Genomic DNA, 72,089 nt, shown 5'->3' on the forward strand with positions numbered 1-72,089 from the left:
TAGTTTGATGAATCTTTCTCCTAAGATAACAAAAAAGGGAACCTAGTCTAATGAACTTTTTCCTAGGATCAAAATCTTAGTCTAATGAATTTTTGTCCTAAGATAGAAAACCTAGTCTGATGAACTTTCTCCTAGGATCACGATCTTAGTCTAATGAATCTTTCTCCTAAGATAGAAGACCTAGTCTGATTAACTTTCTCCTAGGATAGAAATCTTAGTCTGATGAATCTTTCTCCTAAGATAGAAAACCTAGTCTGATGAATTTTCTCCAAGGGTAAACGTCTTAGTTGGATGAATCTTTCTCCTAAGATACCAAAAAAAACAAAAAAAAAGGCCTAGTCTGATGAATTTCCTCCTAGGATTAACGTCTTAGTATGATGAATCTTTCTCCTAAGATAGAAAACCTAGTCTCACGAATTTTCTCCTAGGATATTTTGAAGAAAAAAAAAAGAGGAAGTTTGGATTTGAAAAAAATGGGTCAATTTTTAGTTTTCTTAAGATTACCAGTGTTTAGTTTTCCTGAAATCAGGGGGGCCCGCCTGGAGAATAGGGTGAGTTTTTACTGTAGTCAAGCTTTATAGTTTTCCTAGTCTATTATTTAGTTTACTCTCATCATTGCATCAATAGTACAAGTGGTTTACAATTTTGCTAACAACTCACAAATCTTCCTAATGCAAACTGGGGCAGAAAAAATTTCTTTTGTTTTGTCCGTTTTATTGTAATCAGGCGCCCACCTGGAGAACAAGGGAAGACAACTCAAGTTTATAGGGAAAGAAGTGTTGAAGGAAGACAACTCGAGTTTCAAGGGAAAGTAGTTTCGAAGGAAGACAATTCAAGTTTCAGGGAAAATGGTTCAAGGTGCAAGGGAAAACAGTGTCAAGTAACAAGAGAAGACTGTTCAAGTTCAGCAATCAGGCGCCCGCCTGGAAAATAAGAGAATTCAATTCAGAATGCAATTCAGGTCAGCAACAAAAGAAGCTCGCGTCAAAAATGCGAGTCAGCAGTCTAAGATGATCAACATAAGTTAGTCACAATCCAGAATAAAAAGAAAAAAAAGAAAGACAAGAAGTGAATCCAAATGCAGAAGTTAATGAAAGATGTGAGCTGCTCAAGACAGGGCTAAGGTCATAAGCTCTGCATGTCCCATCTTGGTTTGAAAAGCTGAAGAAGATTGAACCAACACCTGCGGCTAACAAGTATCAAGATTTAGATTAGGGTCCGCATGAAGAACCAACCAAGACTCAAGATCAAGCTTCAGAAGACTCATAGATAGGAATCTTGTAACTCGTAGCTGATAGGCTTAGTTAGTCTTTTTCATTTTTGATTTTGATGTAATAACGGGACCGCGGACCGGAACCTCGGCAGAACGGCACCTCGACTGGCTCTCCACCTCGGCATACTCTATCATCTCACTCACTTCTGAACTACACGTGGCTTGATTTCTTTATAGCCAAGGATATGTAGGCAGCTCAGATACCAGGGCTCGGTCACATTCCCTTTTTTCTCTTAGTTTTAGTCTCTCCAAATAAGGGTCGGGTCAAAAAACCTGTCTAGTCGTTCTTTGTCTGAAAACTCTCCGCGTTTCCAGTCAAAGAGGGGCAGCTGTAGACATGTGATTTTTGACCCTCCCCAAGATTTTATATATTTTAGCATGTAAATATTTAATTTAGGTCTAATATTGCTATTTCAACTAATTTTGACTCTTTTACTTTATTTTATTACAAGAAAATGAAAAATTACAAAAATATTTTATTTTATGTACCTTTCATAAAGTAAAAAAAATACAAAAATAGTACCTTATTTTTATCTTTATATAATCTTGAAAAATACAAAAAATATATAATAGTTTCATGTTTTAATATAGTTTAGTTTAATTAATTAGAATTTATTTTTGCATCATGTAGTATAGTTATCTTATATTAAAGGAATTTAGTTATGGTTTTGAATAATAATTTTGGAGTCTTCTTAGCCCAAAATTGAGACACAAAAAAGACATGGTCCAACCCAATTACCATTAGCCCATTCTTCCCAACCTATTAGCTCATTTAAGTGCAAGATTTACCTAGCCATCTATTTCCTTCTAATCCAATGGCCATCATCTCTTCTCACTTCCATATAAAATACCCAATTATAAAAACCCTACACTAAGTTTTTCAATTCTTAGACCTAGACAACAACAAAAAACGGCAGCAGCTGGACGACAAGAACAAAAAGAAATCTCAAGCAATACATTTTCGAACAGAACACTAATATTTCTCTTGAAATCATCACTTGAATTTGCTTCAATACCTAACAAATTCCTCAAATTTCTCCTTGATTTCGAACTCATCAGAACAATTACCAACACCTCCATTCCTCTTCGCCTCTTTCCAAAAACGAATTCGCTAGTCCAGATTACCGACATCGGAGAGTATTCGCTACTGCAGCTTCGTTCTTTTGGAAATTTGAGATAAAATAAGGCTTCAAAGAAAGGTTCTGTTCATGGCTTTTAAAATTTTAGCTCCATTTCTGATTTTTTATTGTGAAACCATGGAATTCGATGGAGTTTGAGTGAGGTCGTTTTGGTTTCGGCTTTTCGGCACCGATGCGAGTTCCCATCTGCGGTTTGTCATATTTTTGAATTCAAAGCAGTGAAACAATCAATATTCAGCTAATGTTAAGGTCCATATCTCCCACTATTGCTCTGTTAAGATATTGTTTGTGAGTATATGATCTTTCTTATTTAGCTTCATGAAGATTGCATTCTCTCTGTTAATCTTTAGGTCTCATTAGCCTTTTTGTTAAATTTGTTGCTTACCTGTTTGATGGACGAGAAGGTTGAAAGAAATGTGATCCTTGGCCACATAGTGAATGCTTGAATTTTGGAATACAATAATAATGTCTACAAATTAAGATTGGAAAATGGAATTTGTAATAATGCTTTGAGTTGTAAATATTTTTCAATAACCTTATAATGAATCTGGTAGTGATCAAATTCACTTTTCTTCTACAAATATCCAGAAACCATGCTTTGCAATAATGTCAAAATTAGTTTTAGAAAAATCATGATCATCGTAGCTTGCTTTAGGTACGTAGTAAAGTCATCACAACTACGGGTACGGTTCCCGTGGTGTAGTTGTGATACTCAGTTTCAAGTTAGTTTTTTAAATATGAATATCTGTAGTTCACTTAGTTGAATGCTTTTCTTTTAATAATTTGAGGTGTGTCGTACCAAATAAAATCTTGAAATGCGTGGCCCTCACCCTTTTAATTTTAATCCTTAGAAATCGAGGCGTGTCATTTAGTTGAATTTTCCATGGCCCTCGCAAACCTGAAAGTGCGTAGTTGCTTGAGGCGCGCTATTTAAAAAGTTACTTTCCTAAACTCGGTGTGCATTTATGTGACCCAACCCAACAACGTTAAATAAAATGTGTCATGGACCGCGGGTGCATTTATGTGACGTGGTTCAAGACGTATTTTAAATGACGTTGCAATCTTCCTTAAAAATGATTAAAAGTGGTTAATTAGTTAAAATTGTATCATAGGCTAAAACATGTATTAAAATCAGTAAATAGGCCAAATATAATAGTTGAGCGACCGTGCTAAAATCACGGAATCCGGGAATGCCTAACACCTTCTCCTGGGTTAACAGAATTCCTTACCCGGATTTCTGGTTTGCGGACTGTAATACAGAGTCAACCTCTTCCTCGACTCGGGATTTGAACCGGTGACATGGGACACCTTAAATTATCCCAAGTGGTGACTCTGAATTTTTAATAAAATTATCCCGTTTCGATTGTCATTTTAAGATGAAAAAAACTCTCTTATATATCCCTTCCTGGGGTGTAGGTAAAAAGGAGGTGTGACATAGACTTAGAAAGATTAAGTGACGACGTAATGTTTATGACGGTGGAAGGGTATAAAGAGATGTTAGTTTGAGGCTAAGCAGGTGGGTTATCTCCTACGGAGTGTTCTGAAGTTTGTGTGATCCTTATGTTGTTTGTTGGAAGACCCCTGTTACCTGTGGGATATATGTGTCACAAATTGAATTTTGATCGCTTAAGAGAGTGGGCTTGACTGTTACGAGAGTGAATGCGAGATTTGCAGAAGATTCAAAATGCTAGATGGTTGGTGTTGCATGAGCTTATAAAGGATTTAGTTTAATTTCCCTATGGTATTATGGAAGTAATAGAGTATATGCATTATGATTTATTGTGTGTTTTGATCTATGGCTTTGAGCCAAGTGGCGGAGTCGGCTATTGATTAGTTGATTGCACGGTTTTATGCTATGTTGGTTCCAGTTTGAGGCGTACGAGTGAATCAGTTATGGCTTACGGAGGTTGAGACCGAGGATAGCTCGAGTAAAGGAAATTTCAATAAAGGTTATGTTATGCTTTATGGGTATATGAGAATCAGGGAATGACTTGAGTTATTATTGGTAAAGGATGTACGGTGCATGGAACAGGAAGTTGCTTGGTTGCATTAAGGTGAGGTTACATTCTGCGGCGTCGGAGTGCTAATGGAGCACAGGTTGTCCGGTCTGTTTGATCGGTCTAATTGCAGTTTGAGTAGAGTGGAGGACTCTCGATAATGGTTCTAATGAGTTCAAGATTTTACATGTAATATTTGGAGATTTTCAAGTTGTGTAATTGACTAGAACCTGAGGTTTGCATTGGAGGGTGTCAAGACTCGTGGTATTTCTATATCATTATAGATTATACATATCAGTATCATGAAGGTAAAGGTAATGACTTTAGATTCGCAGGAAGTCTCTTCAGGGTAAGTATTTCGAATGTGGTGCTTTTGGGGATATTTGAGAGAGTATTCAACGGCTTATGAACCGTAGGACGGTGTGGCTTTATGCTTGAGTCTCGTGTGGTGAGTCTGGGTCGAGGATTGTGGTGTTATAGCGAGAAGAAGTACCAATTTGAAGGTAATTTGGAAGGAACTTAGAGAAATTGGGACCGCTTGGCAGTAGGTTGGATCGACATGATAATGGATACGATCGGTTCTTGGGTGCCTATAATACGGTGGGTTTCTACAAGTGTTTCGCGACAATGCTCTTAGGTTTTGATGGCTTGCATAGCTTGGTTGAGTTAGATGAATTCAGTCCTGACAGTTTGGTTTTGTGCAAATGGATTTCAGAGAGTTCTTGATGGTTTCTACCACGGTTAGAGATGTATATTTTCTATGGACGTGAGGAGCATGTGATGTATAGTGATTTTCTTCTAGATGGGATCAAATGGAAAGTTCTTGGCTAGTTGAGTACGTAGTTGCTTGTGGCTCGGAAGGGGTTATGAAGTTCTCATATTTATCATAGGACGGCATGTTATATGCGGTATGTTGTGTAGGGTTGAAATTTGCATGTGTAAGGTCACAGTTCAGCTCTGAGAGGAAGGGTCATAAATTCTTAGACATCATGGGCAGTTTCAGATGATTAGGCAAATGATATTGCTAATTGGTGTGGCCTGATGATGGCATACGTTTTAGAAAGGGTAATGTGATTGAGTTAATAATACATCATTGGTATCGCGGCTCTCTCTTGTGGGTCGACTGCTGATATTCAAGTTTGCTTGGTGGCACAGAAGGATTTTTGGAGTATCTCGTGGAATGATTGGGTATTAGAGGTGTGGTATGTATTCGAACGGTGGAATTGGGATCGGACATGGCGATTCGTGTGTTTTATGGACTTGGAGACTGGGAATTCTCATAGACAGGTTATGATGTAGTTGTGGGTCGTGCGTATCGGCCTGGTATGGTGACTATTGGAGGTTTGGAGATCCGAGTGGATCCTTTGTTACTTGGTATGGTAGAATTTGGATGTGATATTGGGTATATACTGGTTGTCTAAGGGTTGTGTTATTCTAGGCTGTTGCACTAGGGCGGCGATGTTGGCTATGCTGGGAATGCCATGGGTTGGGTGGCGAGGTTTGACGGATTATATTTTCAGTAGGGTGGTTTCATTTTTGAAGACCCAGCAGATGGCTAGGAAGGGTTGTCTTTCTTATTTGGCCTTCGTGATGGAGGTCAGTGCAGAGACTCCTACCATTGATTCAGTTCCGGTGGTGAGGGATTTTTCGGATGTGTTTCCTACTGCCGAGCATGTCGCCGGACAGGGTTGTTGATTTTGGTATTGATTTGGTGCCGGGCACCGGCAAAGTTAAAGGAGTTGAAGGAGCAGCTTCAGGAACTCTTTGATAAGGGGTTCATTGGTAAGCTAAGATGGATGTATGATTCTACATCGAGTCGGCTTGGTTGACTCCGAGTTGTGTTTTGAGGGATGTGTTGACTCGATTGCTATTGAGCTTATTGGCGATCTTGGGAGATCTATGAGTTACCTTTCTATGTTGCGAGGTGTTGGGATTTGTTTGTTATAGGCACATGTGGTGCGGTTTTGTTGGGGTCTCTCAGTGGAATTCGAGCGGGAAGAGTATTGGGTATTGCTTGGCGGATGGCGTATCGGTTGTGTCCTTTTGGGTTTGCATAATGTTATGTCAATTGCTTCGCCGTGGTTATGATGATTTGCTTTGGTTCTAGACATCAAATTGCGCATGGTTGTCGATTTTGAGCAGAGTGACTTGAGGTGTTTCATGTGGACCAGTGTATGGATAGGGTCGCGCATTGCAGCGAAGTTATGTGGAGGTATGACCCTTCGGGTTTGATTCGTGTGTTCTGTTTCTACGATGTATGATGGATTCTCGGTATTGTATTGTGATGGTACTGGTAAGCTTGCGGTACAGCTCTTTCATTTGAGTCATTTTTCATGATTTGAGTACGTTCGGATTGTTGCTTATTGGTGTGCGGATTGCACGAGTTGCAGCTTTAGATGGTATTGATGTGTCATGTCACCAGAGTAGTTGTGTTGGATTAGATGAGATTGTTGGGATCTATAATGAATATAAACAGATTTGGTTTCAGCATGTTGAAAGGATAATATCGACGTTCGGCTTAAAAATTGTTATGGTCCTTGCCAAAAGAGAAATGGCTTCACGAATGGTTCATCTGAGGAATGGTTATGACTTCCATGTGTTTCATTCATCATTGGCAGTATATGGAAATGTTGGAATGAGGCTTTATTGGAAAAGAGGCTTATTGTCGATATTCGGTTGTTTTGAGCAACTACTGTGATTAGAAGTTATCGCTACGAGTGTTTGAGTTATGTGGTACGTCAGATAATTGCATCTGAGGTTGCAGGTATGGTTTGTTACAGCTTGTTCGGGCTTATTCAGAGTATAAATGTGAGATTCTAATCTTGTAAAGGATAGTGGAAATGTGGTTCTAAGGTTTATGGGCTAGGTTGAATTGTGAAACTTCAGTTGCATTGTGTTATTGGTCCTATATGAGATAGGGTGATGCGGGATCACCCCCGGGTATGTGCATGGTAAGGTTACACGGCGATTTGATGGGTTTTGGAATAACTCTAGGCACGTTCGAGGACAAACGTATGTTTAAGTAGGGGAGGATGTAACGACCCGGCCAGTCATTTTGAGCTTTTGCATTTCGCTCGCCAGTTCTCAGGCATGACTAGCCCCGTGTGATGTATTATGACTTATGTAAATCATTGGTTTTGGTTTTCAGGATAATCAAAATGAACTTGGAAGAACAGTTCTCAGTTTGAAGCTTAAAATTTGAAAGATTTGACCAAGTTTTGACTAGTTGGTATATGATCTCGGATTGGAATTTTTATGATTTGGTTAGCTCTGTTAGATGATTTGGGACATAGGAGCATAACCGGAATGTGTTTTGGAGGTTCGGAATAGATTTAGGCTTGAATTGACAAAATTTAGAATTTTGGCATTTTCCGATTGATAGGTGAGATTTTAATATTAGGGGTCGGAATGGAATTTCGGAAGTTGGATTAGGTCTGTTGTGTCATTTGTGACGTGTGTGCAAAATTTCAGGTCATTCGGACGAGGTTTGGTAGACTTTTTGATCAAAAGCGGAATTCAAAAGATTCTTGGAACCTTAGGCTTGAATCCGATGTTATTTGGTTGACTCGATGTTGTTTGAGGTGTCTTGAAGATTGGCATAAGTTTGGATAGTGGTATATGACTTGTTCGTACTTTTGGTTGAGGTCCCGAGGGCCTCGGAGTGATTTCGGATGGTTAACAGGTGATTTTGAGTTGGTTTGGCAGCTGAAGTTTTCTGTTGCTGTCATAACCGCACCTGCGGCTAAAGGACCGCAGGTGCAGACTCGCAGAAGCGGATTTTGGAGCCGCAGAAGCGGCCAGGAGAGGGGTAGGCTGGGACCGCAGAAGCGAGGTCCTGGTCGCACCTGCGATTGCGCAGGTGCGGAATTCTTTGCGCAGATGCAGCTGTGGAGTTTTAAGTGAATTCCGCAGGTGCGACCATTTAACTGCAGGTGCAGTTTTGCTGGGTCAGAAACTATAAATTCCACCCTTCGCAATTTTTGGCCATTTTTCTCAAAATTTCATTCGGGAAAAAGCTTTTGGGAACAATTTCAAGGGAGATTTTCAGAAGGATTCATTGAGGTAAGGTCCTCGGTTCCTAAGCTCATTTTTATGATGATTTTTAAGGTTGTAAGCTTGAATTATATGGGAAAATCAATAGCAAAATTGGAAGTTAGGGCTTGGAAATTGGAGACCTAAATCTAGGGATTTAGGGGGTCATTTGTGGTCGGATTTTGATGTATTTGATATGTATGAACTCGTGAGATTGTAAGGATTCTAGTTTTGTAATTTTTTTCGGAATCTGAGACATGGGCCCGGGGGTCGGGTTTGGCCAATTTCGGGATTTTTGATGTAAATTGGTTGTTTTCGAGTGAGCTTTGTTCCCTTAGCATATTTTGATGGTATAAATCTGTATTTGGTTAGATTTGGAGACCGAGTCGAGAGGCAAGGGCATCTCGGGCTAGAGTTTGGACCGAATTGAGGTAAGTAATGATTGTAAATATTTGTCCTGAGGGTATGAAACCCCGGATTGCACATGGTTGTGCTACTTTGAGGTGACGCACACGCTAGATGACGAGCGTGGGGTCGTGCACCATTGGGGATTGTGACTTAGTCCGTCCCGTATGACTGTTAAGTCGCGTATTTGATTGAAAACTGTTTGATATCATTGTGTTTTGGAAACTATTACCATGTTGTAGGTTGAATGCCGTATTTGGGCTTCGTGCCAACTGTTTTGGACCCTTAGGGGATTTTTACTATTATTCCTCACTATTTTGACTTCATATTTGTACTCAGTTATGCTGTATTTTACTATTTTCATAACTCAGCCATATTTACTCTGTTTGATATTTTGGGTTGAGCATCATGTTTTACTGTTGCCCGAGTGGCTAGAGAGATTTCTGACTAAATGAGGCTGAGGACTTGTGTTGTGAGGATACTATGGGATCGGGTTGCGCGCCGCAGTAGTATTATACTGATTCATGATTATGAGGCCGAGGGCCTGAGTTGTTAAGCCACAAGATGGCTTGTTATTGCGCTTGGGCCGTAAGGGGCCTCTCCCGGAGTCTGTACACCCCTAGTGAGCGCGGGTACCCTGAGTGAGTGATATATTGATTATGCCACGAGATGGCTTGTTATTGCGCTTGGGCCGTAAGGGGCCCCTCCCGGAGTTTGTACACCCCTAGTGAGCGCGGGTACCTAGTGTGAGTGATATGACATAGCCCAAGGGGCTGTTCTTGATCCATGTTATGCCCGAGGGGAAGAGTATGAGTGATTGTGAGGTAGCCTGATGGGCTGGTTCTGATGATATTATGTTGAGGGGCGGTTTATGGTACATGTTTTGCTCGAGGGACTGTTTACGTTTCTATCATTTTGTACTCACTATTTTTATCACTCGTTTGAAACTATTGAAAGTTGTTTTAATGAAACTGAGCTAGATTTACGAAGAAAACGATTTCTGTACTGTTTTGAAAATGTACTGCATTTGATGTAGCGTTATGCTATGTTTTTTGTGTTTTCTTACTGCTCAGCTTTCATTTACTTTTATTACTTACTGAGTTGGCGTACTCACATTACTCCCTACACCTTGTGTGCAGATCCATGTATTTCTGAACCCGGTAGCGGGTGTTGATTGCTCAGTGGCAGAGTCAGTGGAGTTAGCAAGGTAGCTACCCGGCGTTTACAGCCCTACTCTTCTCCCTCTTGTCTTCCTTAAATTGTATTTAGCACATTTTTGGACTCTTCTTTATATTCAGACCTTAGTAGATGCTCGTACTTGTGACACCCCGATGTCGGGCTTGTGTATTTATTCCGCATTGTTCATTTAGACTTACATTATGAGATATTTGATTAATTAAAGGCTTAAAATGATTGTTATTGATTAAGTGGTTAATTTGGGAGTTGTGTCGGCTGGCCTAGTTTCATGATAGGTGACATCACGACCGGGCCGGTTTTAGGGTCGTGACATATAACTAAGTATAATTAAAAATAAATAAAAATATTAAGTAATAAATAAAATATGAGAAATTATGTAGAAATACGTGAATTAAAGGTTAGGAAATAAGAAATAAGAAAATAAAAGATAAATAAGGTAAAAAGATTAATATTTGACAAAAGAGATTTTTAAAAGTTAAAATAAAAATAAATTAAAAGAATAAAAAGTAAATTAAATAAAAAGGAAAGAGATTCAAAAAATAATCTTGTAATTAATCATGTAATTACCAATAATTCTCAGTCCTTCTTTGATAATTAAAAACTGTAATTATATCCTCTCAATTATGCTTAATTATTGGTCAGACAAATATGTTAAAATTGTGTAATTACACTCAATTCTAACTACAGTGTGACTTTGTCTAAGAGTATCATGGTGTATGATGTTCGTTGATGATATAATTCTGATTGATGAGACGAGAGTTGGCATTAATGAGAGATTGGAGGTATGGAGGCAGGTCCTGGAGTCTAAAGGTTTCAAGTTGAGTAGGACTAAGACGGAATATTTGGAGTGCAAGTTCAGCGATGTGTCGGGGAAAGCGGACGTGGAGGTGAGACTTGATTCGCAAGTCATCCCTAAGAGAGAGAGTTTCAAGTACCTAGGGTATACTATCCAGGGAGACAGGGAGATCGACGAAAATGTCATGCACCGTATCGGAGTGGGGTGGATGAAATGGAGGTTAGCGTCTGGAGTCCTATGTGACAAGAAGGTGCTACTGAAACTTAAAGGTAAGTTCTATAGAGCAGTAGTTAGACCGGCCATGTTGTATGGGGTTGAGTGTTGGTCAGTCAAGAAATCTCATATCCAGAAGATGAAAGTAGCCAAAATGAGGATGTTGCGATGGATGTGCAGGCACACTAGGATGGATAAGATTAGGAATGAAGATATTCGGGAGAAGGTGGCGTGGCTCCTATGGACGACAAGATGCGGGAAGCGAGGCTTAGATGGTTAGGGCACGTGCGGAGGAGGAGCCTAGATGTCTTAGTTAGGAGGCGTGAACGGTTGGCTTTGACAGGTACAAGAAAATGTAGAGGGCGGCCTAAGAAGTATTGGGGCGAGGTAATCAGGCAGGGCATGACGCAACTTCAGATTTTCGAGGACATGGCCCTGGATAGAGATGTGTGTAGGTCGAGGATTAGGGTTGTAGGTTAGGGGGTAGTTGAGCGTTTTTTCCTCGTTGTTCTGGCTAGTCTGATAGTGTTTTGTATAGGACTGCTAGCGATTTTTGTTTCATCACACTTTTTTTTCAATTTTTATTATTATCATAATTATTGTCCTTCCACTTAGTTGTTGTCTCTTACGATGCTGATATTATTTGTCTGATTTATGTTATTGTTGCACATGTTTTATTTTTGAGCCGAATGTCTCTCGGAAACAGTCTCTCTAGAGGTAAGGTATGTGTAAGCTCTTCCTTCCTAGACTCGACCGGTGAAATTATTATTGGGTTGTTGTGCGTTTGTCTAAGAGTATCGAGTGTGTGCCTCGACAGGAGGCAGGAGGTGGAATCATTTTAGACAAGTGTCCCTGACGTGCACATGGTCAGTCTCATGACTGCGACAGTTTGAAAGAAAGGGAAATGCCTATATTACCCTTAATTGTAACATAACCGTTTGAACCTGTCCACTTCTACTCTTCTGGATCTTCCAATCAAAACTGAGGATATTATTGTCTTTCAGACTCACCTTCTCCTCCCATTACACTTTCTGGTGAAAATCAAACTGCTCCACTATAGTACACCAGCAGCCCCTTTGCCGGCCCCTACACATTCTCTCTCTATCTCTCTCTGCTTCAAATGGTACTCTGATTATTAGATTTTCCAGCTTCGTTTAAGTTCTTTAGTTCTGTCTGCTTCAGGTATCTTCTACTATTTTTCTTTAACTTCGTTTCTTGTACTTGCATTTTGTACACTTGGTATCTTGAATTCAGTAATTTCTGCAGATAAAAAGGGCTTCTTTTAGGTTGATTTTATTTGGCTTTTTAATTCTGAAGATGGGGTCTGTTGTTCTTGATATATTGAGCTATAAGAAACTTCCTCAACTGTTTAAGCATTTTTCTTGAAAGAGGGATGGACAAAAGCTAGGTTTTTTCCCTTTTTTTGCTGCTTTATTCACTTATAGCCCAATATATTCTACTACTATTTAGCTAGCGTTTGGCCATAGATTCCAAATTTGTTTTGAAAAATCTGATTTGGGTGAAGTTTGGTTTGAAGATTAAAATGTGTTTGGACATACGTTTTCGAAACATATTTTCCAACTTTATTTTGAAAAAACATGTATATAATTCCCAAGTATTAGGATTTTGGCCAAAATCAGCAATTGGGGTGATTTTGGGGTTTGGGATTTTGCCAAAATGTGGGCAAAATTTATGGCCAAACATGAGTTTTGAAAATAAATCCCAAATTTATTTTGGCAAAACTCATGGCCAAACGGGGCCTTAGACTGTGTGGTGAGCTCCTTACAGGATTATACTATGTTTTAGCAGAAAGTTCAGTGACTGGATAAAATTATAAGTAATGGTGTGGCATTTATTAGCATATGAAGCTTACCACTTTCGTGGATAACATATCTGAATAAATCTAGAGAGGCTTTGAGCTAAGAAAATTTGGTTACTTTTGATTTAACAAAAATAAGAAGTTAACCAAGTATATCCCTAATATACCTTATAATCAAGTGTAAGGACAGTTATAAATATATCGAAAGCATGATGAGTCGGAGCTCTGATCTCTTCTTAAATTATGAGTATATGTTTTTTTATAAATAAGGTTTCTCTTCTGAAACTTCAACATCCTTAATGATGGACTACTGGTAAGTTCAGCCCTTAAGTGTAATATTTTAGGCCTCCTTTTCTCCTTTTTGTTGTTTATAAGATTTCCGAGGATCATAGAGAATATGAAGGCAAAAATAAACGGATGCATTTCCCCTTCGTTGTTTGGTGGTGGCAAAAGCAGGGAGGAAACAAAAAAATTTACCCCTTCGATCTTATTTCAAGAAAAGAACTGAACATATGAGAAATTGGTTTCTAAACATTTTTAAATTAGCTTTTCTCTACACTAACCAAACAAGTGATAAAAAGTATAAGTTTCAAAATTTTGAAATTAGTTGTAAGTAGCTCTAAGGAAAATGAAATCTGAGCAAAAGCTGAAGTGAATTAAAAATGGATGCCCATTTCTGTCTTGCATCATCACTATGCAATTAATTAAACAAAAGTGGTGCTCGTTTATTATTTGCTGGGTATTGACAAAAGAGTGAAACTTCATCTAAATCTCTCAAGATTCTTGAATTATCATGTTGTTGTTTTGGTCAGTCCTTTATGTTATGTTCTTTTACAGGGACAGCTCTGCTTATGGCTTCCCCTTCCTCTGAGCCTACTGCCAAGCCTGAGGGTAGCAGTGGAAATGATGTCGGTGGTGGAGAAACATCAGAAGCTATGGGTTCTATAGGGACTGATCAGCTATTACTATATAGAGGACTGAAGAAAGCAAAGAAAGAGAGGGGTTGTACAGCCAAGGAGCGCATAAGCAAAATGCCCCCATGTACTGCAGGGAAGCGCAGCTCCATCTATCGGGGTGTCACTAGGTACGGGATGGAAAAAGGCAAATTGCAGATTTTATTGAAGTTTTCGAGTATCTTTGTGCAAATATGTTTTTTTATCTTTTGCTTATTTGCATAAGAATCTAGTTTCTCTACATTTAGCTTCTCTGAGTTCGCAGACCAAAATTGGGTTCTTTTATGGAGGTCTACCTATGAATCTTCTAACATAGCAGTGAGGGAAACACTTTTCAGCAGTTCAGTGCCCTATGAGAGACACCAGCATTAGTAAACGAATTAGAAAGCTTAGGATCTTGGATTTTGCATATTAGTGAATGAGCAACATCCCCATGGTAGCTTTCTTGACTTATACATGGCGATGAGCACATAGCTGTAAATAGGGAGGTGAAGTGTATTAGGACTCAAGAACCATGCCATGCATGACAGAAACATGTGTGCAAATGTCTATTGTCTACCAATGCAGCCTGCTTATAGATGATAAAATCGTTATATGATATTTGAATTTGCTTCTATATTCTAAATACACTTTTTGAAATGCTAAAGGAAGGGAAAAACTAAAAAAAACAGTAGAGGTGTTTGTAGAATTTTTTATTTGGTTTGAGAAAAAAATGAAAAAAGGGCAGCCCGGTGTACTAAGTTCCCAGGGTCCGGGGAAAGGCCGGACCACAAGGGTCTATTGTGCATTTCTGCAAGAGGCTGTTTCCACGGCTTGAACCCGTGACCTCCTGGTCACATGGCAACAACTTTATCAGCTATGCCAATGCTCCCCTTCTTTTTTGAGAAAAAAATGAAGTTGAAAAAATTTGGGATGAGAAAAGTTTCCTGCCCCATTTGAGTCCTTAGGTAAAGATAAAACAAAAAGGCTCATGGAATTTAGAATCATTCATTGGTCGTGTTTACATCTTGGTTTAGTATGTAGAAGGAATGAAGAATTTCCTCTTTATGACTTTTAATAAAATAGTTAGTGAGTAGCCATTGTATGGAAGATCAAGGCCTAAAGGTTTTGTCTCTTTTCTTGACCGGGTATTTTGTTTGTTCTATTTGTTAGAGTCAGATAAGATGGTATATGTGAACTCTCCTTCTGTCTTGGCTGTTTTTTTTTTTTTGCGAGATATTGCTTGCCTCAAGAATTTTTCTTGTTTCTTGGAAAAATTTTGAACTATGTTTTTAATTTCATGGGACTAGGCATAGATGGACTGGCCGTTATGAAGCTCATCTTTGGGATAAAAGTACCTGGAATCAAAACCAAAATAAGAAAGGAAAGCAAGGTGTTTCTCTTTGTTTCTCTAGCAGATATTGTTGTTTCTATTGCTTGCTGATCAGAATTCAGCTCGATGCTTCAGTTTCTCGTGAAAATACTGATGTTTAGAAAGTGTTTATATTGCATGGACTTTGGGGCGTTTATTGCTGCTTGATCTGCATGGGCAGTTTACTTAGGTGAGTACCTTGATTTATCCTTTTCTTAGGTACGGCACAAAAAATGAGATTAAATTGTTTTGTAACAAAACTTCTTGTAGGAGCGTATGATGAGGAGGAGGCTGCAGCAAGAGCATATGATCTTGCTGCTTTGAAATATTGGGGTCCTGGAACTCTCATTAATTTCCCAGTAAGATGTTTGTTATTAGTTTGTTTCTCAGTTTATCAAGCAATACAAGCATCTTGCCCTGCCCCATTCCCCCTCCTCCTACCTGTCTCAAGGATGCAACTCCAATTCTTCCCTTGCTTTATTCTCTTAATTCCTGACTTATTTATATATTGGATCTGTTAAAGCTTTACTCTTGTGAAAGGACTAAGCGGAACCTTTACGAATGTTTCCTAGCTGTATCAGGTGATGTGCAATGAGTTTACTTTCATGTACTGAATGCACTGACTGTTTATGTAGGTGACAGATTACACAAGGGACCTTGAAGAGATGCAAAATGTCTCAAGAGAGGATTATCTTGCATCATTAAGAAGGTAGGTATGTTGTTTGCATATGCATGTGTTTGGAAGGGTATTTGCTGATTCCTCATAAACTCATTTTTGCAGAAAGAGCGGTGGTTTCTCCAGAGGGATCTCCAAATATCGTCCTCTATCCAGGTGTGCTAAGACAGACCATGTGTGTGTTTATATGGCTTCGTAAATTAAAAAATTATGTGACAAAGGACAAAATGCTGTTCAATTCTCCTGTCACATCCACATTTACTTATTTTCCTGGTTCTTGATCTTCTTCATAAGGTTTTTTAGATATATCATCATTAAAAATGTCTCCTGTATTTTCTTCTCTGCATCCAATGTAGTCGATGGGATCTGCAATTTGGTCGTGTGCCTGGAGCTGATTACTTTAACAGCCTACAGTATGGTGAGTGCAGTTCTTGTCATACAAGAAGTTCGTATTACAACAGTAACTTTTAGACCACAGATTTAGTTAGCAAATCAAGTGCTGAAGTCAGCTCTTATAAATCCTTAAATTTCTCGAAGGTGATGATGCAACAGTCAACAATGAGTACATTGGTGGTTTCTGCATGGATAGAAAGATTGACTTGTCAAGTTACATCAAGTGGTGGGGAGGTAATAAAGCTCGTCAAACAGATTCCCATTTGAAAACGTCAGAGGAAACAAAGGTTGGTTGTCCTGAAGATATTGATAATGAGCTTAGGGCTTCAGAATTATCAATTCAGCAGACTGAACCATATGAGATGCCCCGTTTGGGTGTGTGCCAAGAAAGAAAGAATCATAAAAGCTCCGCACTGTCTGCTATGAGCATTTTGTCACAATCTGCAGCATACAAGAGTTTACAAGAGAAGGTTGCTAAAAAGAAAGAAAAAGTTGAGAATGATGAGAATGAAAACAAAAGCACTATCAACAGAGTCGACCGTGGGAAGACGATTGAGAAATCATGTCCTGATAGTGGAAGCGAGAGGCTTGGAGCTGCATTTCTAAACCCCGGGGGATCATCTATTAGCAGAAACTTGCACCCACTTACTCCACTCCTGTCGGCACCACTTCTCACTAACTACAACAACGTAGATCCCTTAACAGACCCTGTTCTTTGGACATCTCTTGTTCCTATTTTTCATACAGGTTCTTCACGCACTGCTGAGGTGGGTTTATCTCTTCATTGAAGCTTACTTTATCTTGTCTTGCATATTCTATATAGAAACATGGAAGAAAGATAAAAAAAAGTTAATAGAGTGGAATGTAATTTAAAATCATAGTGCTTTTTATATAAGAAATATGGAAGAAGGATAGAACTGTTAAACAATCTTGGTTGCCTAGGATGTATATATCCTAGTATCTGAAGCTCTCAAATAATGAGGTGACTAATAATCCAGCTTTGCATGCCCCCAGGGCTTAGTTCAAGCGGCAAAGGTCGAGGACTTGTGACTTAAGTCACAGGTTCAAGCCCTGTGTCATGCGGACTAAGCTTGGTTTTAAGTGGAGAAGGGTAGAGAGGCGAGCCCATTATCCCGTGTTTTGAAGGCCACAGTTGGTCCTAAGGGCTGACCCCGATGGATTTCTCGGTCATCAAAAAAATAATCCAGTTTTGACTTTTGCATGATACTATGTCAAATTTAAAATGTTGCTAGCTTAAATTTTGGACCGTTTTAAGTATTTTAACAGTGATAAAAATTCCAGCTAGGTGTATCCTATAATGGAACCTGCACTTAGCTAAACCTGCGCTCTAGTTTCCATGTCCAACGGCAATGTAAGTGGGAAAAAATGACTGTTGTTAAGATATACATAGAGTAGTAATATTAGTATTACTTTTGTCTTTGAAGAATGGATAGTTTTCAGTCAGTTGTACCTTGGCTTCCCCTTGATATGACTTGTCTGGACAATGGCCGTTAACAAGAGATCTTATTGAGTAGTTACTCTTGATCTTAGCTATACATCCTTTTACAAGCAGCATCAGTGGTACCTCACTTTTGAGATATACCCTTTTGTATGACTGCAATTCCCAGTTATGCTTATTTAAGTCTCCAAAAGTATCATCACAATGCAGAAAAGAATATCACAAGTTTTTACTGTTGAGTAGCATTTTTCGATGATTCCCTATAGATATATGTGCACAGATATGGCATTTTGAGATTGAAGGGACGTGTATCTCATAAACTGGGATTATTTTTCGTGCAGGTGCACAAGAGCGAAGCAACTTCAGATTATACTTTATTTCAGCAAGAAGATTAACTTCTGCCTCTACAAGTGAGATACACACAACACAACACAAAAATTTCCTGTACATGGATTTTACTCACTATGGGCTTTTTATAATATCTTATTGGAAAACCAAACAGGATTGTGGTTTTACAAGTTTTAAAATAAGTCACTGGTTCCTTATTTCCATGGTGGTTATTATATTATTAAAAGAGTCTAGAGAGTTTTCCACAAGAATGATTAGAATTTTGTTGCGGCCCCTGTTGGTTCTAGTTTGACCATTATATTTCCTACCCACTCTCTAACAAAATAGTTTCTTTCCCCTTTGTTTCTACACTTTATATATGTATTCTCAAAATTGAAATTAATTAACTTGACTGAAATCTGAAGTTGAGTTTCCAAGTATGGTGATTGCTTGTTCATTTTTCTATATAAAATATAAGAAGCTAGCTGCTTGTAATGCCTCAAATTGAAATGCTTGGACTATAAAATGATACCAGTAAGACAGGGTAACTACTACCAAGGGGTGGGTGAGAATTGAGATGGTCGGGATCTTTCTATCCTTAAACACAAGGTTTCCAGTTTGAGACCTAAGAATGAAGGATCTTTCGGTCCTATTGCTGGACTTTTGCAGTCCTTTATTTAAAAGTTGGCTACATTTTCAATATTGGTTATCTATCTGAAGCTTAAAATTCAAAACTAATCTTCAGATAGACCTGATTTTGAAAAGGCAAGGAACACAAAAGTGGCCACCTGGTGTAAATAATTTGATCTTCCCAACTTGTAAGGTTGTTACATGATAAAAATAATTTGATTCATTTTCAAGGTGATGCAAGTATATTCAACAGCTCAAATTTTGTCACTATTTATGAGAACATAAATTAGCAGAACTAACAATTTGGTAATTTTGCTAGAATAGTGCCATAAAAATTCTATACAATAATACGCATTTAATTCTGTGTTTTGAAACCTCAAATAGCTCCTTTTAATCTTTCTCGATTTGCATGCGCAGTCTGTGTCTTTTTCCGGAAGACTTTACGTGAAAAATTGATTAAAATATGAATTCGTGCCTCAAAAATTCATTTGAGTTGACTTCGGTCAATGTTTCGAGCAAACGGATCCGGATTCATATTTTAACGGCCCGGATGGGTCCGTATTGTGATTTGGGACTTGAGCGTATGCCCGAAATCGAATTCGGAGGTCCCTAGCTCGAGTTATCGTGATTTTTTGAAAATTTGAAGTATAAAGGTTTAAAGAATTTATAAATTTGACCAAAGTTTGACTTTGTTGATACCTGGTCCGGATTTTGGTTCCTGAGCTTGGTATGGATTCATTATTGTATTTATGACTTGTCTGCAAAATTTGGTGCAAAACGGAGTTGATTTGACGTGATTTGGACATCCGTTTGTTAAAATAAAAGTTCTTAAGCTTTATTGAAAATCATTCGTTTTGGTGTCTGATCCGTAGTTCTAGGTATTATTTTGGTGTTTTGATCGTGCGAGCGAGTTCGTATAATGTTTTTGGACTTGTGTGCATATTTGGTTTGGAGCCCCGAGGGCTCGGGTGAGTTTCGGATAGGCTACGGATGGTTTGAACTTAGAAAATTCTGGTTTCTTTAGCTTCCGTTGTCATCTGGTGCTTCCTTCTTCGTGATCGCGAAGATACTTCCCCGATCGTGAAAGGTAAATTGGGACTGGGGAAGAAGTGCTCTTCGTGAACGCGAGGAGATGGTCGCGGACGCGGAGCAATGGGGGGGTCTGCCCTTCGCGAACGCGCCCATCCCTTCGTGAACACGTAAGGTTATAGACTTGTGGGGTACTGGGTTGATATTCTTCGCGAACGCGGTCACTGGGTCGCGAACACCATGGCCAGGGAGAGAGTCATCGGAACGCGAGGGACATTTCGCGAACGCGAAGGCCAACTTGGTTGTTATGCATCGCGAACGCGTCAGGTCCTTTGCGAACGCGGTGAAGACCTGACGCACAGACCTTAAATATTTCAATATACGGGATTCACCCATTTTTCACCATCTTTCCATTAGAGCTCGGCCTAGAGACGATTTTGAAGAGGAAATTCATCACCATTCATAAGTTAGTATACTTTAACTCATTTTCTTCCATTTCTAACATCACTCACTAATTTCTAGCCTTAATCTTTGCTCTTCTATAGTAGAAAACTAGGGATTTAGGAAGGATTGTGGATTTTTACAAATTCGGGATTTAGACCTCAATTTGGGGTCAGATTTTATAATCTGGCTCGGGGGTGAATGGGTAAATAAGTTTTGGTCCGAATCTTGGGTTTTGGCCAAGCGAGCCCGGGGTTGACTTTTTTTGACTTCTTGGGGAAAGTGTATAAATCCTAACTCTATGTATTGTAGTTGATTATCTTAGCATTATTTGACGTTATCGAGTCGATTTTGGTTAGATACGATTGGTTTGGAGGAGGATTCTAGAATAAAGGCTCCTAGAGCTCTGAGTTGACTGCGAAGTGAGGTAAGTATCGTGGTTAATGACTTGAGGGATTAGGACTTGTTTACCTATTTGCTACGTATTTAAATGTGTGGGTACAACGTATATATGAGGTGGCGAGTACTTATGCGTTATTGTTGGGTTAAAGCATGCGGGTGAGATTTGTTTCCTTGTAGTTTATTGCCTTATTTAAATATGATATCCATGCTTACATTAGTTTATTACTTACTTGATCGTTCTTTCCGCATTTATGAACTATTTGTGATGGTTGAGTATTTTGAAAGTTGAGGTTTGGCATCTTGGAACCATTATTGATGTAAGATTTATTCTTGCTTATTTTATCTCCCAAATTTTCATATTCATTACTACATGGTAAGGGAGAGTGTTAAAACACGAAGGTTGATGTCGTGCCGTTTATTGCTGCATTTATTGATTAATACAAAGTGAGGAAGAGAGTGAAAGCATGAAGGAAGATGTCGTGCCGTATTTATCGTTTCATGGAGAGGTTGAGAGTAAAAGCACAAAGGGTGATATCGTGATATTATTATTGTTTCATGATGAGGTTGAGAGTAAAAGCACGATGGGTGATGTTGTGTCGTCTTTATACATTATATTTATCCGTTTTCATTGGTTAATGATTTATTTGATTATCTTATGTTGTCATTCCTGTTACATCTATCGTATCTTGTTCCTATTCGCATGTCCCCTCCCAATCGTACGTATTTAATACCTATTTTTGTAGTTATGTTGCACGTATATCTTCGTTTGTTCGAATTTAATTATGTGAGTATCTTGTCATAGCCTCGCCATTAGCTCGTCGAGTTTAGTCTCGATACTTACGGAGTACGTTGAGTCAGTTGTACTCATACTACACTCTGCACTTCTTGTGCAATTTTGGTACTGGTCTCAGCTATACGTGAGGTGCATCAGCTCGGATTAGCATATTTAGAGACTCGAGGTAGATCTACCGGCGTCCGCAGACCTTGAAGTCCCCTTCCTCTTCCCTCATTTACTGTTCATTTCATTCGAAACAATTTTATTTATTTCAATCTCTATTTGTAGAACCTCTAGAAGCTCGTGTACTTGTGATTCCAGATCCGAGTTGTACTTAGATATGATGGTTATTATGCCACTTCGTAGTTCATTTTAGTTTTATTTTCAGTTTAATTAGTTTTAATTATTTGAATTGTTTAAAAATTGACTTAAGAATTTCTCTATCGTTGGCTTGCCTAGCAAGTAAAATGTCAGGCGTCATCACGGTCTCGAAGGTAGAAATCTCGGGTCGCGACAATTTACAGCCTGGCTGGGGAGTTAACTATTGTTTTGTAGAATAGATCTTCTCAGAATCCAATGAAATTACATACATTAAGGGTGTGTTTGGTATGAAGGAAAATGTTTTCTATGGAAAATATTTTTCTAGAAAATATTTTCATAGAAATTGAGTGGTTTTATCACTTATTTTTCCTTGTTTGGTTGATTAGTGAAAACGTTTTTCCGAAATATTTTTTAGTGTTTGGTTAGAGAGTAGAAAATATTTTTTAGGAAAATAATTTTTTATGCTACTCTCCTCACCCCCCCCCTTTCCCCAAGTCCCTATGTTTCCTGTGCTCTCCCCCCGCTCCTCGCCCCTGCCGCCCAAATACCCAACATTTTCATGACTCTATTTTCTTCAAGAATTTAATTATTATATAAAAATTCATACAAACCCAAAAGAACTAATATGCTACTTTACTTTTTTATGCAAAAACAACGTTGAAATTTGTGTTCCATAACAACAACAAAAAGTACTCTGTTTTTTGGTTGGAAAAGAAAGTACTATTTCTACAACATGAAAATAAAATACTCATTTTGTTGAAATGAAAGAAAACATTCATTTTGTTGAAATGAAAGAAAATACTCGTTTTGTTGAAATGAAAGAAATTACTTTTTTTTACATCATGAAAAGAAAATACTCTTTTGTTGCAATAAAAGAAATTACTTTTTACTACATCATTTTGTCGAAATGAAAGAAAATATTTTTTCTAGATGAAGAAGTACTTTTTTGTTAAAATGAAAAAAAAAAAATTTATATCGTGAAAAGAAAATACTTATTTATTGAAATGAAAAAATACTCTATCTATAACATGAAAAGAAAGTATTATTAATAATATTTCTATTTAGAGTGGGGGTGGGGGTGTGAGGTTGGGTTGGTAGGGGTTGCTGGGGATGGGGAATGCGGGTAAGGTTGGCAAAGAGTTTTGAAAAAAGTTTTCCCTTCTCTTGATAGGAAAAATATTTTCTTCCAATTAGTTCATGAAAAAAATATTTTCCAAAAGCCAATCAAATATAGAAAACTTGGAAAATATTTTTTTCGAAAAATATTTCCTTCATACCAAACACACCCTAAGTAACTAACCAATCAATCGTAATGTCAAGGAATGAAAATAAGAGAATGTACAAGAAAGTTGCAGTTTCTCCAAAGCAAAGTCATGGGAACAGGAAAAGGAAAAATGAAAAATTCAGTAGTGTGCAACATTGAATTATGTCTTCATAATTTGTAAAAAAATAAATAAATAAAAAAACTCTCTCAATGAATACCACCACCACCACCACTTCACCGCCGGAACCACCCGACATAAGCTCCATGCATTTCGATATACCAACGATAATCAATACAACCATAGACCCAAACTCCACAACTCCAAAATGCTCACTCACCTTTTCCCAGACACTGCTCAGTAGCAATCAATTCAGCCACCACTCAACCACATGCCATCAAACACATTCAAACCTAGACTTATCAGACGAATCCACCATACAAGACTTACAATACGACACCTTTATCCCAATCACCTTTGCAGATAAATCCAGATAATACACGCCTTGGAAATATTCAGTTATTGTCAAAGTATTTGGCCGGAAAGTAGGCCACCAAACACTTAGATCAAAACTCACATCACTATGGAAACCAACGGAGGATTTACCTCTTATTGACTTGGGCTGTGATTTCTTCCTTGTGAAATTCCAAAAAGAAGAAAGTATGTTCACAGCCTTACATAATGGCCCATGGTTTATACTCAATCACTTTGTTTCTGTTCGTAAATGGGAACCCAAATTCATAGTCTCTAACACTCAATTAACCTATACAGCTATTTGGTTAAGACTCCCTGAACTCCCTACTGAGTTTTACGACCTGGAAATATTGCAGTGAGTAGGAGAAAAAATTGGAACACTACTCAAAGTGGATACCTGCACCTCAGCAACCACATGTGGTCGTTATGCAAGAATTTGCATAGAAGCACCCTTAGAAATGCCTCTCAAAACCCATGTCTACATTGGATCACCCAAGCAACACCTTATATACGAAGGTGTTAATATGTTATGCACTACTTGTGGCAAACTTGGACACACAAAGTCCCTCTGTTTATCCACCTTTTCACACACACCTACGACTCCCACCACCATACATACACCACTACCCCATCAACCTTCCTCCTCACAAACATCACCTCTTAATACCTCATCACCAATAGCTCTCCAATCCACATCACATATCCTACTTCCACAAACGCAAACAGATGTTTCTGAATGGAAAACAGTAAACTTTCCCTCCAAGAATCGTTCGAAAGGAAAATCATCAACTTACCAAACTAGCCAATCACAAGAAACAGCCATTGGCGGTGCCGGACCCACAGGTAAGTCTTCTAATCCTAATACACTTAATAACACTAATGGGAAAAACTTAGGCCTAAAAAACCTAATTACTACAACCTTTACAAACAATTATCCTAAGCTTTTTAATAAAGATAATCTAATTATGCTTAATGATATTTCTAACTTGAATCAACCGGATACTCATTCTGGGCCACAACAAGAGGCCTAAAACACTACACACACGGCCACACCTCCACAACCCACTATAGGCCAACCTCTACATTCAGTAGCCCACAATGCTGACTCATCCACCATCTTTCAACAAAGCACAGAAGAAAGACACGTGGCACACACTGCCACTCAAGATACATGCATGGACCCCCCCTCAGACTATAGGCAATCAAGTGCTCGCCTATGTTACGGCAACCTGCCAAACTCCAGCATCTCACAAAAGCCCAATACCCTCATTCCCTACCCAATTAGCTAAACATTCAACTGACAAAGCCCAACACCCTATACAAGTAACCGGCTCCAATACTACACATGAAATCACCTACAAACCTCCCTTATCAAATCAACCGGCCACTACAACCACTAAAAAATCAAACACCACTAAACCACAATTATCACCCTCCAAACCCAACACATATACTCATAACCCTCCATCACAAAATACAACACATTCTAATGAACCACTCACCCCACAACTTCCAACACAGGAACACGCTCCTTCACCAATACAACTATGCTCCAACACCCTATCTTCCTCAACACCATCACCATGCAATCACCACAGGATCTCCCTCCACAACCAACTCCCATTTACATCACGTAATACCCACCAACTCAAGCATACCCACAGTCTTGGTTGGAAATGAGCATGCAGGAACATGCACTGACCTTTACGATGGAGATAGACAATCAAGATGTCATTATAATGATACAAAATCCAGCAGACATAGCTCAGATTGTCAAAGAAGGGATGCGGATGGGAGTAACCCTCTACAACCAGTTCAATTGGGCCATGCATCATCCTTCAGCTCTTTATCAACAACATCTAACTCTACAGACACCATTCCCACTACCCATGTTCTCACATCCAACACCCATAACGACCAATATAGACCTACCCTTTTATCCACCACAACAACCTCCACAAACATTTGTACCTTGGATCCAACCTCGCACATCAATCACCCCCATAATACCCCTCCATGCACAAGCCTCTCCATACCAACCCCTAACTTCTCCCCCCAGTCCACTACCACCTTCCAGTCCATTGCAAAACGAACTCTACGAAATAGCAAGCTTGGAAGTGGCAGCAACTATGGCAGAAATAAGAGAGACTCTACCTATTCTGAGCTACCTCAATGGGAACAAGACCTACATCCTCAAAGAACAGTACGAAAGAAAGGTCATCATAACATGTCCCCCAGAGCTCCAAAGTGTTTCAATCAACATACGCCCACCAAGGAACCCAGAAGTGGGGAAGTTCGCTATAGTCCTGATCCAGCACTAAGGAACACATCCAACGATGGAGAGGGAGACTCCACCCAACCCAACCATTAATCAATCCATGCAGTTTGTCATATGGAATTGTCGTGGGGCTTAGTCACCGGAATTTAGAAGAAACTTTAGATCAATTCTCAACTATCACAAGTCATCTATAGTTGCATTGCTAGAAACACACATGCAAGATCATGCATACCTTAAAGATGAGTTTGGCTTCTCCAACTTGGCGCAGTCACCTGCCCAAGGAATCTCTGGAGGAATTGCACTACTGTGGAAGGAGAAGGACATTAAACTTGAACAAGTGGCAGTTACCAATCAAGAGATTCACTCCATTGTCCAGGTACATCCTAATACTAGCACTTGGTTACTATCTATTGTTTATGCGAAAAATGACCTCCATGCACGTTCTATACTGTGGGATAATCTTCGTTCTATATATGATCAAATTAAATTGCCTTGGTTAATCGGAGGGGATTTTAATGAAATTACTGCCTCTAATGAAAAATATGGAGGCCTTAGTATTAATAATAATCGTACTGACCATTTTATAAAATGTATTAACTATTGTAATCTTGTGGACCTTGGTTATACGGGTAGTAAGTACACTTGGTCGAATAATCAACGATTAGCTAATAGAATACTTGAATGATTAGATAGATGTTTAGCTAACTATGAATGGCTAAAATTATACCCAGAGGCTTCAGTATTTCATTTACCTAGAACCCATTCGGACCATAGTCCATTACTGTTAACCTTAAAAAAGAATAATAGTCCCCAGGATAAAATTTTCAGGTTTGAAACAATTTGGACTACTCATCCGAAATTTATCTCCATAATCACACAAAACTGGACCCCTAACAAACCTACATTACAAGCTATTAAAGATTTTCAAGAGAATATTACTGAATGGAATAAAAATATATTTGGGAATATTTTTAAGAAAAAGAATACCTTGCTTGCAAGGCTTACAGGAATTCAAAAATCACCTAGGTATCCGACTAGTCACTTCCTTCAAAATCTTGAAAAAGATCTCATTGATCAATTCAATGGCATACTCAAACTGGAAGAAGAATTTTGGAAATTAAAGTCAAGGATTAATTGGCTTCAAAATGGAGATGCCAACACTAAGTTCTTTCATCTAACAACTCTCCAAAGACGTAGACGAAACCGTATAACTGCTCTAAAAGACTCCGTTGGGAATTGGTTATTAGACCAACCAGCTATCAATGAATCTATTCAAAATTACTACCATAATCTTTTTACTACTACTACACACACACCACCCCCTACCACGACAAGATATGAATTCCCAAAATTCTAATTACTGCTTAACAATCGACCAACAACTTACAGAAGTCAATATTACTGATGCGCTACAGTCATTCGAACCTCCTAAAGTTCCAGGACCGGATGGATTACACCCGTACTTCTATCAAAAATACTGGGCCCAAGTTAAATCACAAGTTATCGGCTTTTGCAAAGATATTTTTAATACCAAACAAATCCCACAAGAACTCAACAAAACCTACCTTTGTCTAATTCCTAAAACTAAACAACCATCTCAAATAACTCAATATAGACCAATCAGTCTTTGCAACACTCTCTATAAATTAATCACTAAAATTATAGTCAAACGAATAAAACCTTTACTAATGACCATAATCAGCCCTGAACAATCAACATTCCTTCCTAATCGAAGAGCTTCTGATAACGCAATTATAGTGCAAGAAATTATGCATTATTTTAAAAATAAAAAAGGTAAGCAGTCTGCTTTCTTGCTCAAATTAGACTTGGAAAAAACCTTTGATAAATTAGACTGGGGCTTTATTCATGACACCCTTCATTATTTTAAATTCCCACCAACCTTAATAAAACTAATTATGTCATGCATCACTACCACTATAATCTCCATCTTAATCAATGGACAACCAACTCAGTTTTTCTCACCTACAAAAGGCATACGCCAAGGTGACCCTTTATCTCCATATATCTTTATATTTTGTATGGAAATGTTAACTAGGAAAATACATATAGAGGTAGATTGCCTTAGATGGCATCCTATAAAAATTTCAAACTAGGGCCTCCCTTATCACACTTACTATTTGTTGATGACATAACCATCACTTCGAAATTAACTACTAAGAGCATGAACTCCATAATAGATATCCTTAATCTCCTAACCACTCTGTCCGACTTGACTATTAATTTTAATAAATCAAAAAATTTCTTCACTAAAAACATTACAAACGAAGCTCGAGACAGTGTTACACATTTATTTAATATGAGGGAAGGTCAAAATTTTGGGTACCTTGGTTACCATATTTTTAACACAAAACAAACACCAACTCATTTCCAATATTTACTGGACAATTTTAAAAATAAACTTTCAGGCTGGAAAGCAAACTTTCTCACAATGGTAGGACGCACTGCGTTAATCAACGCAGCACTAAATTGCCTGCCTAATCATGTCATGCAACTCATTAAAATACCCACTAATATTATTACCAAACTCGAACGTTACCAAAGGAATTTCCTGTGGGGCACTACACCACAAAAATGCAAATTGCACCTTATCAAATGGGCAACTGTCCAACTACCTAAGGCACAAGGAGAACTAGGTATACAAAACCTGCACCATAAAAACAATGCCTTACTAGGATCCCTGGCATGGCGACTTTTCCAATCTCCATCCTCCTACTGGGCCAAAGTAATCCTATCAAAATACAACACACACACTAACTCCAGAACTATATCATCGAATTGGAAAGCAATAATCCTTGGCTGATCCTCTTGTCAACTGGGCATACGGTGGCATCCAGCAAACGGCAACCGCATTAGTTTCTGGAATGACCCATGGCTAGGAACCAATCTCACCCTTAGAAATTCAATTATAGGGCCTCTACCACAACAACATCAAATGGCATCACTTGCCACTTACTTAAATAATAACACTATTAATATTAGTTCAATTTCTTTCGAAATTCCACCTAATATACTCATACTACTTAAGAGTTACTATATGCCTCCCATCACAAATAAAACTACATGTGACCAAATTTATTGGGGACTTACTAGTAGAGAGTCATTTACAGTTAAATCACTTTACAAACAATTAGATGCAAATGTAAATACACCTTCCTTCCAGTGGATATGGAAACTAAATATACCGACAAAAATCAAACACTTCCTATGGCTTATGACCCATCACCGTCTGCCCACCCTTAGTTATCTACATAACATCCAAGTTGCTCCAAATGCCTTATGCCCAATATGTCATACACAAGAAGAAACTATCAACCATTTATTTTTCCTATGCATACACACAAAAAATATTTGGGACAGCCTGTCCATTAACCTATCCAATATTAACCTAGATAGATCACACGACAATATCCCACATCCACTGTCACAACTCCTAAAGCAAAACCCTAATCCTACACAACAACTCCCATCGAACATACTAATTCCCTTTACTCTTTGGAATTTATGAAAAAATAGGAATCGAACTATTTTTTATGGTAAATATATTCCACCAAACCCCGCTCACATATTAAGTCAAGCTGCAGAATTCTTCTATTTAGGCATAACCCCCAAACAAACAACTAAGGCTCAATCACACATGCATGTCAAATGGCATCCCCCCACCAACCCTTCATTTAAACTTAACTCGGATGGAGCTTGTCACACGGAAAATAATGAATATGGTTTTGGAGGAATTATACGAGACCACTCAGGGAATTGGTTATTTAGGTTCCCGTCCAATGGGAAGCATCTTATACATGGAACTCACTGCACTACAGGAAGGACTAAATTTGCCCTCCAATATAAATACACTCCGCTGGAAATTAATGTCGACTCAACAGAGGTAATTTCAGCACTTCTCCTCAATAATTACCACTACTCGTCTTTAATCAATGAATGCAGGTACCTACTACATCAACTGGGTAGCCCTCGTGTGACACATGTCTACATGGAGCAGAATCAAGTGGTAGATTTATTAGTCAAACACGGAACAACTATCCCCATGCAACATCCATGTACCACTCTTTTGGAACACCACTTTTTGCTAGGGATCAATACATGGAAGATCAATGTGGCACACTCTACACACGTCCCAAAACTGATCCTAAGCTTTTGGGACATGCTTCTTTTTGTTTACATATGCTGCCACAAACTATGCCTCTAGATAGCATGGGTAACCAACGATGTTTTTGTATTGATGTACCTTAGAATGCTCCTTGTACTACTACTTAATTTATAAATGTATGCTTTTTTTGACCAAAAAAAAAGTCATGGGAACAGGTCTTCTAGGAGTATATCAACAACAAAAGCGACATTCCTAGTGTGAGTGGAGTCCAGGGAGGGTAGTATGCATGCAAAGCTTACCCTTACGTCGTGTGAGATAGAGAGGTTTCTGATAGACCCTTGGCTCAAGAAAAATATTTTAAAAAATACAAGAGTAAAAAAGTTAAGATGAAAATACTAAAGAAAAGAAAAATATTAACAGCAAAATTAGTAAAGATACCCAGAATAAAAGAAATATCAGTAGTAATAAAGTTGAAGAATAAGATAATCATAGAATAATAATTATAATAACGATAAGGAGAAGATGGAACAGATAAGGTATTCTAAACTAGAATCATGCTCTTCCATAGAAAAAAGAGAAATCGCTCGACTACTTACTAATCTTCTACCCAAATCCTCGACCTCCATGCTCTTCTATCTAAGGTCGTGTCCTCAGTGAGTTGAAGAGTCTTCAGGGAGTAAATTCTAAGCATTAGTTTAATTTTTACATAAGATGGGAGAAAAGAGAAACAAATCCATAGGGAGGAGGCAGATGGAAGCTACACCTGAATGGAAACTATCATTGATTTGAAATATCCCTTTCACTAAATACACATAACAATGGGTAAATAGGCAGCTGCCTAATTGCTATATAATTCCATCTAGCTAAAAGACTAAACATCGAACCCCTCTTGGCCTCGAAAACTGTACTCTATGGATACTAATAACTCGACGATAAGTTACACTGTGACATGGGGTTCAGGTCAGTCTTCTACAACGATAAGTTGATGAAGCATTATCAGGATGTCGCCAAGGATGAAACATAACCATTACGGTGTGATTTCTGCCATCTCCATGCGACCTGCAAACTCTCTTGAAGATCAATGTATTTGGCTGTCCAGTTCAGTTCATTTCTAATCTTAGTTGGATCACTGTACACTTCTGCATAATCACCAGGCCTACGCGGAAGAAAGTCAACTTTGATAGGTACCCCAGTAGCAGCTTTACAAGCCTCCACAAATTCCTTCACTGATCTACCTGTTTTCGGAAACAAGAGGGGAGACTGAGACCTCGAGATCATTTCGAGCAAACCAAATTCGACTATGTAGAACAGAGTGCATTACCTCTTCCTGTTCCAACATTGTAGATCCCAACTTTCCCTGGCCTTGCCTTCTCAAGAGCTTTAACATGAGCATCAACCAGATCGGTCACGTCTATATAATCCCTTATGCATGTACCATCTGGTGTCTTATAGTCTGTTCCTCTAACCTGCATGACAAAGAACTCCGGCTCAGTGCCAATGGCTTATTAACAAAAATCATGTCACATGATACAAAGGTCCACTTTCCCCACTCCATATCAGGACTCTTTACCCTTATGCATAGAGCAGTCTTATCTCTCTCATTTGATTGTTATTGCAAATAAATTAGCAACCAGGCAAAATTTTGCCTGACATTACAAAACATATTCAATAATACAAATATGCAGACAGCAAATATTTACTGACCTTAAGCCCAGGTATGATCCCACGAGCTGCATCAAAACAAGCACCAGATATCCGGCCATGTTCACGAAGTTCAGGCCGGGGAGCTTCTCCTAGTCTTCCATCTGGATCAGAACCAATCACGTTGAAATATCTGAATTTTGAGAAACCGATGTAAGCATTAGTTTGAGCAATACAATGCGCTATACATAACAATTCAAGAACAAAAATTGGTCAAAGAAGCACAAGCTTGTAGTTACTTGGTAAATAACAATGAAAAAGCAGTGCACAACAACTGAAAAGATCTTCCATAAGTTACTTAGCAACATCAGTTATAGGACTTGCAATAACAGGAAACTAAAATAGTCTCATCTAGACATGCCGATTACAAGATAAATGGCCAAAAACATCAACAAACTGCATAGACATAATAATGAGGTGCTAGAGTTCATGAACAAACAAGTGAAAGGACAAATAGAAAGAAATAACCAAAACCACAAAACAGAAATAGAAGAAAAAAGTGAGGAGAAACACTGTTAAGGATCACTTAGCAAGCGTGAAAAACACATAAACTAAACGCAAAGGAGTATAAGGTAAGAAAAAGTCAACCTCAGAATCATGACAGCCATGTTTGAGTTCTTATGAAAATCCAGAATGATATCCTCCGCCATTTTCTTTGCTTTTCCATATGGATTAATAGGGAGCTGCAATTTGAGAGAAGAGGCACAGCTGTTTCACAATAAGCTCCCAACATACAAATGGTGGATCTCTCCACATTGAATTAAACATCATTCAAATGCTTCTAGCCTAATACACGCGTAAGCCCTTTAAAACACTCACCTGTGGAGTTCCTTCTGTAATGGGCATCTTTTCAGGCTCTCCATAGGTTGCACATGTACTAGAGTAAATTAAAGTTGACACTCCATGAGTTGCCATTGCTTCTAATACAGTGAGGGTATTTGAAGTGATATTGTGATAATATCTGATTAACACATGAAGCAGCACACAAATATAAGTGAAGGGAAAAGCCAATGCAATATTGCCATAACAATAATGTTCCCAAACATAGAATAACATCATGGTTGATAGTTAATATAAAGTAAATCTTTCAAATGGAAAATTAATACACTAAATTTGATGTAAAACAGGCATTCAGTCAATTTGAAATAACATGACAATCCATTTTCAGGTACCATGTAGAGAAAGAAAGATCACAGTTTTTTTTTTAAATATCCACTTTTAGATAAAAGTGCATAACTTGCCAAAGCACTGGTGGAAGAGTTAGCTCCAATGTAATTTACCCAAAAGCGAAAATTTAGTGTCTTTGTTTGGGAGAAATGCTTCTTTAGAAGCGCTGATATTCTAGCTTATAATATTCTTAATTCGCGAACAATAATGTCACAAAAATTATGATATATATACATACTTGATCTTTTCGGGAGTCCTTTTCATTACTTTCTGTTTTCTTTTTCTTTTAAAAGAAAAAGGGATAGAGAAGAATTTATTGATCAATGTTACAGTTTAAAAAATTCAACTCTTTTCCTCTCAAATCATGCAGCCCGAGTATATATACATATGCCAAAATTTCAAAGAAACTGAATACTTACTTGAGAGGATCAAGGGTGCTCTCGCCAACATATGCTACAGCTGCAAAATGCATGACCGCATCAAATGCATTTTGGGAGAATATCTTGTGCACCTGCAGATATTAATCACAGGAATAAGTAGAATGGCAATAACAAACAACTTAAGTACCAAAAGAGAGTTGAGAGCTGCAGTCTACCGATTTTGCATCCCCTAAGTCAGCATATATGAACCGAAGCCTGCCAGGTTCAGGAAATAGTTCTTGTAGAATCCTAATAGCGCCTAGGTTTCCTCGTGAAAGGTTGTCCTGTTAAAATCAGTAAATCATATTTCCTATGATGTCCCGTGCAAATATTCACACTCAAGAGTTGATTAATTCGAAAGTAAAATGAAAGAGTTGTCTAAGGTTGATTATGAAAGGACCTATTCAAAACTTCAAGTGGAGAAATTACCACTACGGTCACCCGGTAAGATTCTTTCAGAAGACGCAATGCTGCATGGGAGCCAATATAGCCAGCACCTCCAGTGACTAAGACATGAGTGACACCTGGTTCATGCCGAGAGAACTGAGGAGAAACAGGCAACAAGAGAAACAACCATGGTGAGCAGCAAGCTCAAATATTAATAAATAACAAAAAGGCTACATTTGTTTGTTATAAACTTGCAATACAATCTTCTTCAATACTCATTAAAAATAGAAGAGTCTGCAAAATCAGAACATGTACATATTTCCCCTTTCTTACTCTTAGCAGGAGATTACATTTAGAAGAAGCACTATTTTAGATGTCAACAAGAAAATAGAGAACTAAACACTGTCAAAGATGAAGTAGAAAGACACATAATAAGGGCAAATTTTGGAAGATGTTAGTTAAGGTTTTTCTATTTCTTGAAGAAATGCCACATGAGTATTGTGACTCTTAATTCTCATTGAAAAATTATAAATGCACTAACAACAAAGGTAAACATATTACCTCTTACTAGAGATTATTAACATGGGAATAAATAAAGAAAAGGATCAGGGACTTACTACACTTGGGGTATTAAAACTTGGGGACTGCTTGAGCATAAGAATGCACAGTGCTGTCAACATAGCAGCCATAAGAATTTTACCCACATAATTGCTCTTCTTCTTTGGATCTGCATAATCCATTCCTACAACCAATACATAAAGTTGTTTAGACCCAATAAAAGGTGCTGTGTTTTTTTATAACATAAACACTTGACACATTGACAAACAACCATCAGAAGCATGAATATAAAGATCAAAACACCCACTCATTTTGACTGCCACAAACAGAAATGTCTATTTAGGTGCTAATCAAATTGAAATTCTCTCCATAAAAAAAATTCAGGAAATAAAAGGCAGCTGCTAGGGCTTTGGTCTAGTGGTAAGAGCGCAACTTCTGATGTGCAGGTTAGACGCATGTCACGAGTTCGAACATTGCGGCAGACAAGGGTAGAGGGCAGGTCCATTAACCTCCGAGTTCGAATGTGCACCACTCGGGGATTACTTGGTTATCAAAGAAAGGCACAATAACAAGCAAAATTAACAGACAATTTAAGAGCTCACCTCCTAAAGGCATAGATCTATTAGACCTTGGCTGACTTCTTGTTCTGCCTAAGTTTTGCATTGCAGAAGCTCTTCAATGCTACAAAGCAAATAATCGAATCGGTATAAATCAAGTAAAAACCCTTCTCCTCTTCTTTAGAATTTCTGTCAATATGCAGCAACAGATAGTAAAACTGCAGTCTTGGGGCTATGATCAGTAAAAACTGAAAGTTGGACTGCTGACAAATTGGTGAAACAATAGGTAAAAAAAACGTAGAGAAGGAAAATTAACAACTGGGACCCTATCTTAAAAATATGTTACATAATTATTCACATCCTCGGCAAAAAATCTTGATATCAATCCCCAACAAAGACCAACCAGAAAAGGCAAGTTTCTAATTTGGAATACTCTACCAGCAGAAAATTAAAAAAATGCCAAGAAACTGAAAGACACCAATCAAAATTAACCCCAGAATACCCAACAAAGGACGGGAAAAATTTAAACCTCGAGATTGTTATTTAGAATCTACTCAGCACCAATTAAAATTAATAAAGAGAAAAAGGGGAACACCAAAAAAACCAGCATAAACAGAAGATAAAATGTAATGTACAAACATATGATCAAAATGCAACCTTCAGATTAAACTAGAGAATGGATAAAAGTAAAAATTGCCAGTTTCAGCTTTTTTATATGGCGCAAGAATTAGGGGGGAGGGGACGGTGGGGGAGTAGGTTTGAATGAAATAAGGAGATCTGTGAGAAGAAAAGGCCAATAGAAAGTGACGCACTACTTGAACATATAGTCTGAAGAACCGACGATGACTTCAATTCTCGGAACCAAATTAAAACAAATTCAACAAATGCTATCTATTTTTTTGAATAGAAGGCAATGATGATTTCACTGTATCAGAAAGATAGAGAGAAACGTACGAAGAGGAGGAAGAAGAAGAAGAGGAAAAGCAGTGGTGCTTAATGCTTTCCTGCCTGTACCTTTATTTTAATTTGTTTAATTTCCAAATGCAGTAGAATTCTGTTACAGAAAACGTGAAAAAATTGCTCGGGTTCCCTTTAATTTAATTTGTTTAATTTTTCTCATTGCTTATTACTTCCTCCTGACTTATTATTTGATGAGTCAAACAATTTTTTTGATTAATATAATTTTATCAATTTATTTAAGTATACTAAATTGTTAGATATTGACTTACAGTATATTATTATTGTACATCTTATTTTGAAGAATTTATATTGAAAATACTAGTGTATATAATTTATTAGCTACGAGGTTAATCAAATTTGTATTTAGACACAAACGTGATATACGTGAAAAATTACAAATAAGTTTAATATTAAGTAGAGTAAATTTTACTTTATCCCCTTAACCTTTAAAATCTAGGAAATAATACCCTCTTCATCTTTTAAATGGGCATGACAACCTCTTATGTAACATTTTCCAGTGAGAAAAATATTTGTGGCGACTTTAATCACCATAAAATCCATGGTTTTTTGTAGTGTGCATTGCTAGAGAAATGAAATGAACATAATAATATATCAAGGATTGGATAATATCCTTTTTCAACATTTTGCAAATTGTTTCAGCCTTAAATAATACTAACATTGTGATGAATAAATCAAGACAAAGGCTTGGGCAAACTTCACATGACAGATTTTTCCAAACACTATTAAAAATGAGTTAATTACCTCAGCATATAATTGTGGAGGCAACCCAATTTGTAGTTGCTTCTTAACCAAATTTTTATCTTAGTTTCAACTTATCATTTTTAAAATTTTGGATTAAAAAAACTTTTAAGAAAAAAAGAAAAAGACGGTAATATTTTTTTCTCACCAAAAAATGTTGCATAAGAGCGTTGTGTTTTCTATTCAAAAGGTAAAGGGGATAAGTATTATTATTCTATCCTTTAAAGGTTAAAGGGGTAAAGTGAGATTCGTTCTATTAAAAAAATTTAAAAGTCGAACTCACTAAAAATATAAATTTTGGATTTGTTTTTGACCAAAAATTAAATTTTTTATCCTGGTACTTCAAATTCCTTAGCATAAATTGCAATAAAGGAAGTAATGTTTATTTATTTATTCTTTATTCAATTAGCGGGGAGTAAGTGGGTAACTAATATCTAACAAGGCAGTAGTAAAATTTAAGCTCCTTAAAACTATAGTCTATAAAATAGTAACTGTAATAAATAAATACAAAGAAAAATGGCTTCCCTAGATAACCGAGAAAAGTTAGTTTTTTACGAATATATTTTTAAAATATATTCTTGAAGAATGAATAGTAAAATATCATTTGGACGATTTATATAACATGATATGAAAATAGAGTAATTGTGTCGTAGGTGGTATTGTAAAATAACATGGTTAAGGCGGAGAATGCGGGAAATGGAAAAGGGAGAGTAGACAGAGGGTTCTTTATTTCATCAATTCCTTGACAGAGAGTACAGTAATGCCTCCAGCAGAAGAAGACATCTCTCTTTGTTAGATTCCAGCGACAGTCCCCCTATCTTGGATTTTAGTACCATCTTAATAGCCACGTGTCTCTATTCATCTTTCACTGTGTCAGTCACATTTATGCTTTTAACTTTTTGGTGTCTTTTCTGTTTTCTTGTTCTTTGCTTTCTATCCTAAGTTTATTTTGCTTGGTACGTTTTCACTCATTACTCATATTAATTAATATATATTTTATTAAATTTAAAAAAATAATTTTAAATAAATAATAAATACCGTAGGTATAACAGAAATTTTTTTTTATCTTCTTTTAATATATATAAAGTGACAAGTAAAAATAAAAAATTATTTTTAATATACATGCTATAAAAGTAAATTGAGGGAGTATTTCCTTCAACTTAATTCGGATAAATTGGATATATGATGTCTTTTAAAACTTAAATTGTCAATTGATCTTTAAGTCTTAATTATTTATGCATGAGACTTTCTTGTTTAATTAGTTTTAATATGAGATAATGATTAATGAGAAGTTGAAGTGGAAATTTCAAACTGTATACCTATAATTTTACTTATTACACATTGGACCAATTATATAGTATTTTTATTAGCATAATTGAATTATAAAAAACCCTGAAAAATCTTTTTCTTCATCACTGTGCATTTCGGATTTTGCATATTTGAGCTGTACAACTTTGTAAAATTGCTAAGTCACTAGACCACTAGTGCATAATAGATCATAAGTAGTTAAATAGACCATAGCAATCCTTATCAAATAGACTCAATCCGACCATTAGCTTATAATCAACCATTTGACAACTGATTAGTAATGGAAGACTATATATTACTCTATAGTCATTATTCCTGTGAATGGGTTTAGAGGTCAATAATCCACAAATCCGTTTTAAATTTACTATAGACTCATTTCAAACTTAGACCCTAGGTTTTGACACAACCAGCTAGTCGTCGTTTCATAACCAACTCGTCTCCTTCAGTGAATTAATATCACCTCGAGATGATATTCCAAGGTGTTTTTGCGGAATATCACTGCAACAATCAATGCCATATAGAGATGATATCCCTAGGTATTTCTACGGAAAACAGGCAGTATTGAAGACTACATAGTACAAATTCAATCTGGATCGAAGATTTTGGCATGTAAATATCTTGTGAGCAATACATATGTAGATTCTTTATTATTTAGTTTTATTGGTTAGGAGTTGATACACAAATATTATTATTTATTCTTGTGTGTAAGATGTAGATCCTTGCCGTTTCGAGGAATGATACGATGAACCATGGCAGCAGCAATACGAGCGCAAAACACAACATGAAATTGATGCTCGCTAGCCAAATATACTATAATTTAATTATTGTTTTCATAGGGATATGATTTTAAAAAAACGTTCAAGTAATTTTTAGTTTAACGATATTCAGGATGATTAATATTTTGATGGGAATGATTATGAACTAAATTAACTATTAAAGCAATTAACAATTGATCACAGAGAACTTAGAGTAGAACAATGGGTTATTATCAAGACGAAGAATAAGAGTTTTGACATGATAGGTGCAAGACTACTATCCTGAATTTATCGCTGTTATATTTCACTCTTAAGGTTCCATCGATTCTCACGAATTCAATAGATGATTAGCTTATACTTCCGACTCAGACTCCTCTCTCGATTAAAACTAAATTTTTCGAATAAACTAATATGAAGTGCGATGAAACTTGCAAGAATCTATTGGTAGGAATGATATAAGAGAAACTTCTCACGAATATTTCTCAATCTTAATTTAAACGGTAACTCAAAAAGCTCTCTCGATTATTTCAAAGAATCACCAAAATAAACTAAGACATACGTTGCAATAATGTTCAATAAGATGTTCCTCTTTCGATTAAACACTATTAAGAATAAAATCACAACTAATATTAAAGCTCCTCCAATAAATTCAAGCAATTAAACAATAGTCAAATCCATAGACAACAACCAAGTCACCAAATCATGTCAAACCCTAAGGTAAACTACTCTATAGATATGGAGCAGGCCCGTTCTTATTTGCCCTATTGATGGATGCGCTAACACACCATATTTAAGGGGAAGTGCCACGATGTATGTTGTTCGCTGATGATATAGTACCGATTGATGAGACGCGAAGCGACATTAATGAGAGGTTGGAGGTTTGGAGATAGACCCTTGAGGCTAAAGTTTTCAAGTTGAGTAGGACTAAGACAGAATATCTAGAGTGTAAGTTCAGCGATGAGTCCGGGGAAGCGGACATGGATGTGAAGCTTGACTCACAAGTCATCCCTAAGAGAGGAAGTTTCAAGTACCTTGGGTCAATTATTCGGAGGGGTGGGGAGATAGATGAGGATGTCACGCACCGTATAAGAGTGGGGTGGATGAAATGGAGGTTAGCATCTGGAGTCCTGTGTGACAAGAAAGTGCCACCGAAACTCAAAGGCAAGTTCTATAGAGTGGTAGTTAATTAAACCGGCCATATTGTATGAGGCTAATGTTGAGCGACCAAGAATTCTCATACCAGAAGATGAAAATGGCAAAAATAAGGATATTGAGATAGATGTGCGGGAACACTAGACTGGATAAGATTAGAAATGTAGATATTCGGGAGAAAATGGGCGTGGCTCCCATGGACGACAAGATGCGGGAAACGAAGGTTAGATGGTTCGGGCACATGCAAAGGTGTCACGATCCAAAATATGACCCGTCGTGATGGCGCCTATCGATGATACCAGGCCAGCTGACATTACCAAAACACTTTTAACAATAACCAAAAATAAATCAAGACTTTTTAAAATAACTGAAATCTTTGTCATAAAACGGGGTGAACCCCAAAACATAAATGCGGAAATAAAGCCCGACATCGGAGTGTCACTAGTCATGAGCATTTAACATAGCCGACCTGAAAGTAACAAGACTAACATAGTCTGAAATCCAAATATATAGAAAATAATGATAGATAGGGAAGAAGAAGGTAGGGCTGCGAAGGCCGGCAGCTACCTTACGATATCCAATAACCAGTTACGAGTACTATCAACAACCTCCACGTCCAACAGCTCCTAGATCTGCACATGAGGTGCAGGGAGTAACGTGAGTATGCCAACTCAGTAAGTAACAATAATAAATAAGTAACTGAAGATAGTGATGAGCTACATAGTTTTAGTTCATTTCAATAATTTCAGAAAGGAAAATAGTCATGTTTCCCAAGTTCCGGTAATTCAAGTTAAGTCAATTTATTTCAGGCAAGTTCAAGTAAAACCAGATAAGAATATCTTTCAATAGTTTTCAAAACATGGATATAAGGCAATTGTGCATCAATAATGTAATCATATACTGCCTCTCAGACAATCATATCTCAGTCCTCCCAATCACTCCAACCTCACAATCATTCGTTCTTCTCAGTCACCCATTCCTCACAATCACTCAGCACTCGGGACTCGGCACCCGCACTCAGTAGGTACCTATGCTCACTGAGGGTGTGCAGATTCCGGAGGGGCTCCTTCAGCCCAAGCGCTATAACAAGCCAATCATGGTATAAATCAATCAGGCCCTCGACATCACTCAGTCATAAATCAATAAAACATATTACGGTGTGCAGCCCGGTCCCATAAATATCCTCACAATAAGGTCTTCGGCCTCACTCGGTCATAAATCAATCTCTCCAGCCTCTCAGGCTCTCAGAAATAAGGAAAACCAGCCCAAGCAGCAATAACATGAAGTATCAGATAAAATACAGAGACTGAGATATAATATACGATTAAAAACTATGACTGTTTACAAATAGAATTTAATAGGCAATTCAACATGTAACGCGACCCCTACGGACCCAACAGTGCCAACATATAGCCTAAACATGGTTTCTAACATGATTTACAGTCAATCATTCATAACACATAGATAGCATAGAGCTAACAACATGTTGTTCAACTTTACAGTTTCTACGGGATGGACCAAGTCACAATCCCCTCGGTGCATGCCCATACGCCCGTCACCTAGCATGTGCATCACCTCCAAAATAGTCACAAGACACAACGTCCGGGGTTTCATACCCTCAAGACCACATTTACAACTGTTACTTACCTCAATCCGAGCAAAATTTTACTCCGCGATGCCCTTGCCTCTCGAATCGGCCTCCAAATATCCCGAATCTAGCCAAAAGTAATACAACACAATCAATATATGAAAAGGAACCAATTCCACAAGAAAACTACTAAATTGGGCTCAAATCCTAAAATTGGCTCAAACCCGGCCCCCAGGCCCACGTCTCGAAATCTGACAAAAGTCACAAAGTTGGAAAGCCCATTCACTCACGAGTCTAACCATACCAAATTTACTCAAATCCGACAACAAAATCCCCTTCAAAACCCCCCAAAATTCTATCTCAAGAACTCTTCCATTTCCCCCTAATGTTTCACCCCAATTCCCAATTTAGATGATAGAAATCAAGATACAATCATGGAATTTACCCAAAATCAAGTGAGGAACACTTACCCTAATCAACTCCCTGAAAATGCATTCAAAATTGCCCAAATCCATGGTCTCTAGCTCAAAATATGAAAAATGGGCTCAAACCCTCGATTTTGAATATAACACTGCCTGCCCAGATTTTTTTCTTCGCGAACGCGGTCAACGCCTCGCGTTCGTGTTGAACAAAAAGATGTTGACCAGAAATTCCTCCTTCGTGAACGCAAGGTCCCTCTCGCGAATGTGAACCTTACATTGGTTGACCTTACGCGAACGCAGAACCATCTTCGCGAACGCGTAGGCTTAAATGACTGAAGCTCCACCTGACCGTTGACTCTATGAGAACGCGAGGTCCTGGTCGCGAACACGTAGCCTTAATATCCTATACTTTTGCACATGCGGAAGCCACTTCACGAATGCGAAGAATAACCCATCTGTCCTTCCTAGATGCCTTACGCGAACATGAGAACCCCCTCGTGAAAGCGATGAAGAAAAACTCTACAACAAAATCCCAGAAAATCTATCAACTTCTAAAGACAAAAATGATCCGTTAACCACTAGAAACTCACCTGAGGCCCTCGGGACCTCAACCAAACATACAAATCTATCTCATAACATCATACAAACTTAGTCGAACCTTCGAATCACTCAAAACAACATCAAAACACCAAATTTTACTCAGATCCAAGCCTAAGAACTTCTAAACTTTCGAGTTCCACAAACGATGTCGAAACCCGCTAAACCACGCCCGAATGACTTCAAATTTTGCACACAAGTCAAAAATAACACCACAAACCTATTCCACCCCCGATATCAAAATTTTCATTGCCGACCAAAATCGCCAAAATTCTAACTTTTGCCAATTCAAGCCTACTTCTACCACAGGCCTCCAAATCATATTTTGAACGTGCTCCCAAGTCCAAAATCACCTAACGGAGCTAAAAGAACCATCAAAATTCAAATCTGAGATCATTCACACATAGGTCAATATCCGGTTAACTTTTCCATCTTAAACTTTCTCCTAAGAGACTAAGTGTCTCAATTTACTCCAAAACCACTCCGGACCTGAACCAACTGACCTGATAAGATATAATACAGCTGAAGAATATAAAATGAAGCAGAAAAATGGGGAACGGGACTGTAACTCACGAAATAACCGGTCGGGTCATTGTAGGAGGAGAAGCATAGATGCCCTAGTTAGGAGGTGTGAGCGGTTAGCATTGGAAGGTACAAGGAGAGGTAGAGGACGACCTAAGAAATATTGGGGTGAGGTGATCAAGCAGGACATGGTGCGACTACAGATTTCTGAGGACATGGCTCTGGATAGGAAGGGATGAAGGTCGAGCATTAGGGTTGTAGGTTAGAAGAGAGTCGAGCATTTTTTTTCTTCTTTGTTCCGGGACGGGGCTGGCCTGTTGATGTTTCGCTGTGGGTTGTTAGTGGTTTATGTAGTTTCCTCACTATTTCCTATGGTAGTATTGTTGTTTATAGTTATTTCTTTTACATCTATTTTTCTTTTCTTATGATGTTGTTACTATTTTTTATCTTCTATTGTTGTCACTGTCACACCTCCTTTTTCACCTACACCCCCAGAAGAGGGTACAAATAAAGGGAGTTTTTCCAATTAAAGGACAACCGAAATGGGATTTATTTGTTTAAAGATTCGGAGTCTCCACTTGGGAGATTTATGGTGTCCTAAGTCACCGGTTTAATCTCGAATCGAGGAAAATATGACTCTGTTTAACAGTCCGCGAACCAGAAATCCGAGTAAGGAATTCTGTTAACCCGGGAGAAGGTGTTAGGCATTCCCGAGTTCCATGGTTCTAGCACGGTCGCTCAACTGTTATACTTGACCAATTATCTGATTTTGATACATGTTCAAACCTATGTGCAAATTTTAACTTTAAACCGCTTTTATTCATTTTTAAAAAAAAGAAAATTGCAACGTTATTAAAACATGTCGCGAACCACGTCACATAAATGCACCCATGGTTTTGACATATTTTAACATCGTTGAGATTTGGATTTGGGTCACATAAATGTGCACCCGAGTTTAGGAAGGTAAATTATTAAATGGCGCGCCTAAAGCAACTACGCGTTTGCAACATTGCGAAGGGCCATGGAAATTCGCTAAATGGCACGCCTCGATTTCTAATTTCAAAGGATTTTATTATTCGAAGTTGTATAATCTGGTTACATGAAATGCACTCCCGAATTAAGATTCACATATCGTAATTATGCCACGGGAATCGTACTCATGGCCACGATAACTTAATTACCCATAGTTACGATGTTTGAGACTTAGTGAATTTCCCAAGATTTTGACAATATACCAACATTCAAACGTTGGCCATTTAAACAAATGCATTTATATATTAAACGCACGTTAATACACTATAGAACTGATGCATATTCATCATACAAATGCTACTTAACTAATTTTATAAGGAATGTCCACTATCCAAACACACTACAGTGAAATCATAAGAAGCCAACTAAACATTTTTAATGAATTTCCAACATTGATAGTACTCTCTGATTTCACAATTCATCTTAAACACATCACAATGCTTCAACAAACACATAAAAGAATGAAAATAGTTGTCAAACAATCATGGGAATGAAACAGACGAGGAATGAATAATTCCATACAATTCTGAAATTTATATCATTCAAACAAAATGTAATATCTGATTACAGCAGCACAAAGACAAACAGAGAATAAGTCTCTTCAAAATGATTCCGAGTTCTACTGACTTGTAGCTCCAGAATTGGATGGAGACGTGACCAAGACCAACGGAACTTCGACTTCGGAACTTGCCGGAAGTCGATGAAACATAGGCAGACCTCGACTCCTCAGCCTCGAAACTCGCCGGAAAGTCGAACTAAACTAGAAAACAAAACCAGCAAACTCCATGACAGGGAGTAGCGATTTGCTGGTCGAAGTTTGGTTGGTTCGTCGTGTTGAAGCCAGAACATGTTGGTTCGTTGGTGTTGAAACAGGCGACTCAACAGGGTGGGGGTCATTGGTTTGGTCGATGTAGAGAGCTGGGTCGTTTGGGGTGGTCGTTGGTTGTATGTCTCTGTGTGTTGTTGGAGCAGAAAGGGTAGGCTCCGATGGGGGAGGGGGTTCGCGAGGAAGACGACGCAAGGGGGGGCAGGGTTCGTTTCCTGCGCAGCTGCTCGCAGCTTTTCTGTTTTTCCAGCCTTTTTTTTTTTCCAGTGTTTTTCGTTCTTTTTGTTAGCCTCTTTCCATGCGCAGCTTTTTTCGTATCCCCTTTCCTTCGTTCATCCGTGTTTTATATAGTATATAGTCTAGGTTTTTTTTTGGGTAGGGTTTTAGGTTAAAGGGTATGGTTCTAGGAATTATGGGCTTGGCAATTGTGGGCTAGGCCCAAAATTAGGCCTAAAGATGGGTTGCTCGAGCCCAAGCTCTATTCTTTCGCTGCGAACGAGATTAAAAATACGGGCCCATTTGTTAATTATTCCTACTTATTCAAATAATTATTAAAATAAAACTAACCATTAAAACAAATCTATTTTTGGTATTTTCAAATATCATATTAAAATAAAATACGATACTATTTTTGTATTATTTTTTTTTAGATTAAAAAATGACTACAAAACATTAATGATCCTATATTTTTTTTAATTTTCATTTTTCTTGTTGTAAAATAAAGTAAAAGAGTCAAAATTAATTAAAATAGTTATATTAGGCCTAAATTAAATATTTTGCGCTAAAATATGAAAAATATTGGGGAGGGTCAAAAATCACATGTCTACAGCTGCCCCTCTTTGACTGGAAACGTACAGAGTTTTCAGACAAAGAATGACTAGACAGGTTTTTGACCCGACCCTTATTTGGAGAGGCTAAAACTAAGAGAAAAGGGGAATGTGACCGAGCCCTGGTATCTGGACTGCCTACGTATCCTTGGCTATAAAGGAATTAGGTCACGTGTAGTTCAGAAGTAAATAAGGTGATGGAGTATACCGAGGTGGAGAGCCGGTTAAGGTGCCGTTCCGTCGAGGTTCTGGTCCGCAGTCCTGCTATTACATCAAAATCGAAACATGAAAAAGACTAGCTAAGCCTATCAACTACGAGTTACAAAATTCCAATCTATAAGTGTTCTGAAGCTTGATCTTGAGTCTTGAATGGTTCTTCATGCAGACTTTAGATTTGAACCTTGGCGTTTGTTAGCTGCAGGTGCTAGCTCGTTCTTCTACAGCTTTTGGGTCAGGACCAGACATGTAGTGCTTGTGACTTCCACCACGTCTTAAGCAGTTCACATCTTTCATCAACTTCTGCATTTGGATTCATTTCTTGCCTTTCTCTCTTTTCTTTATTGTGACTAACTTCTGTTGATCATCTAGAACTGCTGACGCGCATTCTTGACACAAGATTCTTTTGTTACTGACCTGAATTGCCTTCTGAATTGAATTCCCTTTTTTTTTCAGGTGGGCGCCTAATTTTTGAACTTGAACTGTCTTCTCTTGTTACTCGACAATGTTTTCCCTTGCACTTTGAACCATTTTCCCCTGAAACTTGAACTGTCTTCCTTCGAAATTGCTTTCCCTTGAAACTCGAATTGTCTTCCTTCGACACTGCTTTTCCCTAGAAACTTGAGTTGTCTCCCCTTGTTCTCCAGGTGGGCGCCTGATTACAATAAAACAGACAAAACAAAGAAATTTTTCTGCCCCAGTTTGCACTAGGAAGATTTGTGAGTTGTTAGCAAAATTGTAATCACTTGTACTATTGATGCAATGATGAAAGTAAACTAAAGAATAGACTAGGAAAACTATAAACTAAGCTTGACTAAAGTAAAAACTAACCCTATTCTCCAGGCGGGGCCTCCTGACGCTAACTTGAAATGTATTCCCTGCTCTTCAGGCGGGCTCCTGACTGCTGAACTGGAAATGTATTCCCTGCTCTCCAGGCGGGCTCCTGACTGCTAAACTTGAATGTATTCCCTGCTCTCCAGGCGGGCTCCTGACTGCTAACTTGAAATATATTCCATGCTCTCCAGGCGGGCTCCTGACTTCAATAACATAGACAAAACAAAGAAAATTTTCTGCCCCAGTTTGGTGGCTGGGCGCAGATGTAAGTGTAAAACGAATCACATTACCAAATATTAATAAGGACTTGAAAGCTGAAACTTGAATTGTACTCCCTTGTCCTCTAGGTGGGCTCTTGATTGCTGAACTTGAATTGTATTCCCTGCTCTCCAGGCGGGTTCCTGATTGCTGAACTTGAAATGTATTCTCTGCTCTCCAGGCGGGCTCCTGACTGCTGCATTTGAAAGTATTCCCTACTCTCCAGGCGGGCTCCTAATTGTTGACTTGAAATGTATTCCCTGCTCTCCAGGCGGGCTCCTGACTGCTGACTTGAAATGTATTCCCTGCTCTCCAGGCGGGCTCCTGACTGCTAAACTGAACTACTTCTCCCTGTTCTCCAAGTGGGTACCTGATTTCAACAAAAATAGACAAACAAAGAAAAAATTTCTGCCCCAGTTTGGTAACTGGGCACATATGTGAGTGTTAAACTGAATCATATTACCAAATATTACTAAGAATTTGAAAGCTAGGTCCCATTATGCAGGGGGTCCTGACAACTCTTAACTAAACGACAATTTTAAATCTAAGTTATATCTTCTACAGGTGTGACTTCTGCTAAATCTTGCTATCTAAGAGAATCTTTAAACTACTCCCCATTATCCAGGAGGGTCCTGAAAATCAAAGGTCAAATTTTATCTTAAGGGTGACAACTTTCATGTCTGAATTATACTACCCTACAACAGAGTTTATGCTAAATATTGTTATCTAATCGAAATCTTAAAGCTAAGTCCCATTATTCAGGAGGGTCCTGAAAACTCCTAATTGAATCCTATCTCGAACATGCAAACTTCTAAGCCAACTTATATTCCTTTGGGATACATTTATGCTAGATTATGCTATTTCTGAACTTTAAACTAGGTCCCATTTTCCAGGAGGGTCCTGAAAAATAAAAATCAAACCTGCTTGGTGACTGCTTTTCTCCACGGAGGGTTTCTTCGAAATTTTCTGCCCCTGTTTCAAATCAAAGAAAAATCTTGTCAGTTTGAAAATATGGTGGTTGGTTTGTGGCCTTGACTTTGAGGGCGATTGATCCTTTACTTCCCATGATAACTGATTCCACTCGAGGACCTTGCTTGCTTATGGACTACCCACTTTCTCTGTCATCCTTATCACAGAAAATACCCCTTCTCCGTTCAGGCCCAATTCCCTTTATCTGTTGCATTGCTCATGAACTGACATTTACCAACCTTTGTGTTTCACCAAAAATACCTTTGATCCATCCACCTAACACCCTCCATCTATTGCATCGTGCTCTTGTGTTGATGTGTACTGCACCTCTGTGTTTCTCATGAATTCCAAAGCACGTTAATTTCCATCCACTTAGTGCGCATGCTGTTTTTCCTGACTTAAATCACTGGCCTTGGCCTTGAAGTCTACTGTTCCCTCACTTGTCACGTCAACTTGATTTCTACTTCGAAAACCTCGCTTGTCACTAGTTAACCACTTTCTTTGTCTCATCACAGGGAATACCTTTGACCCGTTCACCCAACACCCTCTATCTGTTGCACTGTTCACGAATTGAAATATACCAAATCTTTGTATTTCTGATGGACCCCAAAGCATGTTGATTGTTACCAACTCAGTGCGTTTGTTGTTCTTTCTTGACTTATGATACTGATATACTGGCCAGATCCCGTTTTGTGCAATTAGAAAGCTGGTGGCAAATTTTGAAGTCATTTCTCACTTATTTTGACCAAACAGACTCAGGAAGAAGAAGTAAACAAGACAAAAGGAACAGAGTAAAGGACAAAGGAAAGAGGTGATTCCTAACCAGAAAACTACAAAGTAGAAACCTATCAGATGTAGATACCAACTCTAATGACCATGACATACACCTGTGGCCTATTCTGTCAAACAAGTCTGATGTTCAACTCTTGTTATACCTCTGAACCGTGAAACTGGGCTTCAATGCTCCGATTATCCAATCTGATTCACAATCCTTATTCGACTTGTAGTGCCCGAAGGGTTTTCACCATCAAGCCTCTCTCATTTGATTCTTTCTCTCAACTTTCCTTCGCCTTACGGTGTCCGCGAGGGTTTTCACCAATAAGAATCTCTCATTTTTGGATTTCTCTCAACTCTTGTTGCCCTACGGTACCCATGAAGGTTTTCACCAGTATGACTCTCTCATTTTTATTTTTCTGCTTGGACCAAAGTGTTGCCCCTGACATGAATTACCTTTACTTGCTTGACTTGGCATTTCTCAAAGACTGATCAGAAGGTCTTTCTTTGGACCGTAATGTGGGCTTTTGGACAGGGCTAGAAGGAAAGGGTATAAAAGGCTCAAAACAATTCAAATGGGTTAAAGTTACAACTTTCGGAATCAGGTTTCTCACAACAACCACAACTTCTGCCCCAGTTTCTTGCATGGGGGACTTTTGGATTTTTATTTTGATGAGATCGAACCGTGAGGCTGCCTACGTATCCTTAAAAGGAACCAGGTCGAACGTAGTTCATGTAATAGGAATTGCTCTGTTGTTGTGATTTTTCTTTTCTCTTTTTTTTTTTTTTGCTTTCTTTTTCTCTTTTGTTGTTTTTCCTTTTTCTTTTTTTCTTTTCATTCTTTTCTCTCTCTTTTCATTCTTTTTTTTCTTCCTTTACTTATCGTTTGCACTCGCGTTTCTGATCTTTGCTACTGATTCCAAAAGGGGGGTATGAAAGAAAATAAATGAGGCTCAAAGGGGTAGCGAAGGATAAAGTGTTTAGATAGCAGAACAAAATACCTTCATCATTCTAATCTCCAAAACATGCCAAGTGCAAACTACACAATTAAACAGATCAAGGAAAACATTTGTAATGCCTTTTGATTGTACTAGACTTGATAACCATATCCACACATTTGCCTTTTACATCTATTAATTACCAAACCTCATTGGACAACACCTTCACTCTCATTACCACGAATGGCCCCCTACAAATTTGGGGCAAACTTTCCGTTATCTTCACCCGATGCAGCATGATGCATTTCAATAGTGTATTTTTATGTTTTATCTGTCCTAGTTTCACACAATTCGGGCTTGAAGTGATCTCAAAATGCCTTCACTTATTTCCCTCAAATGTCCCTACATCTTCAACATTGTTTCATTGCTTCGTGACTAAACTGACTTTTAAAACCAAGCTGAGAATTACGAGTGCATGTCATGTCATTAGAGTCAACAGGAAAAAGACTATAAAAAGAAAATAGAACTAACCAAAAATGACTAAAAAATAACAGAAAACAGAAAATTGCATTAGACAGATGGTGAAAGGGCTTGAACAACAAAATAAGCAAAATAAACTGGGGTACAACCCTAGAACAAACCTAGATAACACTTAATGAGAAACTACGACTAAAGGAACTAGACAAAATAAAAGGATAGAAGGATTTGAGTCAGAAGACAATGTCTGGATTACAACCCTGAAATAACCCAAACAATAGAAATGACAACAAAATAAACCACCAAAACTCCTTCCTGGATAACCAAGACAAGAGCGGCTTTCGAATTGCCAAGCTCGGCATCTTAGCCACTGAATTCCGCATCAACATTACTAGGACCTTCACAAACTTCCATCACATTGTTCTTAACAAATTGCTTTGGGTTTCCCTTTGCTGGCTCGTTCTTAAGATCAACCTCTGATAGCACTGAAAACTTTGCAGTGCGTGGAACTTCGAGGATGTCAGAAGAATTTTCATACCTTTTCAAAACAAATCATACTCACCATATGCGTCTCATTACGAACAGGCGATGGGCTTTGGCTAGTGTCTGCTGCATCTGGATTTTGCACAACAATGTCACCTGCATCAATAAGCTTCTGAATTGCTTTCTTCAGATTCCAACACTTCTCTATGTCATGCCCCGGGGCATCTGAGCAATATGCGCACCTTTGAGAAAGATCCAACTTCTTTGACAGAGGGTTTGGCATTTTTATATGAATCGGCTTCAACATGTCTAATTGCTTCAACTTTTGGAACAAACTGGCGTATGACACTCCCAATGGGGTGAAAGCTTTTTCTTTTTTCAGCAACCTCTCATTCTTAAATGCTTGATTGGGCCGGAAACCTGATCTAGGGGGTTTTCGGTAGGCTTGTGGGGGTAGATAGGCATTTTGTGGAGCTGGGTACTGAGTGAGTGATGTACGATTTTGGGAGTTCCGTGGAGAGAAGTGGCATTGGGGAGGATCATCTGGTGCATCAGGATATCCATGGGGACGATGTCGAGGCTGGAAGTGTTGATCGGGAAAGCCCATTGGATCATCTTTTCTGTTTCTCTTTCTTCCACCCAAGCTTAATGGATGTTTTGAATGTCTTTCGAACAACTCATGATTTTAACTGATTTGATTCCCTCTTATACCATCTCCCCCATTTTTAACACATCTTTGAAAGGCTTTCCCAAGGCCGGGATCCAATGACTGAAGTAGGTGGGCCCCTGGGCTTTTAGGAAGAGCTCAACCATTTCTTCTTCCCCAATCGGGGTATTGACTCGAGCAGCCTGCTCCCTCCATCTGAGCCCAAACTCCCTAAAGCTTTCCTCCGGCTTTTTTTCCATTTTAGATAGGGAGGAGAGGTCTAGGGTAACACCCGATCTGTATTGAAATTAAAGTATCGAACAAAATCTTGAGCCATGTCACCCAATGTAGACCAATTACCAACATCTTGACGATTATGCTATTCCAAAGCTGCCCCAGTCAGGCTCTTACTGAAATATGCCATCAACAGGTCATCTTTCTCTCCAATGCTTCTCATTTCAATGCAATAGACCCTCAGGTGGGCTACCGGATCTCCACACCCATCATACAAGTTAAATTTTGGCACTTTGAACCCCGCGGGCAGGCGAGCGTCAGGGGACACAGACAGTTCTTTGTAAGTCATGCCACATTGGTCTTCCCTTCCTTATTTGTTTTTCAAGGATTGTTCTATGCCTTTCAGCCTCCTGGGTATCCCATCTTTTCTTTTTCTTCCTGTGAACCTTTCATTTTCAACATGCAACTTATCCCGAGGGCTCTGTTTGTATGAGTTAGGAACTTTGTGGGTAACCTCTGAGGGGTAATATTGGGCATCGTGAGCTTTGAGTGGGTGTTCATTGTTGGGGATGGTGGGTGTGACAGGAAGGCGATTTTGGGGAGAGGTATTTGGAGGATGAGTGATGGAGCTACTAAGACGGTTGGGAAAGCTGTGATAGGCGGGTAGATCTGGAGAGTATGGAGGATCATCTGGCATTGTGTTCGGAGCTTGGGTAAGGGCGGCATCTAGGAAGCTAGGTGGTGGCGGGGGTGGTACCTTCCCAGTCATCAAAGCCTGATACATTTCTGCCATGTGTTGTCTCAACATCTTTACCTCTTCAACCAACCTATTGTCTTGTTCAACCAACTGCTTTCGGGCCCCAGTATCAACCAACTCAGTTTTGTTGTTGTCTGCCATTGCCTTTTGACTTTATGTTGTGGAGAGGATTTACTACTTTGAGAACCACAAACCAATCACCTTTCTGCTATGAAGATATCAAAAGGAACAAAATGGGGTCATCCCGTTAGCGTTAGGGCATTTAACAACAAAAATATCACCTTGCGTGCAATGCACCTAGCAACAATTAATGGTTCTAGAATGACTTCGTGGGTCATAAGGTCACTTGGCATCATCCTAATCTGTCCATTTGAACCTTCTCTTTTCTTTTCTTTCCTCGCATTTCTTAGCTTGCTCATTTTCTTTCCTTTTTTCTTTCTGATTATCGCTCTTTTTTCCTTCTCATTTCCTCATCCCATGACTTCACCCTTTTTTCTCCTTTTCTTTTTTCTTTTTTTTTTCTTTTAATAATAAAAAAAATGATTCGATCGAACCCTATGTAGGTTGCCTACGTATCATGACGCCGCATTAATCAGATCTTTGCGTAGTTCGGGAAGATCGGGAATAAAGTAAACAAACTAACATTTTCATTTTTTTTTCTTTCCTTTTTTTCTTTTCTTTTTAAAACAGATGCTTTATGAAAAATTATCAAGGAAAAACCCTAAAAGAGAAAAATATTTTTTGATTCTTTTTTTTTTATGAAGGAAATCTAAGGAATAAACCATAGAAAAAATATTTTGAATCTTTATTTGATATCCTGACGCAAGATTTTGAAGAAAGCAATGAAAAAGATGAAACAGAATATTTTTTTTGGATTTCAATTTGGATTGCCTAAAGAAAAAATTCTAATGATGAACAAAAGATAAAGTATGCTTTTTTTTCTATGTACAATATTCTAAAGTTCTAATAAAAATAAAAGAATTTTTTTTCATCTTTCATTAATTTCCAAAGAAACACCTCACAAGAAAATCTTTTTTATTGGATTTTGGAACTAACACCTTAAAGAAAGCCTTTAAAGAAGCATTAAAATAAAATTGTCTCTCTCTTTTTGAATTTTGGTCCTAATATACTAAAGGAAACATAAAAATAATTCATTTTAAGTCCTAGATATTAATTGCCTAAAGGAGAAACGACTTCAAATTTTTTCCAATTCTAGAATTAGTATTCTAAAGAAAACTTATAACGGAAATATAAAATGCAACATCTCTTTTTTTGATTTTTGAGTTACAGCACATTTTTTCAAATATAAAGCAGAAAATAATAATAACAAAGGACTTGACATTATTGTACAAAAGTAGAAAGTAAAAGACGACATAAAATGAAGAACAACCTCAGGACATAAAAATAAAACAAATCTCTTTAAGCAACTCCCGACTGAGCGATCCTGACTGGATGGTCACGGGGTGTCTGTCATGCTTAAACTCCGGTAGATAAATCCACACATGTATAAGAAAACTTAAACCAACATTATGTGAGACAAAAATATTCCTTACTAGACATATGGAAGACATGATTGAAGCTATTTTTGTATAATGGCTTATTTGGCCAAAATGTGGCTAGAAGTGCAAAATTTGGCTATGACCCCGCAAAGCCAAGAACCTAAGATTTACTAGGAAGACCGGACCCTATGTGGGTTTCCTACATATCACGCCCCGAAAGACGAGAATCAGGTATGCGCAGTTCGGGCAGATTGGATACAGGCGAGAATAACAAAAAAACAACTGACATATAGAAAACATATTTTTTTTCTTTTTTTTCGAAAAATGATGAAACATATAAAATCTTTTTGTATTTTTTTTCTTTTTTTTTTCTTTTTTTTTGAAAAATGATAAAAATGCAAAATCTTTTTGAAGTTTCCATGCTCTTTTTCTTAATAAGCTGTAACAAGAAATATAATTGGGCCCTGCTCGCTTTATCCTCACACTTCAGCCTCTCTTTTTTTCTTTTTTTTCATTCGCCCTCAATTATCATTGGTCCGCCGAATGACTCCTTTTACCTTTTAAGGAAGGCAACATGTAGCACATAGGATGCATCAAGATGGTCTATTATTTTTGGGGTATACCTGTCCTAGACGAACCCAACCCCTATGTTGAGTCCCCTAAGTCAAGTGCACATGATGAAAACAAGCGTTCCTACTAGGGATCCGACCTGAAACTGAGTTATTCTAGGTTCAAAACCTGGGTATATGTTCTAGACTGTGTACCCGAGCGGACAAATCGAGCCGAGGAGGGGGCAACGTACCGGGAACCAAAAGGCCATCCGGCTTAGTAACTTGTCCGGGCCTCTTTCTTATTTAAAGGTGTGACACTAACAGAATAGGGAGTCTCGACCAGCGAGCACATCCCCAAAGATGAGGAGAGAAGGGTTTCGTAGCAGTTTATATACAGTTTCCGATAATATCAAAGCGGTAAAAGCAACATTTAGCACATTAGGGCCCAAACAAGTAATAAAATCAGATAATAGATAAATCCAAATATAACAATTCATCTAAGCTCGGATTCTGAAACCTGTGAAACCAGAGATTCTGGGTTCGATCCCCAGCAGAGTCGGCAGAGCTGTCACACCTCCTTTTTCACCTACACCCCCGGAAGAGAGTACAAATAAAGGGTGTTTTTCCAAATAAAGGACAACCAAAATGGGATTTATTTGTTTAAAGATTCAGAGTCGCCACTTGGGAGATTTATGGTGTCCCAAGTCACCGATTTAATCCCGAATCGAGGAAAATATGACTATGTTTAACAGTCCGCGAATCAAAAATCCGAGTAAGGAATTCTGTTAACCCGGGAGAAGGTGTTAGGCCTTCCCGAGTTCTGTGGTTCTAGCACGGTCGCTCAACTGTTATACTTGACCAATTATCTGATTTTGATACATGTTCAAACCTATGTGCAAATTTTAACTTTAAACCGCTTTTATTCATTTTAAAAAAAGAAAAGAAAATTGCAACGTTATTAAAACATGTCGCGAACCACGTCACATAAATGCACCCGTGGTTTTGACATATTTTAACATCGTTTTGGATTTGGGTCACATAAATGTGCACCAGAGTTTAGGAAGGTAAATTATTAAATGGCGCGCCTAAAGCAACTACGCGTTTGCAACTTTGCGAAAGGCCATGGAAATTCGCTAAATGGCACGCCTCGATTTCTAATTTCAAAGGATTTTATTATTCGAAGTTGTATAATCGGGTTACATGAAATGCACCCCCGAATTAAGATTCACATATCGTAACCATGCCACGGAAATCGTACTCATGGCCACGATAACTTAATTACCCATAGTTATGATGTTCGAGACTTAGTGAATTTCCCAAGATTTTGACAATACCAACATTCAAATGTTGGCCATTTTAAAAAATGCATTTATATATTAAAAGCACGTTAATACACTATAGAACAGATGCCTATTCATCATACAAATGCTACATAACTAATTTTATAAGGATTGTCCACTATCCAAACACACTACAGTGAAATCATAAGAAGGCAACTAAACATTTTTAATGAATTTCCAACATTGATAGTACTCTCTGATTTCACACTTCATCTTAAACACATCACAATGCTTCAACAAACACATAAAAGAATGAAAATAGTTGTCAAACAATCATGGGAATGAAACAGATGAGGAATGAATAATTCCATACAATTCTGAAATTTATATCATTCAAACAAAATGTAATACCTGATTACAACAGCACAAAGACAAACAGAGAATAAGTCTATTCAAAATGAATCCGAGTTCAGCTGACTTGCAGCTCCAGAATTGGATGGAGACGTGACCAAGACCAACGAAACTTCGACTTCGGAACTTGCCGGAAGTCAATGAAACATAGGCAGACCTCGACTCCTCAGCCTCGAAACTCGCCGGAAAGTCGAACTAAACTAGAAAATAAAACCAGCAAACTCCATGACAGGGAGTAGTGATTTGGGGGTCGAAGTTTGGTTGGTTCGTTGGTGTTGAAACAGGCGACTCAACATGGTGGGGGTCGTTGGTTTGGTCGATGTAGAGAGCTGGGTCGTTTGGGGTGGTCGTTGGTTGTGTGTCTCTGTGTGTTGTTAGAGAAGAAAGGGTAGGCTCCGATGGGGGAGGGGGGTCGCGAGGAAGACGACGCAAGGGGGGCGAGGTTCGTTCCCTGCGCAGCTGCTCGCAGCTTTTCTGTTTTTCCAGCCTTTTCTTTTTCAACGTTTTTCGTTCTTTTTGTTAGCCTCTTTCCATGCGCAGCTTTTTTCGTATCCCCTTTCCTTCGTTCATCCATGTTTTATATAGTATATAGTCTAGGTTTTTTTTTGGGTAGGGTTTTAGGCTAAGAGATATGGGCTTGACAATTGTGGGCTAGGCTCAAAATTAGGCCTAAAGATGGGTTGCTCGAGCCCAAGCTCTATTCTTTCGCTGCGAACGAGATTAAAAATACGGCCCCATTTGTTAATTATTCCTACTTATTCAAATAATTATTAAAATAAAACTAACCATTAAAACAAATCTATTTTTGGTATTTTCAAATATCATATTAAAATAAAATACGATACTATTTTTGTATTATTTTTTTTAGATTAAAAAATGACTACAAAACATTAATGATCCTATATTTTTTTAATTTTCATTTTTCTTGTAGTAAAATAAAGTAAAAGAGTCAAAATTTATTAAAATAGTTATATTAGGCCTAAATTAAATATTTTGCGCTAAAATATGAAAAATCTTGGGGAGGGTCAAAAATCACATGTCTACAACTGCCCCTCTTTGACTGGAAACGTACAGAGTTTTCAGACAAAGAATGACTAGACAGGTTTTTGACTCGACCCTTATTTGGAGAGGCTAAAACTAAGAGAAAAGGGGAATGTGACCGAGCCCTGGTATCTAGGCTGCCTACATATCCTTGGCTATAAAGGAATTAGGTCACGTGTAGTTCAGAAGTGAATGAGGTGATGGAGTATACCGAGGTGGAGAGCCGGTCAAGGTGTCGTTCCATCGAGGTTCCGGTCCGCAGTCCTACTATTACATCAAAATCGAAACATGAAAAAGACTAGCTAAGCCTATCAACTACGAGTTACAAGATTCCTATTTATAAGTGTTCTGAAGCTTGATCTTGAGTCTTGAATGGTTCTTCATGCAGACTTTAGATTTGAACCTTGGCGCTTGTTAGCTGCAGGTGCTAGTTCATTCTTCTACTGCTTTTGGGTCAGGTCCGGAAATGTAGTGCTTGTGACTTCCACCACGTCTTAAGCAGTTCACATCTTTCATCAACTTCTGCATTTGGATTCATTTCTTGCCTTTTTTTTTTCTTTATCGTGACTAACTTATGTTGATCATCTAGGACTGCTGACTCGCATTCTTGACATGAGCTTCTTTTGTTACTAACTTGAATTGCATTATGAATTGAATTCCCCTTTTTTTCCAGGTAGACGCCTGATTGCTGAACTTGAACCGTCTTCTTTTGTTACTCGACAATGTTTTCCCTTGCACTTTGAACCATTTTCCCCTGAAACTTGAACTGTCTTCCTTCGAAATTGCTTTCCCTTGAAACTCGAGTTGTCTTCCTTCGACACTGCTTTTCCCTAGAAACTTGAGTTGTCTCCCCTTGTTCTCCAGGTGGGCGCCTGATTACAACAAAACAAACAAAACAAAGAAATTTTTCTGCCCCAGTTTGCACTAGGAAGATTTGTGAGTTGTTAGTAAAATTGTAAACCACTTGTACTATTGATGCAATGATGAAAATAAACTAAAGAATAGACTAGGAAAACTATAAACTAAGCTTGACTAAAGTAAAAGCTGACCCTATTCTCCAAGCGGGGCCTCCTGACTGCTAACTTGAAATGTATTCCCTGCTCTCCAGGCGGGCTCCTCACTGCTGAACTGGAAATGTATTCCTTGCTCTCCAGGCGGGATCTTGACTGCTAAACTTGAATGTATTCCCTGCTCTCCAGGCGGCTCCTGACTGCTAACTTGAAATGTATTCCCTGCTCTCCAGGCGGGCTCCTGACTTCAACAACATAGACAAAATAAAGAAATACGAGCCCCTTTCCTTCGTTCATCCATGTTTTATATAGTATATAGTCTAGGTTTTTTTTTGGGTAGGGTTTTAGGTTAAGGGGTATGGGCCTAGGAATTACGGGCTTGGCAATTGTGGGCTAGACCCAAAATTAGGCCTAAAGATGGGTTGCTCGAGCCCAAGCTCTATTCTTTTGCTGCGAACGAGATTTATCATTTCGTTCGCATTAAGGATGCGGAGGCGAATCCGCCTACTTTACAATCAATCCCCGTGGTCAACGAATTCCCAGATGTTTTCCCAGATGAACTCCCAGGCCTTCCTCCTGAAAGGGAGATTGAGTTTAGCATTGATGTGTTGCCTGACACTCAACCGATCTCTATACCTCCATACAGAATGGCCCCGGCAGAGTTGCAAGAGTTGAAGGTGCAGTTGAAGGACTTGCTGGATAAGGGCTTTATTAGGCCTAGCACTTCACCTTGGGGTGCACCAGTCCTATTCGTGCGGAAGAAAGACGGGTCGTTACGGATGTGTATCGACTATCGACAGTTGAATAAGTCTACTATAAAGAACAAGTATCCACTTCCAAGAATTGATGACCTGTTTGACCAACTCCAGGGTGCCAAGTATTTCTCCAAGATTGATTTACGTTTAGGGTATCATCAGGTGAGGGTTAAGGAGAAGGATATTCCAAAGACGGCCTTCCGGACAAGATACGGGCACTTTGAGTTCTTGGTGATGTCGTTCGGGCTAACAAATGCCCCAGCAGCTTTTATGGATCTCATGAATACTATATTAGGCCCTATCTTGATGTGTTCGTGATTGTATTCATTGATGACATTCTAGTATATTCTCGTTCGGAGGCAGAACATGCGGGCCACTTGCGGATAGTATTATAGACTCTTCAGGATCGTAAGTTATATGCTAAGCTCTCCAAATGTGAATTTTGGCTAAACTCAGTAGCGTTCCTTGGCCACGTGATATCTGACGAGGGTATTAGTGTCGACACTCAAAAGATTGAAGTAGTAAAGAATTGGCCAAGACCTACAACACCATCACAAGTCCGCAGCTTCCTAGGGCTAGCAGGATATTATAGGCGGTTTGTAGAAGGGTTTTCCTCTATATCATCACCATTGACTAAGTTAACATAGAAAGCTACCAAGTTCCAGTGGTCTGACACTTGTGAACGTAGTTTTCAGGAGCTGAAGAATCGATTGACATCCGCACCAGTGCTCACTCTTCCTGAAGGAACAGAAGGTTATGTGGTATATTGTGATGCCTCAGGTATAGGTTTGGGGTGCGTATTGATGCAGCGTGGGAAGGTGATTGCTTATGCATCAAGACAATTGAAGAAGCATGAAAAGAATTATCCAACCCATGATTTGGAATTGGCTGCAGTAATATATGCTTTGAAGATATGGCGGCACTACTTATACGGCGTCCATGTTGACATCTACACAGATCACAAGAGTTTACAATACATCTTCAAGCAGAAAGAGTTGAATTTGAGGCAGCGTAGGTGGCTTGAATTATTGAAAGACTACGACGTCGAGATATTGTATCATCCCGGTAAAGCCAATGTTGTGGCAGACGCTCTCAGCCGTAAATCAATGGGAAGCTTAGTACATATTGAGGCAGGTAGATGGGGGTTGATTAAAGAGCTTCATCAGCTAGCCAATATGAGAATCAGATTGTTAGACTCTGATGATGGAGGTGTTACTGTACAGAATACATCAGAATCATCTTTGGTAGCCGAGGTAAAAGCACGACAATATGAAGATCCTATCTTAGTACGATTAAGAGAGAGCATTCAGCAGTGTAAAAGTATGGCTTTTGAGATCGGAAGAGATGGGGCACTGAGATACCAGGGCCGATTATGTGTGCCTAATGTGGCAGGGTTGCGAGAGAAGATTATGAATGAGATTCATCAATCCCGATATTCCATCCATCCCGGCTCGGCAAAGATGTATCATGATGTCAAGGAGCAGTATTGATGGGATAACATGAAGAAGTCTATTATAGAATTTGTAGCCCAGTGTCCCAATTGTCAACAAGTAAAGATAGAACATCAGAAACCCGGTGGATTGCTTCAGAATATAGAGATTCTGACCTGGAAATGGGAGGTGATTAATATGGACTTCATTATTGGATTACCTCGCTCTTATCATAAGTTTGACTCCATCTGGGTGATAATTGATCGACTTACAAAATGTGCCCATTTTCTGCCAGTTAAGACAACTTACACGGCTGAAGATTATGCGAAGTTGTATATCAAGGAGATTGTTAGGCTTCATGGTGTGCCGGTATCTATTATATCAGACCGAGGAGCTCAATTTACAGCTAACTTTTGGAGGTCTTTTCAGAAGGGTTTAGGCACACAAGTGAATCTCAGCACTGCATTTCATCCGCAGACTGACGAACAGGCTGAACGTACCATTCATACACTGGAAGATATGCTACAAGCATGTGTTCTAGATTTTAAGGGAAATTGAGATGACCATCTTCCACTCATAGAATTCGCCTACAATAATAGCTACCATTCCAGTATTAAAATGGCCCCATACGAGGCACTATACGGGAGAAGATGTAGATCACCAGTTGGATGGTTCGAAGTCGGTGAAACAGAATTATATGGGCCAGATTTGATTCACCAAGCTATTGAGAAGGTGAAAGTGATACAGGAGCGATTGAGGACGGCACAAAGCAGGCAAAAATCTTATTCTGATGTCCGACGTCGTGATCTAGAGTTTGAGGTTGGTGATTGGGTTTTCCTGAGGATCTCACCAATGAAGGGTATTATGCATTTTGGGAAGAAAGGTAAGCTGAGTCCAAGGTATATCGGGCCGTATAAAATTCTTCGACGGATTGGACAGGTTGCTTATGAGTTAGAATTGCCATCCGAATTGGAATTTGTCCACCCGGTATTCCATGTATCTATGTTGAGGAAATGTATTGGAGACCCTTCTCGAGTCGTCCCTATCAAAGATGTACAGGTTACAGAGGACCTATCATATGAAGAAGTGTCAGTGGCTATATTAGATCGACAAGTCCGCAAGCTGAGAACAAAAGATGTAGCTTCCATCAAAGTATTGTGGAGGAACAAGAATATGGAAGAAATAACATGGGAAGCAGAAGAGGAGATGAAGTCTAAATACCCGTACCTATTCCAGAATGAAGATAACAAGGATGTTGGTGGAACACATGATACATTGGAAGGTGAAATGGCTCTATGAGGTAAGCAATAACTTGAGAATACTCTTCTTTAATACAAAATGGCGATATGTAGATAATGTACATGTCCATAATGCTTTGCATACTCTTGTAAGACCATACATTGAGTTAACCGCTTGCAAGTTTGTCCTCTATTTATGGGAGAAACTTGGCCAGAATCCACGATGATTTAAACTCCCCATGAACCCTTACATTCGAGGACGAATGTTCCTAAGGGGGGAAGGGTGTTACAACCCATATCCACACGCGTTAGTTCATGCCATATATTAGTTAACATAAATCCAAGAAGGAATTACCTTTGAGATGATAAGAAGTTAATCCTATTGGTCTTAAGTGATACAAGGGTGTATAAGGGTGATTAACAAGTATTAGAAGTTAAACGAATCAAGGATGTTGTAACTCGTATTTTCAGGTAAACCTAGAGGTTTTTAATACACTCAAGAGGTCATGTATTAAGGTATTTGAATCATATAATATCCGTATCATAAGTCTTGAAGTCAAACGAGTTATGAAACAAAAGTCGACAAATGTTGTCGCAACTTAGGTTCATAATTTTACTTAAACATTAGGTTAAATGTTTCTAAGTTTTTCTCCTAATTTACAAGGAATTACGTGGTGATCTACCCACTAAATTAAAGATCTATGAGTCTAGTTTCCAATGTATTAAACCGTTTGTCAATACGATCTTGGAGTATAGAGATATTCATATTTTTGCAAGTCTGCGCAGATTGGTAGATGACAAGTAGGTGCATCACCTACTTGCCAAAATGATAGGACAAAATTAAAAGACCTAAGTCGGCCAAGAGAGGACTTTTAAGGGGTTATGAACTCAGTTATTTCATCCATATTTCAGACCCTCAAAACCAAAGTTAACCCCTGCAACTCCTCCCCAAAAATCCCACACAAACCCTAATCGATTTTCCCTCTCTTTCAAGTTCTATTTGAAGGTAAAACCTAGAGTTTGAAGAACCAAGGGAAGGGCTGAGTTATCCAACAAGTAAGGTAAGTTACTGCCATCTTTCATACATTTTTCTCTACTGTAAATTCATGGTAATTCGTTCTATACATGTAAGAACTCACGGGACGGTGATCGGAAGCTGTGAGTTCGAGTTATTCACTTGTAGCGGACTGTTTTGTGGACTGTTTTGTGTTGCTATTGGGCTGCGTGTTTTACTACTATTTTGTGGAGTTTTGGAGGTGGAAGGGTGTGGATAAATACCATATATATGTAGGGTTGTGGTCTGATAGTTATTCGTAACATTTCCGGGTCGTTTGACACGACTACGGTGGCCGTTGTATGTATGATGTAATTAGGTTGTGCGTGGACTATTTTTGGGAGGCTCAATATGTTTATTATTGATGTTGTTTGGGCTATTTTGTGATTGTTTTGAATGGTGTGAAGTCATATATATAGGGGAGGTGCTGTCCGTTTCAATGTAAAATAGGTTGTGGTCGATACATAATAGTTATGACGCTTAAATGATAACGATAGTATCGTTTCTCTTATTGTAGACTAAGGAGTTGTGACAATTGCATATCTTGTGATTGGGGCAGTATATACAAGGTATGTGAGGCTATCCCTTTTCTTCTTTTGCACGACTCCGATTGTACATAATGTAATGAACGAGCTTCCAAAGATACTCTACTCTTAGAAGCTAGCAGTACTTACATTGCTTTCCCTCTTATGGAACGATTGATGTTAATGTTGCTTCTCTTATTCTTATGTTATCAATGTTGTTGGTACTTCCTGATTCTTATAAGGTTCGTAATGAAGAGTTGGTCCTAATAACGTGTACAGAGGATACCGACCTTACGTCACTCCGAAAGGTTTAGAATGTGATTTCATGAGTCGAGCATGCATTATGTATATGTATCTATTTTACTCTACCAAGCCGCGCTATAGTCGGCCGGGTACGGCACATATTGTGCAACTACTGATCAGTTGGGTTTTACTAAGCTTCACGTGGCCGGGTACGATTCTACCGAACCTTATGACGGCCGGGTACGTTTTTACCGAGCCTATTATGGCTGGGTACGATATGATGATGATGATGCCCACAGAGGTGTATGTTTTAAAAGTTTATGTATACATACATATGTATCATGCATTTCATGTCAGTAGACCTCAGAGGTACTTAGATGTTCCAGGTTGTATATTCTCTATCCCTGCTTACATTACTGTTCGTAATTATGGTTCCCTGCCTTACATACTCAGTACTTTATTCGTACTGACGTCTTTTTGTTTGTGGACGTTGCATGTCGTGCTGCATGCCCTAATAGACAAGCAGGTGCAGCTCCCCCACCACAGTAGGTTGTCCAGTTCAGCAGTGATTGGCGAGATCCCTTCTCCAGACTTGTCGTGGTCTTGGTATGCATTTTTGTTATAGACATTATGGGTATGTCGGGGCTCTGTTCCGGCTATGTTGCAGCACTTATGTTCATTTAGAGGCTCATAGACAAGTGTCGACTCATGTATAGTTTGGTATGCCTTGTCGGCTGGTTTTTGTTGTATAGTCTTTCATGGTAGCGTGGTAGCTCGTACCTTATATGTAGTTTCTTGATTGTCTGGTCATCCCCTGCTATGTATGTTCATGCCATCATATTTTATTGTTGGTTGTCCATGATCTATGTCTACCATTTATATTGATCTCGTCAACCCTAAAAGATAATAAAAAAAAAAGGTTAAATAAAATGTACGTTGGTGCTCGGCAAGTATGGTCGGGTGCTAGTCATGGCCCTCCAGTTTGGGTCGTGACACTTTATGAGAGGTCTTCCCAACCACCTGAGCGCTTGATGTATACATGATTCCTCCAAGAAGTCCTTTAGCCACTGAATTCATGCTCCAACAAAGCACAATGATATTCACTCTTTCCCAATGATTCCACATCGTTTCTGAAAATTTCTCCTTCTTGCATGTACCATCAACCATGTCCATCTTATTTCCTCCTAACAATGCCACTCGCATAGACCTAAACCAGATGGAATAATTCTCAATTTCAGTCAATTGAAACGAGATGATTTCGATACCACTCATATCAGCAGGAGATAAGAAAAGGGGATGAGTATAATCAATCAGTAGCTTGATTCCAGAATTTTGATTTACATGTTCAACGCTAATCTAAATTCCTAGATTTTGCCCCAATTGTTCATTAGTAATTGCCATTTTTTGCTAATTCAAGATTTAAGATCTGGTAACTACACCTTTGGTATAAGACAGAAAAGAGAGAATAGAAGCTAGAATTAGGATCGAGAAGTAAGCTAATCTTTCGAGCTTGAAAGTTCTGATACCATATTGTAATTCACTGTGTAATTACGGCTGAACTTTAGACAGAAGAAGAAGACATGGTCGTTTAGAGAGAGAGAGATGATGAGAGATGAAAATGTATGAATTTTATTCATTCAACTTACAAAGTACTAACACTAGTACCAACTTTATACTCTATTTCATAACAATATAACAACCTAACTAACTTCTTAACAGTAATTAACGGTTAATAACTAACTCTCAATATAAAAGAATTTTGTACCCCCGCATTATTTAATAGATATACTTAATAAGAAGCGACCATCTCCTTATCTCAAATTAATATTCATTTTTACATTTATTTTTTAAATTAAATAAATTTTAAAGTAATCCAATCATGAATCATTAACAGGTTCTAACAGAGCTGAATATATATGCCTAGTAGGTGAACATGTTGAGACTATATAATACTCCCACGATCAGATTAAATATGTTATTTCATATATTGATTTTATTAATTTTTAGTGTATACATAATAAGTTAAAGTATTCCATAAAACTTTTATATATATTCCATTGCATGTGACTGGGTGTAAAGAGAAAGAAAAGGATTGTGATTTTTGAGATTCAGTTGCCTCTTGCGAAAAAGTATGCAATATTTTTGTTAGAAAACATGTTCGTAGAGGTTTATATTAGTGTTTTATTAAAATAGGAAAATGCATAAGTACCTCTTTTACCTATAGCCAGATTTCCAATTATACAGTACACACTCTACCTTTGCGGGGGTTTTATTATCCCCTGAATTATTTTAAAGTCAAATAAATTCACCCTTAAAGTACCACAACTAGATTTTCATTGGATGAACCACACTCGCTTGACACATCAGATTTTATTATTTAAAAAAAAAAACTTCTTTTTTTCTTTTCCTTTCTTTTTTCTCTTCTTCATTACTCCAGTCACCACCAACAAACCGGAATAACAAAGATTCACTCATATTTTTCTTTTTCTGCTGCTACGCTTCTTTAAATGGTTGTTATAGGAGAAGATTTTTGGATAATGGCTATAATTGGTAAATGTGGGTGGCATAAAGACGATGGATGTTATAATTAAGATGTGACTGATGATTTTTACAATATGGGTATAAGTGTGTCTCCTAGTTTAGAGGAAGACTTTTTCCAGCTAAAATTTCAATACCTTCAGTTTTCTCAGCGGGGGAAGGTTTTCTGATGATAAAATGTTTCCCCAAATCTGAGTATATTTTGCTTTGTTTATGAATAGATCTTTTTGAAAGTTTAATTTGTGTGTGAAAAAGATAGAAAGAGAAAAAAGAAAAGCAGAATAAATGGAAGAAAATAATTAGACAAAGTCGCCGGCAAGTGAATATCCGTTGGAATTAGAGAAGAAACAAAAAAAGAAGTAAAAGAAAAAGACAAAGAAAAAGGAAATGGAAAAAAGTGTGAAAAAGCAAAAAGAAAAATTTGGAAATCCTTTTTTGTTGCTTCTCACACTCTCAAGGAGAGTGAAATACACACACACTCTCTGTCACGTAAGCGGTAAGGATGCAAATAATTTTATTTAAAAATAGTTTAGGGGAATAATAAAACATCCGTAAAGATAGAGTGTGTAGTTAAAAATCCGACTATATATGAGAGGGGTACTTATACATTTTTCCGTATTAAAATAATAAAATTGCTTAAAGACGTGTTAAGAATTATTTTTTCTTTGAAATTTCTTGGTTGATCGTAATGATAAGAACATGAATATAATCAGGGGCGACAAAGCCACGGTTCAATTTACCGGTGCAGTAAAATCCAATAAATTTGGCTATGTATTTATGACTTTGTATTTATGGTAAAAAATTTAATGGTTATGTATAAATAATGTATCTTGAACCCAATAATATTATTTATGACTATTAAAGGAAATGTACTAATCTTGCTTGGGAAGTGAGTAATTGTTTGCATTTTCCCTAATTTTAGGAGCTCTTAATCAACTAAAATTTAAATATTAAATATTTGAATATGTAGAAAGTCTAAAATTAAAATCGAATAGAACTTTACTCTATATAAACTCTTCCCTTATTTGGACAAGTCAACGTTATTATAACCTTCCATGTAAATTTTTTCAATATTAATTTTCAGAATAGAAAAATAAATAGAAGGAAAATAAAAGGGAAAGAAGTACAGAAATAAAAAGGTTTACCTGTTTTGACTCCTTCGAGAATTGAGATTGCATTTTTTTTTTTACTTATTTTCAACTTTTGTTTGATTTTCTTCTCGCTTATTACTATTACTAGTATTAGTACTCGCACGATGTGCAGATAATATTATGATCCTGCTAAATTCTATAAATTAAAAAGAACAAATTATATGAATAACTATTGACATAAATTTAAGTATTATAACCTCATATATAGTCGGTGATACAAATAAATAAAAATATAATATGAATCAAAAATAAATACTCATTCCCTTTCAATTTACATAAAATATTTTTCTTATTAGTCTGTTTCAAAAGAATGGTACATTTCTGTATTTGGAAATAATTTAACTTTAAAATTTTTATTTTACTCATTTTATATATAATGAGAAGTACATCCATGCAAATATCATGGCCCCACAAAACTATTAGGATCATAAGTTTCAAAAATTTTCTTTTTTGTTCTTAAATTTTGTGTCAAGTCAAACTATCTCATCTATATTGAAACTGAGTGAAGTCATACTATATCGAGTAATAACAAATAAAAATACATTAAGTAATATCTTAATTTAAATTATAAAAATATATTATATTATTATCTCAACATAATAAATTCTCACATCAACATCAACTTTTACCAACCTAAAATTACACGGTGACAAATTAATATATACATACATGATAATTTATTAACAACCAATATATTCTAACTTTTGGGAGTTACCAACTTATAAAACAGATGGATCGTAATTTGCTCAATAATTTTGCTAGTTACCTTAATTTTAACCACACAATTAAAGTCACATTATTTTTAACAATTTAAATGATACCTTTGGGATATAGTAAGATTAATATATTATAATAAAATAAATGTTAACATACTTTAATTATTTTTCTTCCACGATGCACATGTACTAAAAGAAAATGAGTTCTTACATGTAATTCTTAATTAAATGAATCTTATCTTATGATTTTATGATTCACTTTATTTTGTATAAATAGCAATCCCAAATAGTATAATTATATTCATATATGTGTTTACCTTATCCAAATCTATTTCATTTTAATTGACACACATACACACACACACATAATATATATATATATATATATATATTCGACCTCATCGGTTGCTCGATCAATTGGCTCATACAATTTGAGAGAATATAAATATCAACAACGCACTAAAAAGTTATTGTCCATACCTGAGCCATTAGAGAAGAATCTATCCTCCCTTGTATATATTTTAGCACAACAACTGCTAGCACTAATAGAAAATTAAAAAAAAACAAAAAAAATGTATGTATTGCTTCCAAACAATTGAGATATAAAATATTGGATAATTAATTTTACCATAAGGCAACACAATTGACATTTGTTTAGCCAATGTCTGAGTCAATTCATAGTTAAACATTATCCCTAAGGTAGTTACGAAAGTTAAGTTTTGATCCAACAGCTCGGTAATTATGATTATGGGTTCGAACCAAGATTTTTTTAGTCTTATTTCTAGTAACAAATACGTTTTTATTTTTTCTGTTATTTTTGTTGTGAACTCAAATTTCAAAAAACTCATTCTCATTATTTAGAACAAGTCGCCTCACTCATTGAACCTCCTTGGAACATTTATGTGTTGATTAGCTTTCCTAATTGATTAATCAATCAATTCAAATTTAACTTTTTTTTCATTCAGATTCAAAAGAATCTTATTTACTATTTTTCTATTTATTTAAACAAATATCATGTCTTTCAATTTAAATTAAATACTATAATAAATATTGTTATAATTTGCCAGGTGGCTTTATATTAGCTTGTCACTTGGCTTAACCATAATGCACACTTGCTATATTGCCATGTGACTTTTTATTAGCTTATCGCGTTACTTAATGTCCTTACTCATTGCTCTACTTTTAGTATAATACAATGAATATAGTTTTGTATTATCCTAAAATTTAATTTAACTTTGTTCTTTTGTTCCGTAGCTCTAACTGTTTTGTTTAAATTTATCAATAATATTATTTTTCCTATTTAATTATTTTATTAATCAAATTTAAAGTGTAGACCCCTTCACATTACTTCTATTCTCCTCTATATACATTATTTTTTTATCATATAATATTTTAATTATTTTTCACATTTCGTGTTATATCTATAATATAAACATTATCGTATTATTTTTCTAATTCTTTTGAAAATATGCCAAAGTTTAAACGAAGAAGTTCTTTTATTATTTTTCATAAATCTACACTTTTCGTAATTATTATTTCGTATTATGTGCAATAAGCAATTAATTTTTTTCCTTGTATTTTCGTATAGAGTTTTGACTTTAATTGTTTTATAACTTAACTACATGACAATTTTAATTACATATTTATATTGTTAATTTGTTGCTTGGAATTATTTCATTGTAAATGTTTTAAATTTTAGGTTTATAAATTATGTTTTCAATTGTGTGATATTATCCATATAATATATTTTTTTCTCGTAATAATTGAAAAAAGTTTTTTTATATCAAATTTAAATGTCTAATCCTTCTATATATCTACAATTATATTATTTATTTAAAAAAAATTCTCTATTTTTTGTTCTTTGTCTATTGTTACTGTGTTGCCCATTACTTAATATGGTTACATTATTACTTACTTTTTTATTAGCTTGTCACCTATTTTATATCCCTATCTACTACGTCTATTATAATATACTAAAATGAATATGGTTTTTCTTTCCCTTCAAATAATATATTTATTTATTTTTAATCTTTCACTATATAATATTTGAATTTATCAATAATATTTTGAGTATAAATTATTTATTTGCTTTATTTTATCATTTAAATTAATTCAAATTATAAATTCTCTCACACTATCTTTATTCCTCTCTTTCTAAATTATTTTCCCTAGTAAGTATGATATTTTATTTAATTTTTTCATTTAGTGTTCTATTCAATAATAGATAAAAATAAAAGTGCATATGATCAAACTATATAGTATTTCACCAACATATTTCTGGTATTTTTATTATTAAACTTCTAGTAATTATTATTTTTGTTAAATCTTTTAGCCTTTAAAAAAAATTATTTTTATTGTATACTTATTTAAAATTCAGAAAACATAGTCTAAAACAGATACTTTGGATTATCCATTATGAAATAAATAAATTATTAAATATATTTTTATTCTGAACTTTAGGTTAAAATTTTAAAATATATTCTTCAACTCATTAAAAAGTATTGAATTTTTAAAATAAAATTAAAATTTCACATTAGATTACGGTAGGATATATTCTTTTCACTCGATATTAGAAAAGGAATTCAAATACTATTGATATCAAAATTCTTTACTTTCCAAATAAAAAATTTCAGTACAGTGATTGAACTTTATTTTTAAAAAAAGAATTCTTATTTCAATTTAATTTCAATATATGAAATTCCATATATAGTTCTTAAGTGATATTTCCTTATTTGTCAATCTCCCACAAACTTTTAAGATTGCCAAGTGGTTTCATAGTAGCTTGCCACTTAGTTTAACCACACTGCAAATTTTCTTGCTTTAATATATATATATATATATATATATATATATATATATATATATATATATATATTATTTCTTTTTGTCATTGATTTAAAAGAACTTAATCTAAGTGGAAAGTTAAAGGAAAGAAAATCAAAATTAAGAGTTTTATATATGCAAAAACTTTTGGAATCCACTCACTTTATTTTTTTTAACTTAAGCATTGATAGTTAAAATAATTTTAGAGAAAAACAAACCATAAAAGATTTTTGTAAAATTAACTAAATAAAGGAGTATATAAGAAAGGACAATTTAGTCAAACTTTAACTTTTTAATGTTATGATAAATAGATTAGAAGTATTGTTATAAAAAAGTTAGAATAAAGGAGATAATGTAACATCGTAAATTAGTGTTACAAAGCCAAATATGAGAGGAAGTCTTTAAAATTATCTCTATTATATTAATTCTTTAATATTTAAGTGTTTATTTACTTATAGGAGTATAAATTATTTTTTATTTGAATAATATATCATAACTAAAATTGCTTACATGTTATCCTTGTAGACTATATATAAAAACTATAATACATTTTTATTTCATACTTGAACTACTTTCCTAAAAGAGATCGAGAAATGGTTGGGGAATCTATAATACTAATAATTATGCAAATACAAAGATGCGAAAATGAAATATTAAATAGATTTTTTATCTTTCATAAATAAAATTCTTAGTGGATAAAATTATATTACAGTTAAACATTAACATATAAAACTTTTAATAAACTAATATTTAGAATTCAAATTAACAAGGAAATAAATAATTTCCTCAAGTATTTGAAACTAAATAGTTAATTCTTTGATTAACTAATAAACGAAGAATCCAAATCAAATCTTATCTAAAATTCATAAATAATTTTTTTAAGTTTACAAAATTCTTAGGATATATAAATTTATTTCCGTAAGAAAAGCATTACCATGAAAGAAACAAAAACAAAAAAAATAAAGTTAAATCGATTATAATATAACTTTAACAGTGTAATTGGTAACATATACAAGTTTGAAGTAATAAAGATGAAATACTAGAAGATAGAATGTATCTTAGTGAGGAGTCAGTACTTTTTTTCCCTTCCATTTATAGCAATAAATGACAACTATCTACATTATTTTTAGACACATTTTCACTTGCCAATAACTTTTTAAGAGCTATATGATCAATCTTTTCGTTTTAATATCTCTAGAAGGGATACAATTTTTCATTTTCTTTTTTTTTTTTTTAATTTTTCGTACGAAATTCCAACACAAGTTCTCAAAAATCATTATTAGGCATTATGACTTTTTCAAAATATGATGTTTCTTATATAACTCAAACACATTATTTATATAATTTTAAAAATTTATGTACCCATTAATATGGGGTTCACGCGCAAAGCGCGTACCCTAATATATATATATATATATTCTGTTTTGCGATTATTTAACAATTTATCCCCTAATCTCTTTTTTCTTTTTAATTAATAAAATCATAAGTTCTTCTAGTTATTGTATTAAGATGTGCCCCTTTGGAGATTTCTACCCTAGTTTTTTTTTCTTCTTGTTGTTTTATGGTTGAAACTTTATGTGAGGATAGGCTGTTATTTTCCTACTATCTACCGGTAAAATTATGTTGCACCTCGTTGAAGCTGATCGTTCACCTTCCATCTCTGAGGGACGAAACTGAGAAAACATAAAGTAATTCTTACGTAAATTTGTTACCTAATCCCACGTGCATAAAAAACTTCATTTAATTTGGATGAGGGCTTTTTTTTGTTCCTCTCCCAACATATGGATGAGGTTACGATGCCACCTGCTACCATTTGGATTGGACTTGAGGTTAGGTCGAACGTGAAGATTTCAATTCACCAAATTCATAATTTTTTTAAATTATAACAACCTTAATATTTTTGACTACTTTTTGGAATAAAGTAAGCAATTAAGCAA

The 72,089-nt window shown here is 37.0% G+C and overlaps 2 protein-coding genes across 5 annotated transcripts; one reads left to right on the forward strand and one right to left on the reverse strand.

Annotated features, from left to right (window-relative positions):
- The first annotated feature begins 11,998 nt into the window (after positions 1-11,998).
- LOC104232360 (AP2-like ethylene-responsive transcription factor At2g41710) lies at positions 11,999-18,470 on the forward strand. The gene is made up of 10 exons (XM_009785547.2): positions 11,999-12,234; positions 13,709-13,955; positions 15,114-15,196; positions 15,357-15,365; positions 15,446-15,534; positions 15,811-15,884; positions 15,957-16,007; positions 16,208-16,269; positions 16,389-17,011; positions 18,045-18,470. Exons 2-10 carry the CDS (start codon positions 13,723-13,725, stop codon positions 18,096-18,098), a joined length of 1,278 nt encoding a protein of 425 aa, XP_009783849.1. The 5' UTR covers positions 11,999-12,234; positions 13,709-13,722; the 3' UTR covers positions 18,099-18,470.
- Positions 18,471-30,523: 12,053 nt separating this feature from the next.
- Positions 30,524-35,583, reverse strand: LOC104232359 (UDP-arabinose 4-epimerase 1-like). 4 transcript variants are annotated; one of them, XM_009785546.2, is made up of 11 exons: positions 35,509-35,583; positions 34,600-34,678; positions 34,057-34,181; positions 33,482-33,595; positions 33,229-33,336; positions 33,053-33,144; positions 32,286-32,427; positions 32,055-32,149; positions 31,470-31,599; positions 31,087-31,231; positions 30,524-31,000 (listed from the first exon to the last, which is right to left on the reverse strand). In XM_009785546.2, exons 2-11 carry the CDS (start codon positions 34,658-34,660, stop codon positions 30,762-30,764), a joined length of 1,251 nt encoding a protein of 416 aa, XP_009783848.1. In that variant the 5' UTR covers positions 34,661-34,678; positions 35,509-35,583; the 3' UTR covers positions 30,524-30,761. The 4 variants fall into 4 exon arrangements, with proteins under 4 accessions (XP_009783848.1, XP_009783845.1, XP_009783847.1 ...); XM_009785543.2 differs by having other exon boundaries at positions 34,600-34,743; positions 35,367-35,549; XM_009785545.2 differs by having other exon boundaries at positions 35,367-35,521.
- Between the last annotated feature and the right edge of the window lie 36,506 nt (positions 35,584-72,089).

Source organism: Nicotiana sylvestris, chromosome 2 (genome assembly GCF_000393655.2).
Source record: "Nicotiana sylvestris chromosome 2, ASM39365v2, whole genome shotgun sequence".
Taxonomy (NCBI): Eukaryota; Viridiplantae; Streptophyta; class Magnoliopsida; order Solanales; family Solanaceae; genus Nicotiana; species Nicotiana sylvestris.

Coding starts and splice junctions, on each gene's coding strand:
- LOC104232360 (XM_009785547.2), top strand. CDS start 13,723: ATGGCTTCCCCTTCCTCTGAGCCTACTGCCAAGCCTGAGGGTAGCAGT. Junction 13,956..15,113: donor ATCTATCGGGGTGTCACTAG/GTACGGGATGGA, acceptor TCATGGGACTAG/GCATAGATGGACTGGCCGTT. Junction 16,270..16,388: donor CTTTAACAGCCTACAGTATG/GTGAGTGCAGTT, acceptor AATTTCTCGAAG/GTGATGATGCAACAGTCAAC.
- LOC104232359 (XM_009785546.2), bottom strand. CDS start 34,660: ATGCAAAACTTAGGCAGAACAAGAAGTCAGCCAAGGTCTAATAGATCT. Junction 34,182..34,599: donor TAGATCTATGCCTTTAGGAG/GTGAGCTCTTAA, acceptor TATTGGTTGTAG/GAATGGATTATGCAGATCCA. Junction 32,428..33,052: donor AGCACCCTTGATCCTCTCAA/GTAAGTATTCAG, acceptor TGTGTTAATCAG/ATATTATCACAATATCACTT.